General features: G+C 41.5%; 3 long non-coding RNA genes across 4 annotated transcripts, besides 8 other annotated features; 1 reads left to right on the forward strand and 2 right to left on the reverse strand.

Moving 5' to 3' along the window:
• Window positions 91-170: an enhancer, noted in NCBI's record as "active region_12662". NCBI's record gives its function as "activates an Ori minimal core promoter by ATAC-STARR-seq in GM12878 lymphoblastoid cells {active_cell/tissue: GM12878}" and the evidence as "EXISTENCE:reporter gene assay evidence [ECO:0000049][PMID:35858748]".
• Window positions 381-450: a silencer, noted in NCBI's record as "silent region_8909". NCBI's record gives its function as "represses an Ori minimal core promoter by ATAC-STARR-seq in GM12878 lymphoblastoid cells {active_cell/tissue: GM12878}" and the evidence as "EXISTENCE:reporter gene assay evidence [ECO:0000049][PMID:35858748]".
• Window positions 571-910: an enhancer, noted in NCBI's record as "active region_12663". NCBI's record gives its function as "activates an Ori minimal core promoter by ATAC-STARR-seq in GM12878 lymphoblastoid cells {active_cell/tissue: GM12878}" and the evidence as "EXISTENCE:reporter gene assay evidence [ECO:0000049][PMID:35858748]".
• Window positions 1,101-1,250: an enhancer, noted in NCBI's record as "active region_12664". NCBI's record gives its function as "activates an Ori minimal core promoter by ATAC-STARR-seq in GM12878 lymphoblastoid cells {active_cell/tissue: GM12878}" and the evidence as "EXISTENCE:reporter gene assay evidence [ECO:0000049][PMID:35858748]".
• Window positions 1,771-1,840: an enhancer, noted in NCBI's record as "active region_12665". NCBI's record gives its function as "activates an Ori minimal core promoter by ATAC-STARR-seq in GM12878 lymphoblastoid cells {active_cell/tissue: GM12878}" and the evidence as "EXISTENCE:reporter gene assay evidence [ECO:0000049][PMID:35858748]".
• Window positions 16,014-16,083: an enhancer, noted in NCBI's record as "active region_12666". NCBI's record gives its function as "activates an Ori minimal core promoter by ATAC-STARR-seq in GM12878 lymphoblastoid cells {active_cell/tissue: GM12878}" and the evidence as "EXISTENCE:reporter gene assay evidence [ECO:0000049][PMID:35858748]".
• Window positions 16,104-16,203: an enhancer, noted in NCBI's record as "active region_12667". NCBI's record gives its function as "activates an Ori minimal core promoter by ATAC-STARR-seq in GM12878 lymphoblastoid cells {active_cell/tissue: GM12878}" and the evidence as "EXISTENCE:reporter gene assay evidence [ECO:0000049][PMID:35858748]".
• On the reverse strand, window positions 17,376-21,504 carry ROCR (regulator of chondrogenesis RNA). The gene is made up of 3 exons (NR_110876.1): window positions 21,423-21,504; window positions 19,678-19,829; window positions 17,376-17,504 (listed from the first exon to the last, which is right to left on the reverse strand). It is a non-coding gene; the product is annotated as a regulator of chondrogenesis RNA (long non-coding RNA).
• Window positions 25,304-26,074: an enhancer, noted in NCBI's record as "OCT4-NANOG-H3K27ac hESC enhancer chr17:70025920-70026690 (GRCh37/hg19 assembly coordinates)". NCBI's record gives its function as "activates a minimal SCP1, AML or CMV promoter by ChIP-STARR-seq in naive and primed H9 embryonic stem cells {active_cell/tissue: H9 hESC(naive and primed)}" and the evidence as "EXISTENCE:reporter gene assay evidence [ECO:0000049][PMID:30033119]".
• On the forward strand, window positions 26,179-36,822 carry LINC01152 (long intergenic non-protein coding RNA 1152). Of its 2 annotated transcripts, none has more exons than NR_110124.1 (3): window positions 26,179-26,376; window positions 32,570-32,656; window positions 33,530-36,822. It is a non-coding gene; the product is annotated as a long intergenic non-protein coding RNA 1152 (long non-coding RNA). The 2 variants fall into 2 exon arrangements; NR_110132.1 differs by having other exon boundaries at window positions 34,040-36,822.
• Window positions 29,632-53,259, reverse strand: LOC102723517 (uncharacterized). The gene is made up of 3 exons (NR_110877.1): window positions 52,984-53,259; window positions 32,815-32,888; window positions 29,632-29,863 (listed from the first exon to the last, which is right to left on the reverse strand). It is a non-coding gene; the product is annotated as an uncharacterized LOC102723517 (long non-coding RNA).
• Between the last annotated feature and the right edge of the window lie 10,406 nt (window positions 53,260-63,665).

A 63,665-nucleotide genomic window follows, 5' to 3' on the forward strand; every position in this document is an offset into this window, starting at 1 on the left:
GTTTTCCTGGGCCAGTTCTCCCTGCCATGAATATGAAGAGTTGCCCAGGACACTCTAACTAGCAAATAGTCTGCAGAACAAATGTTTTTGTGGGGGAGAAAAAACCAACAACCATGGACGCCAAGTCAAGTGGCTAGAGAAGAGTGATGTTGTTAAAGTGTATGATTCATTAAGTCTTGTCTGCGTGTCAGATGTTCAGCATTTGGTGCTATTGCCTCCAATTTAAATCATTTTTTAAAGAAGTGCCGAAAAAGGTGCTGAAAGGCACCTCACTCTGTTCCCGCACTTGAAAAACACTGTCTGCCTGTGCACTGTGGTAAAACTTTGCATTTTGGCTAGACACCCTGTGTGGAGCTGTGCTGAAGCTGGAGGGTTTCTTTTTTTTTTTTTCTTTTTTTTTTTTTTAAGTTTGTACAGTCACCCAAAGGCAGGAAGAGAAAACAGTGTTTCCCCAAGCCAAAGATCCCTCCTGATGGCATCTGTGAAATAGAGAGAGAAAGTGCTGCTATAGTGAGCCTTCCCCTGCAGTGAGAAACCCTACCACAAGTTTCCATGTAGTGACTGCCTGCACGTAAGAGCTGCCTCCCAGTGCTTTTCTGCTGGGAGTCCTTCTCTCCTAGAATTCTTTTCAGAACCCCTGGAATGTCAAGAGCTGCTGATCGTGGTTTATCATCACCAGTTACAAGTAAGGCTAGCATTGATATCTCACCTTGGATTGTTGTCAGTACCCAATGACCTCACGGAGACTCAATGTGTTGGTTCCTCGACACCCCCTAAATGCTTCTAGGGGTGTAGCTGCCGCTTCCTCCTCACACAAAAAGGGGTGACGCATGTCTCAAGGATGAATCTTGCGAACATGATGCTAAATGAAATAAGTCACGAAAGGAGAAATAGTATATGATTCCACTTATATGAGATACTGAGAGTAGACAAATCTATAGAGATAGAAACTAGAGTGGTGGCTGCCAGGGGCTGAGGGAAGAGAGATAGGTAATTAGTGTTTAGTGAGTACAGAATTTCAGTTTTATAAGATGAAAAGCATTCTGGAGATGAATAGTCGTGATGGTTGCACAACAATGTAAATGTACTTAATTCCATTAAATTCTACACTTAAAAATTGTTAAGATGATAAATTTATGGTGTGTATATTGTACCACAGTTAAAAAAAAAAGATGGTGCAGGTCAGAAAGCGGTCAGGAAAGTCCCAGTTAAGACTCCAAGGACTTCCCCAGGTTAGTGTGACTTGGCATTCATGAATAAAATGTGGCTTTCTGGGTATTAATCTGAGATCTGGGCCTCCATATTCTCAAGCACTGTATGACAGGCATGTTATGAATTTCATCAGAACTGCAATTCCTGCTGATAGAAACTTCCCCGGCTCCTCAGGCGCTTGCTGACCCAGGCCTTTAGCAGTAGCTATAAGATGCTTAAGATTTACCTAAAAATGAAGGTGATGGTGTTTCCTCCAATTCAAAGAGAATACAGCAGGTGGTAGGCTAGGGCTGAAGCTTGGTTGGGGAGAGTAGTGTATTAGTCCATTCTCACACTGCTATGAAGCAATACCCGAGACTGGGTAATTTATAAAGGAAAGAAGTTTAATTGACTTGCAGTTCTGCAGGGCTGGGGAGGCCTCAGGAAACTTACAATCTGGCAGAAGGGGAAGCAAACACATCCTTCACATGGCAGCAGCACAGAGAAGTGCAGAGTGAAGGGGGGAAATGCCTCTTATAAAACCATCAGTTCTCATGAGAACTCACTATCATGAGAACAGCCCCCATGATCTAGTCACCTCCCATGGAGTCCCTCCCACAACACTTGGGGATTATGGGAACTATAATTCAAAATGAGATTTGGGTGGGGACATAGTCAAACCATATCAAGTAGGTAGACACAGACAGGTAAAAATTCACCTATTTGAAATATAATTGCACCAAGGACATAAACAGACTCTTTTCAAAAGAAGATATACACGTGGCAAACAATCATATGAAAAAAGCTCAATATCACTGAACATTAGAGAAATGCAAATCAAAACCACAATGAGATACCATCTAATACTGGTCTGAATGACTATTATTAAAAAGTCAAAAAATAACTGATGCTGGCAAGGTTATGGAGAAACAGGAATGCTTATCCACTGTTGGTAGGAGTGTAAATTAGTTCAACCATTATGGAAGACAGTGTGGTGATTCCTCAAAGACCTAAAGACAAAAATTGAACCAGCATTTGACCCAGCAATCCCATTACTGGGTATATACCCAAAGGAATATAAATCATTCTGTTATAAAGACATCACTATTCACAATAGCAAAGACATGGAATCAACATAAATGCCCACCAAAGACAGACTGGATAAAGAAACAGTGGTATGTATACACAATGGAATACAGCACAGCCATAAAAACGAATGAGATCATGCCCTTTGCAGGGACATGGATAGAACTGGAGGTCGTTATCCTTAGCAAACTAACACAGGAACAGAAAACCAAATGCTGCGTGTTCTCATTTATAAGTGGGAGCTAAATGATGAGAACACATGGACACAGAAGAATAAAACTCACTGGAGCCTTTTGGAGGGTGGAGAGTGGGAGGAGGGAGAGGATCAGGAAAGATGACCAAAGGGTACAAGGCTTAATACCTTGGTCATAAAATAATTTGTACCACAAACCCCCATGTGTCAAATTCATCCATGAAACAAGCCTGCACTTGCACCCCTGAACTTAAAGGTTAAAAAATGTATATATAATTACACCAAGAAATAGTAACGATGCATAATTTAACAATGCATAGATTTCCAAATATTTTCACAAATATGAATTCATAGTCCTCACATCAAACCTGTAATTAATGGCCACCATTGAGGTCCTGTGATGTTCTAAGCATCATGTTTGCATTGTTTCATCTTCCATCTAGAGTAAGAGGCTCAGAGAAGTCAAGGCCATTTAACCAGCAAGTGAAAGAGATATGATTCTAAGACACGGTTGTTCAGTGGTGATGGTGGTGGTGATTTTTGTGGGTTTTTTGCTTTTGTATTTGTTTTGTAAGCTCTAAATCTGGCACTTTGCCTTTTTCTGTAATATAGGAGTCAAAAAGGAAAGGAAAGGAGGATGAAACCCTAGAGGTCTCTAGGTGATGAATCGATTTTAGGCTTTCAAAAAAGCTGTATTAGCATCGCGTTCATTCCCATCTCTCCAAGGCTTTGGAAAACATCCTTTTCAGTAAGGAATCAAAATCAAGTCCCCTAAATAAAGCACTGGTAGTATGAAACACTGAGACATATTTTTAGTCTCACTGTGTCCGTTTTGTAGCAGCATAACATATGTGTTGAGCAAAAATATACACAATATTTAAAAACAACAAAACAATCACCATTATTCTCGCCATCTGATGGCCAGTCGCTGTGATGATTTGTTCTTTAGGTCAGCTTCTGTGTGCCATCATCTAAAGAGCAAACTGCTTCACATACCTACCCTACCTTCCCTCCTACCCTGAGTGCAGATGCTCACCTACCCTCATCTTTCCTGCAGAATGACTATGGACAGATATCCCTAAATCACAGACTCGCTAAACAAGGAGCCTCAGAGCAGACCTCTGCAGGGCTGATCTTAATCCTTTCCAGACAAATGAGATATGATTTCAAAAAATATTCAGGAAATGTGAATTCTCTTCCTACCTTGGTGACTTGTGTTGAAGTTTTACGTATATAATCAGAAAAACTTCGCTTATTATTACTGTCAGGTTCATCCTGCTGCAATTTCACCTCCTTAAAAAAAGTGGTGTCCAATTGTATGGAAACCCTTTGAACATAAAAATGAATTTGTAAACAAACATACTGAGCCGTGGTAGTTAACTCACAGAATAAAGCCATAGTCTGCGAAAGAACAAAGTGTAGGGAGTCTTTTAATGACTCATCCTAATATGTTTAAAATATGATTCAGTACAGAAATATTTGTGATATAGAAGACATAATAGGGGCACAATTATTGAATCAGTTTCGAGACTTGGGCACATCTGAATATATGTAGACAATGCCTTCTTCGTGTCAGTTTCATGTATCTGTCCCTATCACATGTTGTGCCAGCAAATGAAATTTCCTAGCTATATCCACATTGATGAAGCTTTGCTGTCTGTATGAATCTGCATCTGCCCATGAATGAGTCCATTTCAAGCACATGTACGTGTCTGTGCATGGGTAGAAAGATAAGCTTAGCAATTGTGTGATTTGTTTCTGCTTAGGCAGTAAGTTACTAATCTCCTGATTGGAACCAGATTTGTATGAATTAGGGGTTGAAATTGGAACAGTCACTGCTGTGTGCAGGATGTAAAGTGAATAAAATGAATGGAGTATTAACCTTCAACCACTGAATATTAATCAGCTTTTCATAAGAAAGAAAACACAGAGCTTGCCACACTAAATATTTTCAGCGCTTATTGACAGGATATGATTTCTTTTCTCTCTCAGCCCTGTTACTTCCAGTCAAGGGCCTGAAAATACCGGACAATAGTCAACTTGACACAGATTAATATATGATTTGAAAAACCCCAGGTACTGAGGGTGGGTAGGATTCTGAATGTGTCAAATCTGATGAAATGATATGCCTTTATCAAAAGTGAGCCTGTCTTCCAGTCACTCCTGCAAACACTCCTTTGGGCCAAACTAAGCCCAAAGGGAATTCACAGAAAGACCGTGGATGGGAAACCTTGATGACCACAAAACAAACATGTAAGAAGAATATATTTTCCATTGCCATAGAAAGGACTTGCAATTAGGAAGTGATTCTGTTTGGGTATTTGGATGAGACCTACATCCATTCCAAGGGGAATTAAGAAAAGAGTCATGTAATAATGGAATCTGAGTGAAAATAAAACTTGTAATATTGCAGTTACTTGTGCAATACTTATGTAATATTGCAATTGCTTTTGTTCAAGAATGCAAAGTCTTGTATTTATGTCCATATAATAACATGGCATATATTATATAGACTTTGACATATATATATATATATATATATATATATATATATATATATATAGAGAGAGAGAGAGAGAGAGAGAGAGATAGAGAGAGAGAGAGAGAGACAGAAATATGTCTCTGTAGGTAGAAATATGGACAAATAGAAATATACATAAAGTATATCTTTATGCATGTTTTATGTATGTTATATCATCAAAGAAGGCAGTAAATTTTTGCTCCTGCAGATATTTTGAAGCAGCAGATATTATATGCTAACATTATCTGTATCTATAAAGCTACTTGCACAATACTACAAAGAGTACATTTCATGTGGCTAGGATTAAATTGTAATTGAATTCAACTTTTAAAACTAAGAAAGGGAAAAGGGAGAAGAAAAGGATTTCTTCTATACCCAGCTCATGCAAATTGTTTTCAAATATTTTCTCAAATGTTTAAGAAATTCAGTTTTTTCTTAAACTGAATTTTTATTTAAAAAGCTATACTTTTTAAAAGCTATTTTAAAAGCTATACTTCAAATGAAGACAATGTATGTTTCAATAGCATTTTATTATTTATAAATCAGGAGGTACTTCTCAACCTCAAACATATCAGACCAATGTTAAGTAATGACTGTTTTTCCCTTTGGAAAAAGTCTCTCATTTTGTTTTTCTCTATGGAAAACTTCTCCCTCTATGCTACCTAGCTTAGAACCCCACTGCCCTCATGTGCTCTTGCCAAAAATTTCTAACCCCTGACCATCTCAAACACTGAAGTAATTAATCTCCCATGTAATTTCTCATGTAGCAATTTAAAAAAAAATCATCATACTCCTTTTAGCTGGTAGTAATACCGGAAATCCACCCATTAGGCTAATTCCACAAAGGTGTTAGTGACTGATAATGGCTTAATACACCCTGTAGGATGGTGCAGTACAAAGGATTGTAAAGATCCTTTTCTTCATCCCAAGATTCCTGTCCCTTGGTTATTCAAACACTCACCTTGGTACTTCTGTGAAGGGACTTTGAAGATGCAATTAAGGTTGCTAATCAGCTGACCTTAAAGTAGGGAGACTAGCCTGGATCATCCAGGTAGGCTCAATGTAATCACATGAGCCCTTAAAAGAAGAGGAAGGCAGAGGTATGTGCAAGAGAGGAAGCCAAAGGGGAGGTCTAAATGAGAATTTTGACTTGACTTGCTAGCTCTGAAGAAGGAGCAAGAGAGACAGGAGCCAAGGGGTGCAGGTGACCCGGCTGACAGCCAGCAGGGAAACAGGGACCTCCATCCTGTAACCGCAAGGAAATGAATTTGACAACAATCTGAATGAACTTGATTCTTCCCCAGAGCCTCTAGTAAGAAACAGCCCTGCCAATACCTTGATTTTAGCCCAGTGAGACCCAGGTTGGACTTTTTACCTACAGAAATTAGGAGATAATAAATGTGTGTTGTTTTAAACCACTAGGTTTATGGTAATTTGTTACGGCAGCTATAGAAAACTAATACAGGCAACCACAGAAGGCTCCAGAGAAAGAAATTTGTTCATCCAAATGAAAAAATGTCAAGGAAGCCCAAGAATAGTCTAGGAAGGAGAAGAGTGTTAGGGAAGAAATAGATTGCTGTGATAGGGCAATCTTAAATCCCATCTCTAGGTTACCTGTATTTACCATTGCCCCTAAGAGATTATACCTTCTCACCTCCATGTCATGGCTAGAGTGTGATTAACTCTTTTATTAAAAAATATTTGCAAAAAGAACTAAGCAAGGGTGACATAGAAATCAGTGGCACCTTCCACTGGCTTTCCAACACAGTGTCTTAGCCCATCCAATTCCCATTGAACATCTCAGACCTTCAGAAAAGTTAGATGGCTTTTCTAAGGTCATATAGTTGGTTATTAGTAAATCAGAAACTTGATTTCAAGTCCTCTACTGTCTTATCCTAATTTTTTCATGTCATTAACCTTAATTCTTACTTATTATGAAAACTGGCTGGAATTCAAAGAGAATGCATTTAGTAAATAGGCTACAAGAAAGTATGTTGTATTAGCACATGGAAAAGGAATATAGAGACTTATCTGGATTATTTATAGCTGAAGTCACATCATCAATAGGTAATCCCGGGTGTCTGACTCACCGATAACGCAGAAAAAAATACCAAAGATAGCTAGATACTTGGGAGAAGGAGAATTTTGGTTTAGATGACAAATCAATGCTTCAATAATTCTCTATTGCACTTTTCTGAAGATCTCATGGCCACTTGGCAACATTGAATAACCTTGGTACCAACAAGCCTGAGTCTGCCTTAGCAGATAAAATCAATTTGTAATCCTGGAAGGCAAATTGAAAAGCCTTAGGAAGAAAATGAAATGATTCAGCATACATATTGAGAATGGAATCCAGGAACTCAAGACAGGCAACTGCCCAGTTATTTTAAGGGAGCCTTATTTGGAGCACACTGGAGTCCTCCCCACTCCCCACCCATCTGAATTCCACCAGCATTGCCAGCATTATCCTTTTGGTGTCCTGGGTTTGCCCCTTTCTGTCTCTCAACCAAGAGACCTCAACCAAGCACCTCTCAACCAAGCATCTCAACGCTCTGTCATTCTTGACCAAGCACCTCAAACCCCAGAATCCTGAGGCCAATAACTCTTGTACTCTGCTGGGTTGCGAGACCCGACCACAGATCCATCCCCATTCCAAGTCACCTCATTCAAAACATCCCGAGCTGGAGAAAGATTCAGGTGGTTTCTGCTGGAGCTGATAGATAGCTACCCAACACATGGAGGGAACCCTTAAAAAGGTGAAATCATGTATGTAACATTTCAGCTGAGATCATAAAGAAGTAGAATGCACATCCTCCACTTTCTAGAATGAGATCCATAAAGAAGCAAAATGATTAGGGAAATATCCTCAAAATACAATTGATGAGAAATGTTCACTTTAGAAATTCCTGTCGATATTTCGGTTTTGGCCTAATAATTGCATTTTAGCTTGCCAGAGCCTTTACATCTCTAGCTGAGCTTAAGATAAATTCTGCAAGGACTACCCAGACTTCTACACATGTGCACACAAATACAAATCCATTCCCCAAATGTTAGTGGCAACAAATAAATGGAAATAATCCAACTCATTTATTATAATTGGTCTCACCAAGAATGCAATGCTAAAGAAAATTTGGTAAATTATTCACCTTTGTTGAAAAGAATATTTGTAAAAAAGAGACACCGTCATGTCTTTTGGTTTTACTGTTTAAATTTCAATAGAATGTTTAATATAAAAATAATATGCAGCTGGAGACTTTCCATCTAAGTTAGCATAATTTCTTGAGTACTTATTTTAAACTCATCTCAAGCCTAAGTTCCAAGGAGTGTGTGGAGGAAGCTGCATCAATGGGGAAGAGAAAGAGAGAGAGAGAGAAAGAGAAGAGACAAAAAGAGAGAGGAAAAGAGAGAAAGAGGAGAGAGGAAAAGAGAGGAAAAGAGAGAAAGAGAAACAGAGAAAAAGAGAAAGAAAGAGAAAGAGAGAAAGAGAAAGAAACAAAGAGAAAGAGAAAGAAAGAAACAAAGAGAAAGAGAATCTGCAAACGCACACGCAAGCTTCAGTGTATGGAGAGGAGTGTATTTATAAGCTATCGAGCCTAGTTTCATCATTTCTTGAGGACAGCTATACTCTGGTCTTGTGTTCTGAGAGATGCTACTCAGAACAAAAATTATCTTATTTTGCTTATATCATTCTTGATTTCTGGTGAGTCCTTTCAAAAGTCCTAGATATTGCACAAAGCGATTCCTGGCAGGTCAACCTTCCACTGATAAGTTATACTCTACGTACATGCAAAGAGCATACAGTGAAACACAATTAACTCATATAGAAACATATTAGGAATTAAGGAAGACCCAAAACCTGGCCTTCATTCGGGTGATACTTTTTTTTTCTTTTTCTTTTTTTTCTGTTTTGAGACAGTCTCACTCTGTTGCCCAGGCTGGAGTACAATGGCACTATCTCGGCTCACTGCAACCTCCACCTCCCAGGTTCAAGCAATTCTCCGACTTCAGCCTCCTGAGTAGATGGGACTACAGGTGCGTGCCACCACACCTGGCTAATTTTTTCTATTTTTAGTAGAGACGGGATATCACCATGTTAGCCAGGCTGGTCTCGATCTCCTGACCTCGTGATCTACCCCCCCTTGGCCTCCCAAAGTGCTGGGATTACAGGCGTGAGTCACCATGCCCAGCCTCCGATAATACTTTTTATTTGCCCTGGAAGAAAGTCACTTAACTTGCTGCAACCTGAATTTGTTTATCATGAAAATGATGCTCTCATATGTCACCACTGGTAAATGAAGATGCTTTCCATTCTTGGGAGATGGTAACTCCATGAATACCAGACTGTCCTGAAGCAGGGAACCTGGAAAGTAGGTGAAGAGAGACTTGAGACGTTCATCTGATTCTTTTAAAAAAGCATAGCTTCATTCTCCAATGAGGAAAATAAAGGGAAGAGAGAAAGTGCACTTGGACAAAGAAATGGAGTGGTATCAGACACATCTCCAACTTTCCCTCCACCCTCCAGTTCCTCTAGCATCACCCACTCGCTAACATCATTAGAAAGAGCTGCTAATAATTAATTAGAAAAGGAGAAAAAAAAGAGAAGTGTCTTGATGTTTATTTAGTTCTTTTTGGCCAGAAGAAACTACACAAGTCTCCTGGGATGTCACTTTTTCACCTCTGGTCATCTCTACATTATGATTTGATATTCTTTGGAAGCCAATACTAAGAGCAAACCCTCAAGTATGACATTGGCAGTCCTAGACCACCAGCTGTCACTCCTGCCATACACCACACAACAGTGATGTCCACAGAACTGCCCTGATTCTTCCTGCCTCAAAGACACAGTTATATGAGTTAACAGGACCAGATATAAAATTGTGGCCTCTATAAAGACATGTGCACACGTATGTTTATTATGGCATTATTCACAATAGCAAAGACTTGGAACCAACCCAAATGTCCATCAGTGATAGACTGGATTAAGAAAATGTGGCACATATACACCATGGAATACTATGCAGCCATAAAAAAGGATGACTTCATGTCCTTTGTAGGGACATGGATGCAGCTGGAAACCATCATTCTGAGCAAACTGTCACAAGGACAGAAAACCAAACACTGCATGTTCTCACTCATAGGTGGGAATTGAACAATGAGAATACTTGGACACAGGGCAGGGAACATCACACCCCAGGGCCTGTCATGGGGTGGGGGGCAGGGAGAGGGATAGCGTCAGGAGAAATACCTAATGTAAATGACGAGTTAATGGGTGCAACACACCAACATGGCACATGTATACCTATGTAACAAACCTGCATATTATGTACATATACCCTAGAACTTAAAAGTATAATAAAAAATAGAGTGTGGCCTCTTATCCCCATCCCCCCATACTCCCTTTTTTCTATGTCACTTTCAAAGCAACATCATTCAATAGTGGTACAGAGTATAGAATGTTGTCAGCTTTGAAAAACGCATATTTCCTCAAACTGGGAAGTCTTTCTCCAAGTCCAGAAAGATTATGGAGTAAGTGTGTTCTGTCCTTGGGAACATAAGCCTTAGAAAACGGAGAAGAGTGAAGGTCAGGGACCTCTTCTGTGGCTGTACAAGCCTGTTCCAGAAGGAGAGACCTAGGATGATTAAAATACTGTTTTTGCAGCTGTCACACAAACACTATTTAAAATTCCCGTTCCCTATCCCAGGATTTAATGCAAATTGTCCACATGACAGAGGGTCAAAATGACAATTTACTTGCAATTAGCCAGATGTGTTGGAATGAAATTTCTCCCACCCACCCCCCAAAATTATCTGAATAATTTACACATACATAATCACCTTACTCCAGGGGGAAAATAGTATGCCTTTATTTATTTCCTTCAAGTACCTAGATTTTCCAACCAGAAAGTGTCATGTCCAGAAAAGCAAATAAGATAACTCTGTGAGGCCAGGCTGTCCCTCTTTCAAATGCAGACAGAATTAATTTGTGTTCATTAACTCCTTATCAAGTTACCTGACTTTGATTCCCAGCACAAAATGTATTTTAAAAAGGAGATGGGGGCAGTGGTAGATTTTCAGGAAATAGCGAGTTCTTTTTCTACTGAGATAAAAATCATTTGGCAAGCCAGGGTGAAATACTTCTAGTTTTAAGAGAGAGAAAAAGAAAGAGAAATGTAGAAGATGATAATGAACCACAAAAGGAAAAGTTTTTTGTTTTTTTTTTTAAATTTTAAATCAGACCTTACTTTTGAAAACAGCTCAGTTTGCAGCGAATTTTTAAAGAAATGTCAATTATTCCTTTGGGAGTATGTCCTAGCTAAACCAGGCCATAGGATGACTGCAATAAAGGAGTGAGCAATTCAGGTGACTTTAATTAAAAAGCTTAGGCTCATCAGAACTGACCTTTCAGACCCAGCCTTTCATCCCAAAAAGGATGAAGCTGGTAAAAGCTAGTGATATGGGCCCGAGGGAGGCGGTCTTGGAGCCTTGGGGACCAGGCTGCATTGTGAGCTAACTGTGGCTGACTGGACAGCAGATTGCTCCTTGGGAGGGCAGTTGGCTTTTATAATGAGGCATTTGAAGCAAAGAGGGATGTCCTATAAGTTAGTGAGAGAAGATGAAACCCTCAGATAACTCCTAAGTTTCACTTGGCATCTTTTAATTGGGAGGCTTTAGAACCCCTTGGCTCCAAAGTGGCCACCCTCAGTCTGCTCCCCAGGATTCAGATGCTGCGTGGGAAGAGATGGTCAACAAGGGCTGGGGAAGAGGGGACAGGAAGGGAAGCTAACAGCCAGGGTGATCGCCCTGCAGAGGATCAGCTCCATGCTTGGAGCTGTTTTCATGCCAAGAGTAGCAAGGATTCACTGTGAAGACAATCCAGATGTCAAGACTGAGTACAAAACTCCCTAAGAAAGCAGCCCTGAGTGTATGGTGGGAAAGGCCATAAACCCAGCTTCTATTGCAGTGAGAACACCGGTCCTTGTTAGTTGGGATCAAGGTAGGACATTTGAAGGAGAAATGTAGGAATCATGGGGTCTGGAGAAGGAGAAAGGATTGTGTAGTCTTACTGCTTGCATTTATTCAAATGCAAGGGGGAGCTACCAGCCTTCCCTCCTCCCTGTCTGGAAAGGATTAACACATTTGAGGGCTCTGAGCACTGGAAAAAATTACTATCTTCTTCACCCCGCTGTCTATCTGCAAAATGGTGATTGTGAGGCTGTTCCTCAATATGCTGGTTTTTCTCCTTCCATGCACATGGGGGCAATGCCACTCCCCATCTCCTCAAAGTCAGGTATGCCATGAGATTTGCTTTGGCCAAGGGAACATTAACAAGAGAGGAGACACTTTCAGGCAGAAGACTAAGAGTCAATGCAAACCTTCCCATGCTGCCTCCTCTATGCCACTGAGGCCAGGGATATTCCAGTTGGTGGAAGGTCTTCCATATTGCTTCCCCTGATGAGGACAAAGTGGCACAGAGCCACCTTACCTTACCCTGTCATGCCATACTCTTGCTGGCTGACCCATGGTGTATTAGTCTGTTTTCATAGTGCTGTAAAGAATTGCCTGAGACTGGGTAATTTATAAAGGAAAGAGGTTTAATTGACTCACAGTTCAGCATGGCTGGGGAGACCTCAGGAAACTTACAATCATGGTGGAAGACAAAAAAGCAGCAAGGCACCTTCTTCACAAGGTGGTAGGAAGGAGAAGTGCTCAGCGGCGGGGAGGGGGAAGAGCCCCTTATAAAACTATTGATCTCTTGAGAACTCACTATTACAAGAACAGCATGGGGGAAACCACCCCCATGATTCAATTACCTCCACCTGGTCTCTCCCTTGACACATGGGGATTATGGGGCTTACAATTCAAGATGAGATTTGGGTGGGGACACAAAGCCTAACAATATCACATGGTGAATATGTAGTATAAGCAAACAATCCATCTTGGTTATTTTCAGCCACTGAGATTTTGATGTTGTTTTTTACTGAAGATACAAAAATATAAAATACCTAACCAAGAAGTCCAAAAGATTTCGGTTTCAAAAATGACTACTTTGATAATTTGGCATTTCCATGAATAACCAAATTCTTTTAAAAACTTCTCTTTTTATGCTTCTGGTATGATGTGGTACATTAAGCATGCACCTCACCTGGTCTGACTATTGGGAAATCTAACCCTTCTCCCCTTAGAAACTCTGCCCTGTGGCAATGCACAGCAGAATACACTGACTTTTGTAGACTATGTGAGTATCTCCTCTCTGCTGTCATTTACCAGCCAGTCACATGTTTTTGGAAAATTTATTCAAACTCTCTAAATTTCAGCTTAGTTATAAAAATTAGCACCATAATTCCTATCTTTCCAAGTTATTGTGCCCCAGGGAGGAAAAGAAGTACACCACATATAGTGGCTTTCCCAACCTACTCCTGACCACCAGCAGACACATTACTCAACCCTCCTGAGGAAGGGTTTCCTTTCCATAAAATGAGATGACAATACCTACCTCCCAACTTGGGGTCAGGATTAAATAAATCAGTCAACATAGAGCTCTTAGCAGGTCTACACACCGAATACACAGCAGGTGATGTAATCATTGTGCTCATCATTAAATTATTAAATTGCATAGCACCTAATATATATTCAATAAATCTTAGCTGCTTCCATTGCCCTTGGAGAATGAGAGCTTCATGTTTAGGAATGGAATCATTTGAAATAGCATTATCAACAGTTAATCAGCAGGGTGGCCAACAACCTACTATGAAGAGGAAAGGACTCAAGGAGTCTCTGCTTTAGACCCGTTTATGGTAAGACATGTCTGGGGCTTTAGGATGCCAGGTTTTTTCCATTCTGTGAACACATGGCTTCCATTAGTTTACTGATACTGACATATCCGAGGCTTCCAAAGAACTCTGGGCCTCTGATGAGTGAAAGGTTTGCATGCCCAACAAGGAAAAGACAGGCTCCACAGGCATAAAAATGCTGCCAGGGGAGGGGAAGAGGAGGTGTTGAGTTTAGGTAGGAGACCAAATCTGGCTCTGTTTTTAATGACCATCCTGTCCACACCTGAAAATAAACTAGCTACACCTGGGGAAATTTCGAATGCTTCTGGAGCTCCAATGCCGATGTCAGTGTGCATATATAGCCTTCATTAATCAGAGTGAGTGTCATGTGGGTGTGTGCAAACAGGGACTGGAGAATAGTGAACAGTTTGCACAGTGCACACACACCGTCTCTGCTGAACTTTCTCATCCAAAGCAAACCTAAGCTCGAATGATCAGCTCCTTTTATTATGTGTTCTAAGGACATCGTTATTTGGCTGGCTTCTTAGAAACGGCCTGAATTCTAATTAGTTTGCAGTTTGAGGCTGCAGCATGGTAACTCAATACCTGCCTAAACTTTATCATCTGTTTCCCATCTTCAAAGCGGCATGGTCCACTTTTGTGCTGAGCAAAGGTGATGCCGGGGACCTCATTTTGTGTTTTGTGTCTCGTAGCAACAAGAGCTATTTGAAAGAGGGAGAAAGGTGGGGCCATCGCTGACCTAAGTTTGGGACAATTCTTTGTTCTAAGTTTCATCCCCAAGGGGAGGGTTCCAAAGAAATAAGGCTTTTTGTCCCTGATTACAGAAAGGATCTATCTCATCGGGGCAGTCTATTATCTCTCAAGATGTTTGTCATTTCAGACTATACAGCAAGAGTGGGCAAATAAAAGTGTGATGAAAAAATAATGAGGTCATATTTGCCTAATACGTGAAAACTAACGTGTTTTCCCGTACACTAAATCATCTGGTTGTTTCAACAGCCCTGTGAACAAGGTGAGCAGTTCGTATTGGGCCATTTTTACGGGTGAGGAAAGTAAGACTGAAGGAGGTCAGCCCACCTTGATTTGCATCTTGTCTCCTGACAACTAAACTCTTAAACCCTGGGGAAGTTTCTCCATCTCTGTGTCTGTATGGCCTCATCTGCAAAATGGGGAAAACAACAGTTGCTACTTCCTGGGTTGCTGTTAGGCTTAACGAGTTAATACATGTAAAAATTTAAAAAGTGATTAAAGATCACCTGTGACAAAGAAAAGGTCGAGCATGTGTTGGCTATTTTGATGATGAAGAAAAGTATTGGGTTGGTACAAAAGTAACCGTGGTTTTGCCATTACCTTTTTTTTTTGAGACGGAGTCTCGCTCTGTCACCCAGGCTGAAATGCAGTGGCGTGATCTCGGCTCACTGCAACCTCCGCCTCCCAGGTTCAAGTGATTCTCCTGCCTCAGCCTCCCAAGTAGCTGGCACTACAGGCGCCCGCCACCACACCCAGCTAATTTTTTGTATTTTTAGTAGAGACGGCGTTTCACCATGTTAGCCAGGATGGTCTTGATCTCCTGACCTCGTGATCTGCCCACCTCGGTCTCTCAAAGTGCTGGGATTACAGGCATGAGCCACTGCACCTGGCCACTGTTACTTTTAATGGCAAATGTGATTACTTTTGCACCAACCTTATAAAGTTGAAAATGTGGGACCTCAGAAGCTTAGGACTGAAATTATCCATAGGAAGAATTGGGCTGAGATGAAATCCACATCAGCATAGCACAGAGAAAATGAGAAAAACAAAATGCCCTTGTTCATGTGGCTGTTCAATTCCCATCCTGTCTACACTCCACACTCTACCCTGGATGGATGACACACTGCTCCAAGTCCCTCAGGGTCATAAGGAAGATTGTGACCCAATCTGACATCTGGTCATGGAAAGCTGTGTTTCCTTCTTATTTTATAAAATGCATATGTTGGGGCGGGGGGAAGAAGACCAAGTTTGACCCCCTCCAATCCATGTAATAATAGCTAACATAAACTGAGCTTTTCTTATGTGCCAGGCACTGTGTTATATATATTGCACACATTTTCTAATTTCTTTCTCATACAGGGTGACGAAACATATCAGTTTGCTCACCACTGATGGGTTCCCTGGAACTTTGCTGTATTCGTGTGTTCTCATGCTGCTAATAAAGAAATACCCAAGACTGGGTAATTTACAAAGAAAAAGAGGTGTAATGGACTCACAGTTCCACATGGCTGGGGAGGTCTCACAATCATGGTGGAAGGCAAAACAGGAGCAAAGTCACTTCTCACATGGTGGCAGGCAAGAGAGATTGTGCCGGGGAAATCCCATTTATAAAGCCATCAGATCTCGTGAGATTTTCACTACCACAAGAACAGTATGGGGAAAAACACCCCCATGATTCAATCATCTCCACCTGGCCCCACCCTTGACACGTGGGGATGATTACAATTTAAGGTGAGATTTGGGTGGAGACACAGCCAAACCATATCACTGGCTATAACTGAGTGTCCTGGGCAAGCTGGGACTGCTGGTCACCCTCCATGAGGAAGGTGCTCAATTCCATTTTGCAAATGTAAAGAACTGAAGTGGGAGGAGTCCCAAGTCTGGACAGGCCAGTAGGGATTTTTCAACCTGTGCTTTTAAATCACTATAAGATACAAGCTAGGGAGAGCATCTTCCTATGGGAGAAAGTTGTAGCACATCAGTGAATGGGTTAAGTTAGCTGTTGCTTTCTCTTTTTTTAAACTTTTAGGTTCAAGGGTACATATGCAGGATAGGTAAACTTGTGTCACAGAAGTCTGATGTACAGATCATTTCATCACCCAGGTACTAAGCCTAGTACTCAGTAGTTATTTTTTCTGCTCTTCTCCCTCCTCCCACCTTCCACCCTCTAGTAGATCCCAGTGTCTGTTTGTGTTCATGAGTTCTCCTCATTTTTCTCCCACTTGTAAGTGATAACATGCAGTATTTGGTTTTCTGTTCCTGTGTTAGTTTACCAAGGATAATAGCCTCCAGTTCCATCCATGTTCCCGCAAAAAACATGATCCTGTTCTTTTTTATGGTTGTGCAGCATTCATGGTGTATATGTACCACATTTTCCTTATCCAATCTGTCATTGATCGATATTTAGGTTGATTCCCTATCTTTGCTATTGTGAATAGTGCTGCAGTGGGCAAAGGAAATGAAATGAAACTTTTCAAATGAAATGAACAGACATTTTTCAAAAAAAGGTATACATGCAGCCAACAAGCGTAACAAAAAAATGCTCAGCATCACTGATCATGAGATAAATGCAAATCTAAACCATAATGAGATACCATCTCACACAAGTCAAAATGGCTATTATAAAAAACTTTAAAAAAAACAGATGCTTGCAGGTTGCAGAGAAAAAGGAACACTTACACATTGTTGGCGGGAGTGTAAATTAGTTCATCCATTGTGGAAAGCAGTGTAATGATTCCCCAAAGAGCTAAAAACAGAACCATTCGACCCAACAATCCCATTGCTGGGTATATACTCAAAGGAATAGAAATCATTCTACCATAAAGACACATGTACACAAATGTTCATGGATGTTGCTTTCTTTATTACAAAGGGTTTCATATCCTCCTGGACTGAGTTTCTCTGTTGTTGATGCTGTTGGTGTTTGTCTGTTCTATGGTTGTTATACTTCTGTAGGATTTGGAGGCATAATCTGAAATGTTAAATAACAGACTTTTATTTTTCTAACTAGTGTCATTCTATCTTTGGAAGGAAAAAAAAAAAAAAAAGAAGAACAGTGACATTAGCATTAGCAACTCTGAAAGGATCAAGACCTGATCTTCATAGTCCTATTATTTTTTTTCTGTTTCCCTCTAAAAAGAAGTCTTAGCTCCAGTAACTTCCTAGGAATTACAATTTCAGAAGTGACCAGGGATTCTCAAAGGGCACTTTCTTAGCTTCCACATACCTTCCAAATGTATATCAAGGCTTCACATCACCTGTTATACTGCCTCTATAAAACAGGCTCACAGAGTGGGAAGCATGGCATTGAGTCGACCAAAGAAGTCATCATCTCAAGTTATAAGGAAGCTCAGGAAGAAAGGTTTCACGTGAACAAAGAATTTTCCAATCTCTTAAATAATTGTCCATGAATGGATTTACTTAAGCAAGAGCTTAAGTACACTTCAAAAGAAACCAGTGATTATAGCTGCAAGATGAACATTGCGTCAATAGAAGGGCCACTTGGGGACACTCTGAAATCCCAGGGCAAAACTGACTGTCTTGATTTGACAGAGGAATAGGGCCAATTGGGGGTTTAGGCTGATTCTGTTTTTTGTGAGTCATTTTGTCTGTGGACATGCCTTACAAACTAAAACAAATCCAAAAAATCCCTAGGTGTGAGATGATTAAAGTTTTAAATCTGGTCATTTGTAAATCACAAAAGCGCTGGATGAAAGCCATGCTGTTTGGAGGCTTTTGTTTTTCTTGTTAAAATCTTAGGGTTTGCTGAGCTTATAAAGACTCCTTGAATCAAATAAAAAGTGAGGGCTTTTGGAGAGAGTCATTCTCTTCAGTATCAGATGCATTTTAGTCTATAATTTTCCACTCTGGCTTATGTGGCTGTCTAGGCTTGATTCCATCAACTCATTTAATCTCCAATTTCATAAAAAAGCAAGCTTTCTGTTTATCTTTGTCCAACTGAGTGCAATCTGTGCTTTCTAGCTCTTCTAACAATCCCAACTTTTTGAATTTCGTATCAGAATGCCTGTGTGGCATGGTAAATCTAGGCTGTCCTTGACAGGTTGGAAACGGCATACTCCTGGTGAGGAAATCAAGTGACGGCTCCCAAAGACACTCACTTAACAAATCATAACCTAAAAACAGATCATCACTTTAATTTACTGTGATGAAGTGGGGGAGAGAAGTTAATACAAATCAATGCATAGCTATAAGTTTTCAAAAAAATAAATGGTGCAGTTTCCCCCACAAACACTTAATTTTCATATACAAGCTAGTTGCTGAATTAGGGAAAATTTAGCATTCGACACAAGCTCATCTGAAACCAACCAAAAACAGAAACTTGAACTGAATTTGCTTATTGCTACATCCCTCTATTTTGTAAAGCTGAGAAGACTGCTTATGCTTCAAGGAAAGTTTGATAAACAACCATCTGACCAACAGAAGCTTGACATTTTAGTATCATTTTAATATCATACCTAATCTGTATGTATAGGTCAGAGCTGGCCTACTGACCCATACATACAGATGAGATGCCTGAGTAAGACGATTGTCTTTTGTTACTATTCAAGGTCCTTGCTATGTGTATTAGGTTGGTGAAAAAGTCATTATGGTTTTAAATATAATTTTGGGATGAATTTATAAAGATGTATTCTACTTCAATGTATGCATTATTACACCAAACAGATTCCCAACATTCTATCAATCAATCATTCTTATGGTCACAAACATTTGCTTCCCAAAAATATTTATAAAATTCTGTTTGTCAGCCCCATCATATATATTTTGGATCTGTCCTATCTTACTACCTAGGAAACCAAAGCCCAAAAGAAGTACCAATTCTCTGTCTACCTACAAACACACACGTATACAGCACTAACTTGCAAATAAGAGTATGCTGGGAAAGAAAAGAGAGAAAGGATAGTCTACCACATGTCATGAAACAGACTTGCTTAATTTCACTCTTTATGGGGAATAAAGTGTTAAAAATAACCCAAACAGCTGAGATGAGAGGCAATACTTTTGGTTATTCATTTGTTTTTATTTCCAACTCCTCATCTGTTATACAACTTTGGCCTTTTAAAAATGAACTTATTTGTAAATAAGAATAATGAGTTGGCAACTGGATTCAGGTCTGGCCATTTTACCTGAGTGATGAAAAAATAAATGATGTAGCGGTCTGCGAAACCATCTGACTCCCCTTTGAAATCCTCTTGTTTCCTCCTGAGATTGTCTAATTATAGAGTAATGCTGGAAGTATTCTTCACTTGCAGATTAATTAGTTGATGCTTAAGTAGTTCTTTGAACATAAAAGGCAACATGTAAATCTAAGTGTAATCAATCATCCTCAAGCTAATGATCATTTAATTAGCGCTTTCTGCTAGTTTAACAGTCCATAAAGAAGAGGGCAATTTAGGGAAGGGTCTCCCACCATTGCAAAGAGGTAAGATGTAGCTATAACTAGAATGAAAAACAATGTTCAAAATGAAGGTTTTAACATTGGAAATAAATTGGAAATTGACTCTCCCTTCTTCTGGTGACTAACAGCCATGAGGGAACTGAAAATGAAGCTTATCTTTTAGTAGCATTTGCATATTTCCAGAATTAGGAATCACAGTTTAAATTGGGCTTATCTAATGTTTTGTGGCAAAACCAAATACTTGAGGTGATATTTACAGGGCAGAAAAAAAAGTTAACTCTGGAGTGTTTGTAAATATTATGAAGGCTTAACTTCCTGCATTCTTGGTAAAATGGTTTCCTAACTAGGAAGTCATGTTCAAGTTGAAAGTTATATGATAAAGCTAGTTGTTTTGTAAAATACTTGTATTAGACTTTCTTACATGATTTTCTAATTATTTCTGTATTAATTCCCCTATTTGATTATATACGCAAAGCCAGGTGCCTTGCCTATTTCCAGCCTTATTCAGCTAAGAGTCAGCGTTCATTAAGTGAGTGTATCAATGAACAAATAATAACTAGAAATATACCTACACAATTAACATGAGAAAATGTGGCTTTGGGTATAAAAATTATTCTTCTAACTTAAAACATATTACGTCAAAGAAAATGTAAACAGTTCTGTTTGTCAATTAAGTCCCCACTCTAATGCTGGGCCGTTAACACAAACATCATCACAAAGAGATCATCCAGCCAACACGCTCAAGTTACCCAGCACTGCAAGGAGCCGTACTGGTTTATCTAATCAATACCTGCATCACATGACTTTTTAAAGTCACAGTTTTCTCAACTATGAATTGGGGCAATTGCAACAGTTAAATGGAATGATCACAAAACCAAAGTAATTATTTAATAGGTGTCAGCATTATTAACATCAGTTGATTTTTCTTTTTACATAATTTTAACTCAACAGAGAAAAAAATTTAAAACCTTGCTGAAAATACGTGTAGCCCTACCCTGCATGGACAAGAATTTGCTTTGCCAACTGATAATTCAAGTAGCACAAAAGCAACGTTAGAGATCAGCACTGACACCTCATGTTAGTAAGAGGCACACACCTCAAACCTAAGCTTTCAGGGATGTTGTAAAATTCATCATTTAAAAAGAGATTTTTAAAAAGGCAATAGCAGTTATGAAGATATATATCACATTAGCTTTTTCTCAAAAGAAAAAAAAAGATGCAAAGAATTTAACTGTGAAATAAATAGTATAATTAGGGTAATAGTAATACTATTTAAAATTTTATTCAAAAAAAGAAACACTTCAACAATAGTAGTAGATGAGTGTCTCAAAGTACTCAGACGTCTACCCTGTTTTTCAGAAGCATGTTTTTCATGTTCCTATCAGAACTCATGGAAGAATTTCTACATGCAATTTCTTCAAAAAAATCTCCACATCTAAATCTGACAAGACAGAAGTTTTGGGCAATCCTTACCAAATAGGCTGGTCATACAGCAGCACGCATTTGACTGTATTCCAAAACATGTGTCTTAAAAGGCTCTACTGAAATGGTCCCTGCAGAAGATGAATGCACAGAATCTATATTAGACCCACAGGTAAAGCTTTGGATGCAAAAACCACATTCACCCTACAGTCTTTTGACAAAGGTTTTTCGTGACTTAGCCTCTGACTTCTCTTACTTCTTGAGCGGATTTAATACCATCGACTTCTACAGTGTATAAATAATCTTGGTCTATGCACCCAAAGTTATGTAAGACAGTAGAAAAGAACCTACCTCAATTTGAGTAAAACATCAGTTTTTAGAAAATCATGAATCTGTGTAAAGCAAGGCAGGAGAAAAGCAGATATTGCTAATACCAATAGATTAAAACTTACACTAAGAAAAAAAGCCACCACTTTGTAAATATTATATTGGATAAATCTGAAGTGGTGTCTAACACTATTCCTTGGCTCCTTTTCTGAATATGAATGCTTTCTGCATTTTCTTAAAATTATGAGAATTTTTGAAAACTCCAAAAACAGAACAAAATTTTTATCATTGCTGATTTATTCTCAAGCTTTCCCTCTTCTAAGAAAACAAAAGAGGAAAAATAAAAACAATATATAACAAATAAACAAACCTAAGCCATAGATGCTGAATTCTGCTACAGTTATCATTTTGTAGAAGGATGAGTAAAACAAGATAAAACACGTGAGTGTTCATTTACAGAAGTTACAAGCTTTATGAAATGCAAAGGAGCTGTATTTTACCACAGGAAGCCAAGTGAAATAGGGTGAAACAGAAGTCGATCATATTCAAATAATTAAAATACAAATACATTTCATGAAGACTCTGATTCCAGACCTCTGCTCTCACTGTCTTCCACCCCCTTTTATTGGAATCTCTGAAACCATTTTGCTTGGGGCAGAAAGTAGATTTTAGTATAGTAGGAAAAATGCCAAACATCCATGGCAACTTAGAATTTTTCCACTTTCTTTACATGTTCAATTGAGACCTTCATAAAATTATAAATGAAAGGATACATTATGAGCACTTTCTTTGAAGGGGAAAAAGAGGGTGGGGGGAGGCCTTGCCTGGAAGTAAAATTTTGGAGTCTATATCCTTCTTCTCTGCAGAACTCTTGGGAGCTTTCTCTGCCAACAGCAGGACCCCTAAAAAAAGCTTGCCTTTGCCTTCAGAATTCAAAAAAGTAGAACCACCAGTTGCTCCCCTGACCGTGGGTGAGACGTTGATCACTAGGTGGGGACTGGAAAGTCCTGGGCTCCACTTTCTTGTCCCTCAAGGACTGAGGTCAGTGTGTCTTGGCGCCTTATATCCACTCTCTCCATCCTCCCGCATTCCCTCCCCCTCAACCAGGGATTCACTCCTGTTTACACTGGGGAGACTGTAACTTCTGTTTCTTAACGTTTAAAAGAAGTTTAAAAGCTTATAAAAAGGCTCTTAAGATTTCTTGGACACCAATCACTTCTTACAGAACAATATTTTGATGAGTTAAGTGTAAATGAATCAGAAACCTATGTATTAAATTTCCCTTGACATGAACATCAATTTAAAATATTAATGGAAAAAATGCCCAGGGCTCGAAGTGTTGGGGGTTTTCTCAAACCCAAAATGCTTGAACGTGGAGTGGAAATCCATTCAGATCAACCAGATTTGCTGATCCTCCCTCTCAACCTCCCCTAGATTGTAATTACCGTGGAGGGAGTAGTATTTCCAGCTATTGACCATCTGGCTGGGGATAGATCACATTCCTGGTCATTATGCTTGCATCTCAGCAGAAGCCCAAGGCTGGGCTGAGGCTGTTGAGATGTCCAGCCGCTGTTCACAGAAGGCTGACCCTAAAAGCTGCCTTTTTTTTTTTTTTTTTGACCAAGGAAACTAAATAAACAATCACAGAAGATCATAAATCACTGACAAAGATATTTAGATTTGCAACAGCCCTCAAAAACAGAATGTGCCACAATTTATCCCTCAAAGATTAACTCAATCCTGGGTCCTATAATTGTGCATCCCATGACTTCTGATGATAAATGACACAAGGGTCAAAACTTGAGAATTGGTAGGTGTTTTTGTTTTGTTTTGTTTTAAATATTGACTCTGGGTCCAAGAAAACACCCAGAGGAACAGAAGCAACCCAAAATCCTGAAATCAGACTTGTTCCCTAAAATCATCACTCTCTCTATATATATTTATGTATATTTTTAATATATAATACATATGTATTTTATATATTATATATAAAATATATAAAATATATATTTTATATATTATGTATATATTTTTATATATATTATATATACATTTTTTTTTTTTTTTGGAGACAGAGTCTCACTCTGTTGCCCAGGCTGGAGTGCAGTGGTGCAATCTTGGCTCACTGCAACCTCTGCCTCCTGTGTTCAAGCGATACTTCTGCCTCAGCCTCCCCAGTAGCTGAGACTACAGGCACCCACCACCACGCCCAGCTGATTTTTTGTATTTTTAGTCGAGACGGGTTTTCACCGTGTTAGCCAGGATGGTCTCCATCTCCTGACCTCGTGATCTGCCTGCCTCGACCTCCCAAAGTGCTAGGTTTACAGGCGTGAGTCACCGTGCCCAGCCCTGTTTTTTTAAGTTGGTTTTTCATCTCTGTTTTGTTTTGTGAACGGATGACCACACACACTAGGTTGAGTGACAAAATAAGGAGATGGAACCAAGCGAAAGAGATGTCAAGCCTCTCCTCTTTGGTCACGTTAGCTAATCTGAACATTTGGGACCTGTGTCACAGATACTACAACTATGAACAATTGCTAACTTCTTGGTGAAACACAGCATGTGTCCAGCGCTTCAAAAGTATTATTGGGAGCATGTCTGCCTAATCTTCAACCCAACACTCATTCTAGTAACACACATGAAAGGGTTCTGTGAACTCTCATAAACTATCCCCACATAAACTGTTTTTACTATTATTTTCAAAAGTCATATCCCTCACCCGCTTAAGGACAGCTTAACAGTTCTCAGTGCTTTAGAAGATGCCCTTATTCATCTCTATCTCAGGAGGGGTGAGGACCCAAGAGTTCCCTTCTAATGGGATATTTTCCCTTGCTCATTCCTTCTCAGAGACACTCTCTCAAAGGTTTGGCAGGGTCTGGTGGTCAGGGAAGAGTGCATCTTTACAGAAACATACCTTTTAAAAACAGTGTTCAGCCTTGTCCTACTCAAGGCACATGCTGGATATATGTTTGTTGAATGGCTAAGTCAATGAGTGAAAGAATGAAAAAGCCATACCTCTTTTACAATAAATTTGCATAGACGAATGAAAAATTAAAAGACTGTCAGAGACAGGTACAGCACAAATTGCCCCCACCTCAACTAGCCATCCCTTCAACTCCAACCCCTCCCACCACAGAAGATGATTAGGGTTTTTTAGGAAAAAAAGAGAAGCTGTACAGCAATGACACACCCCAAAGACAGCACACTAAGATTCCTTTGCTTTATATTGTTTATAATGTTTAACCTCTCTGGTGGCCACCAGTTCTTAAAAGCTCCTAAGCATTTTCACAGAAAATATAAGAGGAAAACCAGCAATAGTAACAACGTCAATGGTGCCGGCAGACACAGAAAGACTCAGAAAAATATGGAGGCTCTAGGATGCCTGATAACAAGTCTCATTTCCTAAAATGAGATCTGGGGACTGGAGAAAGTGTTATCAACCAAGACAAGGAATAGGATAGACATCAGAAGTGCCCAATTCCAACACATTTTCTGAGACTCCTTTCCTAGGCAAACCTGATGAATGTGCAGACATAAATAGATAGTCCTACCATAAATTGATCTCTTTTTATCCTAAGTAATCAAGGTCCAGTCATTTCCCTCAAGCTGGGCTTCTATTGCTCTCTCTGGAGATTCAGCATAAACATGTCCTTGAAGTTTTGCTCAGGTAGATGAAGGTGGCAGAAAGCATGCAGCTACTGGGGTTAGTGGCTGTCCCCTGATTAAGTGCAAAGGTGGAGACCCATAGTTTATCCCCAGAAAGTTTCCATGCTTTCCCCTGGCATTTTCTCTCAAGCTTTTACAAGCCTTGTTCAGGGAGTGGAAACTCATTTTAAAGGTAGTTTAGACCCACCCTTCCCTTAAGGGAAATTTCTATGCAGGGGGAAAGCAAGCAAAACAAAACAAAAGTTACACTTCAAAGCCTTACAAGATAACCACAGGGAGAAGGCTAAGTCCTCCCAGTTACTCAGCCCTCCCCTGTGCTAATTGCAGGAGGTAGAGCCTGACTGTATTATTATTTGCATACTTGATCAGAAGAAGGGCCACAGAAGGAGGTCTAGAAGCTCAGCTGGTGTTTGACTGACATCTTTTAGGACTTGGACCCCACCGCCCACCCCCGCAACCAACACCACCACCAGTCCAGGACCTGATGTAATATTGCCACAGACTGATTCCCGTTGCCTTTGATATGCAACCTGTGCCTACAGTCAGCTCTCAGGGCTAAAGAAAACAGTCAGCTCCTGCGGCATCTGATTTGCCTCCTGCCCTCGCTGCTGTTAATCTGCAACACGCCACAGCCTCTAGATCGCTGCCGTTCAGAGTCGGATGTCATGGGGGCGACTGGCAGGGGTTCTTTCTTCTTTCGGTTTGATACATCCTTCCTTCCGCTGCTCCTCGCAATCAACCGCTAGGGGAAGGAGGGAAGCAGGCAGGAGGGAGAGCGGGAGACTTCCGGAAATCCCTTTCCTCCCTTCCCTTCACAGGTTGCCCCATAGTGACCCTGGAGACTCCCGCCTGCCCCCAGTGAAGGAATTGGTTACTCTCCCAGAGCCCTCCCGGGCATCGCCCCCTTCCTCACTTCCTCCTCTTCCTGCCCCCAGCCTCTACCCCTCCAGCCTCCTGTGGCTTCACAGGCAAGTGCCGCATCCCAGGAAGAAGGAGTTGGAGCTCCGTGATGGTGAGCTTTCAGACTTCCCCCTACAACCTCCGCCTCCCCAAAGGCACAGAGGCAAGCAGTGGCTTCCCTGGTATCATTTGTGGATCTAGGAGCATGAGGGAGCTATCGAAGACGGCATGTAGCCTGTTCTTCTTTCTCTTAGTAAACAATAATATCTAAATGTGCTAGAGGGAAAATACTTTTTAATTTATACTTTAAAACTGGTTTAGATTTTGAATGTATAGTCTGTTTTCCTGGAGTCCAATTGTAACATGAACCCCAAACCTAGGAGTTCTGTTTTTATACATCAGGAAGGGGACCAACCCACTCACCCATCCACCCATCTTTCAACTCACCCACCCACTCTTGTTTATAACTGCATAGTGGTTTATTTTGCCAGCACTAAACTATGCAGCTTGTTTCCCCTTTGCCAGCCTCTGCAGACAGAAAGCAAAGGCTGATCATTCTCAATTGACATGTGCACCCCTACTCTGAAGCTACAGCTGGATGACACCTCAGACAAATGCACTCATACATAAAAGTTTTTCTGCATGTTTTCGTTTTTGATTCTTTTATTGGAAGCATTTTTATGGCTGGGAGGTAGGTGCACATCCATTACAGTGAGGGGTCAGATATTAGAATACTTACGGTGCTTATAATTTTAATAGGATCACCCCCCTCATCCCTCATTGCCAATCAATTTCACTCTGTTTCAGGGTCACAGATCATACCCCTAATCCTGGCCAGTTGTCTCACCAATGTGTGTCACAAGCGGCCTGGGGCAAGAAAGTATAGATGACCCAGCATAACCGTTGCTTCTATTGCAAAGGGTACATCCTACAAAGAGCAGAACACGATTAGAGGCAGGCATAATTGCAGGCACTAAATTAGCATGGGTCTCTCAGCCAGGGGCTAATCTAAGCCAGACCTCACGTCATGGCAGGCCATGAGTACATCGCAATTACAATTCAAAAGAAAAGAGAAAAATCACCCTTGATTCTCAAATGTTTATTTTTAACACGGCAGATACTTAGCAATTATATCAGAGGCTGAGGCATCTGGAGTAAGCAAGAAAGGTGATTTGGGTTAATAATCTTTGAAAGGCTAAAGGATTTTCAATGTATGTATAAGACTGAGCCCTGTGCATGCTCCCCATTCTCTCCCTGACATCAGCCACATCCACCCCACCTCTGCCGCTACACGTTGGTGCTACCCAAGGTCTCCATTCACGCACTGTCCCTCTGCATCTCATGCTTCATCCGGGCCCTCCTCTGACCTGACCTTACCTGGCTGACTTAGTGCCCCAATTCTCTAAAACATGGAGAGATGGAACTGGTAGCTTGAACCCTCCCAGTTCCATCTCTTCCCTTTGTAAGTTTTCCCGGTGCCCTTGGGCCCCATGTTTCTAGACTATGCCCTAACACAGAGCCTTTAAAGCTTACTTCCACATGAAGGCAGAAATCAATCTTGGGCAGCCAAAACACATATGCTTTCTCAGTGGTAGGCTTAGGAGTGATTTTTTTTCTCTACAATCAACATGTATTAATTTTACATTCAAAAATTGTGTGTGCGTCTGTGTTTATTCGGTTTCAAAATCCAGTATACAACAAACTTTGCTTCTCCTGGCTTTTTAAACTCTTTTCACATGCCATAGTCCTGGTTCACCAGTGCAATTAATTTGCCTTTGAATTTGCCACTGGGATTCTTTTTGGTCGGCGGGGGGCTGTAGGTCGGGGTCAGAGTCTTGCTCTGTCACCCAGGCTGGAGTGCAGTGGCATGATCATAGCTCACTGTAGCCTCAAACTCTCAAGTTCAAGCAATCCTCCCACCTCAGCCTCCTGAGTGGCTGAAATTACAGGCACAAGCTACCATGCCTAACTAAGTTTTTAATTTTTTTGTATTGACAGGGTCTTGCTATGTTGCCCAGGCTGGTCTCAAACTTGTGGCCTCAAGTGTTCCTCCTGCCTCAGCCTCCCAAAGCACTGAGATTACCCTGCGTTTTTGTTTTTGTTTGCTTTTTTATTAATCAAAGTAGAAATCACAGACCCATTGTATTTCTACAGGTGAAATCATTACAATGTTGCCAGGGATTAATTTCTATGAGTGGATGAGAGGTCTCTTTTTCACAGTTTTCTTTTTGTCAGGGGACTACTGCCCTGATAAAACTTAGGCCTTCCCTGGCTAGGACATAGTAACCCTTCCAGCCATATTATAATGAATTTTGTAAAACTTGGCCAAACATTAGGCTGTACTGGAATGTTACCTTTTTAAATTTCAGAATAAATAGGCTATCAGCAGGATCACGGACAAGTTTTGATCATACAGAGACAGCCATTGTAATAGGACTTTTTCTGTGTTAATATAATGATTTAATAAAGCCATTTGGCACATAAATAAGACTCTCTTAGACCAAGCATTCTTAACAATGAGAGAATTGAGATCAGCCTATAGGGTGTATTAGCAAAAGTGTCTTTTCCAGCTTTAGTAAAACTCTTCCATCTGTTTAGCAATAATTTTATTATTCTGTATTAAAAACCCTCCTGAAATAGATGTGGTAAAAAACGCTCTGCCCCTGTTATGATACTTTCCAAACAAGCTTAAAATTGCTCAGAAACAAAAGGCAGGAGAAAAAAGAAAGGGCAGTGTCTCCAGATAATGAAGTTCTGCCTTTGTGTTTTATCTGTAAAACAGTACGGTTTGAAAAGTCTGGATCCCATTTCATCTGAACGCAACATAAATGTAGTGCCTGGAATCCTCCCAAATGAATAAATTCTTTTCTGATAATTTTTAAGTGAGGAAAGATCAACAGGATAGGGGCATGAGGTGGGGGGCGGGGTAGGGGGGATTATAGGCTGGTGTGTGTGTGTGTGTGTGTGTGTGTGTGTGTATTTAGCAGGACAATTGGGAGAGTTCTGGACATAATTTTTTTCTTTTCTTTTTCTTTTTGGTGAACCATGCTGAATTTTGTCTCTCTTTCTTGAAAAACCTTAATAGATTTGTGTGTTTGTTGACCAAGTGCTCTTTTTCATTCCTATTCAGCTTGCCTGTCCCATCCCAAGTATACTTGCCTCAGATGGCAACATGACAAAGCTCCCTTCCTTCTCTCGAATGGTTTGCAAGCTTCTGGTCTTCTTTTTCTTCTCCCTGGATTGTGCACAAAATTATGCCAATTTATGGTGGGGTAAGGGGATACTCCATGGACCACTTATCTCTTTAATTTTCCTCCATGTTGTGAGGTCTTGCTGAGCGCAGTCTGCAACTTCTGGAGTGATGAAGAGAACAAAAAGCTGTAGGCCTGTCACACTAACTTTCAGGATTGAGGTTACCAAAGAGGAACTGTGTAATTTCTTTATATAAATGGCTTAACCAGACCTCAAAAAGTCCTGCAATGAACACAGTTCTCTTTCGGGCTTAATGTTCTCACTTTGCTTCTTTGTTTAAAAAAAAAAAAAAAAAAAAAGGTTGGGGGGAGGAAAAAAGGCCATTGATCCTCCTCTTCCTTTGACCACTGGAAGAAAGGTAGAGAAAAAGAAAAAGAAAATTAACAAAGAAAGGACCCATGTCCCTCCTGCTTCCCCCTCCTCTCCCCATCCACAGGCAAAATCTAATAACAATGATTAAATTACATGTCTTTTCCTCCCATTGAAATCCACTGCATACTATTCAAATATTAGAACTCAGGAAATAAGGCAGGACAAGGTCCCTCATGAAACCTTAGAAGGCAGCACAGGGGTTTGAGCTGGAGGTCTGCTTGGCTGGGCAGCTCTAATTAAGAAATCACCCTGCTGAGCAGAACTTAATCTAAATAAAATATAAAAAGGAATCCAGTGAAAACCATTACCTCCCCACCCCACCTCCTCACACACCTCACATCCATAGGCCCTGTTTCCCTAGTCCTAGGAACTCTCCCTCCCATCACCTGGGAGTTCGATGTTGTTCTATGTGCCCCACAGTACAATCAAAAGTGAATTCTCAGCTCTAGAAGAGGAAGCTATGTCTTGTGCTGGCCTCTTGCTGTTTGGCTGGCCTTTCACAGGGCCAGAGGCAGATTTAGTCAATGTTGTTTTGGTTTGGAGGGGTATATGAAATGGAGATTTGACCAAGGAATGATTAAAGAGCTGGTTATTTGCTATAGTTAACAAGGTATTGTGTATTTCAAAATACCTAGAAGAGAGGACCTGAGATGTTCCACACATAGAAATGATAAAGACTAATGGTTATGGACACTTCAAATACTCCGATGTGACCATTACACAGTCTATGCATGTAACGAAATATAATAGCTACCCCATAAATAAGTACAAATATTTGGATCAATTTTTAAAAAGCAAAGATTAAAAAAAAGAGTTGACCATCTGGTCAGCCCTTCTATTCTTAACACAATGAACTGCCAACCCACAGCCTCTCTGCAGGCTAACTGGGTTCTTCTTGCCTGTCCACCAACTGCATTTGATGGAGTAGCCACCTGAGAGCAAAGTCCACATCTGTTTAACTTGATGTTGTTCACTATACTTGTACTAATTAGTCCTTTATGCTGTATTGAATCAGCCTCAGACCTCTGCCCCACCCCCCGTCCTGGGTGCTCCCTCTGATGTTGGGTGACATTTATTTAGCTTCATTTCCCACTGTCCTCCATAGAAATCTGTTCTGTGTTCTCATTGATCTCACTGTTGACCCCATGAGTGTGCTGTTCTCTACATTACACCTTTGTGACTTTGCATGGGCTGCCATGTCCGCCCATGGTAGTGGTTTTTAAGCTGTTGAAAACCTGTTGAAAGAGATAAACTCTATCCCTAAGGTGGGAAAAGCACACATATGTACATAAACACAGGGTTTTGCCAGCAATTTCAGGGAGTAGCTCACTCTCTAAGGAGTATGTGATTACCACCTTGACCCATTTATGCCTGAGGTTGCAATTTTTGCAATCAGATCTTGGTGATGATCTTGAGCAGTAGGATATAAATAACTCCCACATGCTTAGCATTCCAATAATGGAACACTAGGCGTAAGTGGGTCAAACTCTTGAGATCAATTTTTCTGTCTTTTCTCCTCCCATTTTGGGAAAACTCCTACTTATCCTCAAGGAGAGCTCCACAAAGTTTGCAGACTCCTGCTCTGTGCTCCTTGATGTCTTTTGTCTGTAAGGCCAGTACACCACTTACCACAGTGCAATAATCATTTGTTTGAGTGTCCATCTTCCTCTAGACCAAAGGGGGCAAATGTTCTCTTAAAAGTGCCAGATAGTAAAGATTTTTAGGCTTTGTAGGTCATATGGTCTCTGTGGCAACTACTCATGTCTGCTGTTTTTGCAAAAGCAACCATAGATGATGTCTTAGTCTGTTTGGGCTGCTATTAAACAATACTGTGACCTGAGTGGCTTATATACAACAGACATTTATTTCTCACAGTTCTGGAAGCTGAGAAGTCTAAGGTCAAGACTCCAGTGGATTACGCATCTGGCGAGAGCCTACTTCCTGGTTTGTAGGTGGTGTCTTCTCTCTGTGTCCTCACATGGCATAAGGGAAAAGGGACCCCTCTGGGATCTATTTTTATAAGGGTACTAATCCCCTGCATGAGGGCTCCTGCCTCAAGACCTAATGTATTGTCCATTTTCATGCTGCTGATAAAGACATACCTGAGACTGGGCAATCTACAAAAGAAAGAAGTTTAATGGACTTACAGGTTCACGTAGCTGGGGAAGCCTCACAATCATGGCAGAAGGCAAGGAGAAGCAAGTTACATCTTACATGGGCAGCAGCAGGTAAAGAGGGAGAGCTTGTGCAGGGAAACTCCCATTTTTAAAACCATCGTCTCGCATGAGACTTACTCACTATCACGAGAACAGCACGGGAAAGACCTGCCCCCATGATTCAATTACCTCCCACCAGGTCCCTCCCACAACACATGGGAATTCAAGATAAGATTTGGATGGAGACACAGCAAAACAATATCACCTAATCACCTCCCAAAGGCCCTACCTCCAAATACCATCGCAGTGGGGATTAGATTTGAAGATAAGAATTCTGGGAGGACACAGACATTCAGTCTACAGGGGACAATATGGAAACAAATGGGCATGGCTCCATTCCAGTAACACTTTATATGCACTGCAATTTAAATTTCATATCGTTTTCATGTCATAAAATATTTTTTATTTGTTTTCCAAACGTTAAAAAACATAAAAACTATCTTTTTTTTTTTTTAATCTCATTAGCCATTCAAAAACAGATGAGATGGGGACAGATTTAACCCAAAGGACATAGTTCAACTCCTGGTCTTGACAGAGGAGAAGCCCTCAAAGGTAAATCTTACTAATTTTTGAGCTTTATTATCTAATCCCTCAAAGGTAATTCATCCTTGAGTTTAACTATCTAGCATTAACTGATACAAAAAATGCATATAAATGTACAATTTACCCTTGAACAAGAAAGATAGGTTGACCTGTGCAGGTCCACTTACACTTGGATTTTCTTCTGCTTCTGCTACTCTTGAGACAGCAAGACCAACCCCTCCTCTTCCTCTTCCTCCTCAGCCTACTCAATGTGAAGACAATAAGGATGAAGACCATTAATGATGTTCTGCTTCCACTTAATGAATAATAAATATATTTTCTCTTCTTTATGATTTTCTTAATAACATTTCTCAAGTCTATTGTAAGAATACAGTGTATAATACATATAATGTACAAAACTTGTATAATCAACTGTTTCTGTTACCAATAAGACAGTAGCCTATTAGTAGTTAAGTTTTTGGGGGGTCAAAAGTTACATGCCAATTTTTGACTGCATGGGGTGTTGGGGCCCCTAGTCCCTGCATTGTTTAAGGGTCAACTGTAATAACAACTATAAACAACTGAATGACTTTTTGATTACAAAAAATTCCTTGAGACAAAGCCTGAATAGAACAACCATAAATGTGGCTTTGGGGACACTGTTGCGGCTTCATGTTTCATCATGACTAGAGATATAATACCTTAAGTAGTTAGCCACCAACACTCCAATCGCAAATTCTGGAGGTCTGGGATTATTCCACAAATCACTGGGTAGATGCAAACCTTCTAGAGAAGTCTAGTATCAGCAGAGTAAAACAATCTCCTTTTAAAAATAAGATTTCTTTATCACTCCCTGCTTTCACGCAATCACAGCTTCTTTTTATTTACTTATTTATTTTTTAGATGGAGTCTCACTCTGTTGCCAGGCTAGAATACAATGGCACGAACTTGGCTCACTGCAACCTCCGCCTCCTGGGTTCAAGAGATTCTCCTGCCTCAGCGTCCTGAGTTGCTGGGACTACGGGCACACACCATCATGCCCAGCTAATTTTTGTATTTTTAGTAGAGACAGGGTTTCACCATGTTGACCAGGATGGTCTCGATCTCTTGACCTCGTGATCTGCCCACGTCGGCCTCCCAAAGTCCTGGGATTACAGGCATGAGCCAGTGCGCCTAGCAAACGACAGCTTTTTGAGCCTCTGTTTAACAATCTCTTAAACCTTATAGGTAGGCAGTTCTGAGACAGCTCCTAATCATCTCCCCTCCTGGTATTCAAGCCCTGATGGAATACTCTCTTCTTCAATGTGAGCTGGACTTAGTGGTTTTCTTCTAATCCATTGAATACACACAAGTGATGAGCTGTCATTTCCAAAATTAGTTCACACAAAGCTGTAACTTTTGTTTTGTTCACAGCCTCTCTCAATTGCCTTCTCAGCTTGTATGCTTTGAAGAAGCAAGCTGCAGTGTTGGAGAGGCCCATGTGGCAAGGAAATGAGGGTGGCCTCCAGTCAATGGCTGGTGAGAAACTGAGACCTTCCTTCCAACAATTGTCAAGTAACTGAATACTCCCAACAATCATATGGGTTAGGTTAGAAGTGAACCTTTCTCTAGTTGAGGTTTCAGATAAGACCACAGATATTATACTAACACCTTGATTGCAGGCTTATGAGAAACCTTGAAATGAGAAGACTAAGTAAAACCATATCTGGATTCCTGACTTGCAGAAACTGTGTGATGATAAATGTGTGTTATCTTAAGCCACAAAGTTTTTGGGGTGATTTGTTCTACAGCAATTGATAATGAATACTTCAACCTATAGTGACAACTGGATGTCTATTTACTCATTTTCCCCACCAAAGTGTAAAGTTCCTACAAGGCAGAGGTTACAACATATTCATCCTGCTACCTCTCACAGCCCATAATATACAACCTGACCCATAAAACATGATTAATCAATGTTTGTTAAATTAACATGTATTTTGAGTTTCATTGAAATCAGTTAGTTGAAGTGATAATAACATTTAAATGTGCATGAGCAGTAGGACAAGGCAGATAGCTGGTTAGGATAGAAAGTTTTTGAAAATTGTGAGGGGAAAAATTATTTCTATTTGTACCCTGTTGTACCCAGCTTAGGTTTCAAAAACTTTCAGGGGGTTTTTATTCATTTACCAAAGACTTCAAAGTTGGTGCCTCCCCACCACTCTAAAGAGGTCTTTGCCCTTATTGACCCAACCATACTGATTTGCCTGGTGCACAGTGGGAGCTATTATAAGGAGAGGGGAGAAGAAGGAAATAGAAACAACTGTGAAAAAGGTTGAAAAAAATAGCGAAAAGGATAGAAAAAGAGCAGAGGAAAGAGAAGAAGTAGTCAACATCCAACCCAGATGCAGAGAAATGATTCAAAAGAAAAAGTCTGATTTTCCTGTCGGAAATATTTTTAAAAGGAGGTAGGCATTTATCAAAAAGGAAAAAAAAAAAAAAAGAATAACAGAGTTTGTCTTCCAAAGGACCCAATACTCTTGGAATTCAATGACCTAATTCTGTGTATGGTTGCAGTGTGGAGATTGCCTCTTGTCTGATTCTCATGGCATTGAGACCTCTGATTTCTCAACAGCACATGCCACAGCACTATCAGAAGTCAGGAATAAAGAACAGAGGGTGTGGGGGGCAGTCTAGATATTATGCTCAGCAAACATATTTTTAAATCAGTGTAAATTCTATCTTGCTGGTTGCTTATCTTAGCAGTTAAATCAACTTTTCGTTACTTTTGTAGACATTATATAATATCTTCTCCCCGCAGCTCCAGCCACCAGCTGTTAGTCAGCAGAATGGGAGAGGGACTGGGTCAGCTTAAGCTGAATAACTTCCATGGTGACATTTGAGGGAACCAATTCCCAGCCACTGAACAAACCTAAATGTTCTGCTATGGCCATAGAACCAAATAGATCTTAACAAAGAAACCTGAGAGCATTCAAAGGTCAAAACAATTGGAGCTAGTTCCTTCAAGCTTAAATATGCTCATCTGTAAAGTGGGGACAATAACTGTGTGTCTTATAGGGTTATTTTGAAGGCTAAATATGTGTAAAAGCCTCAGTCTACTGAAAGGTTGCTCAACTGTAACACTCTTTTCATTTTGTGAGGGATCATTCTTTGTTGGAGGTTAGGGACACTGTCTCGTGCATTACAGGATGTTTAGCAACATCCTCAGCTTCTATCCATCAGATGTTAGCACCCCCCCCACGGACCACCATCTTCTCCATCATCACCATCAAATATGTCTCCAGACATTTCCAAGTGTCCCCTGGGAGGCTAAAACTGCCCCTGGTTGAGAACCACTGTTCTAGTACTTGGCATTGTTCCATAAACATCAGATGATATTTTTATCATTATAATTATTACTAAAGGCAACATCACCCTGCTATGGAGACAGGTCCTTGGTCTCACGGAATCCCTGCAATAGTTGCTGCATTTCTGCATCTTTCTGAGAGTAAGGGTTGAAAAGAGATAAGGTCAATTCATCTGACAACAATCCAATGGGAAACCTACTGTCTCCGTAGAAATTCTTTTCATGGAAAGAAAAGGGGCTACCATTTTGATCTGCTGCAGGAACTAGGTCTATTCCTCAGCCTCACAGTTTGCAAAACGCTACAGACTTTTCCATGGGCATAAATTCTCCAGCTTTAGGGATTGCTGGTATAGTTGACTCTTGAAGCTGCTCTTGGATTTCCAAGGGTAGCACCATTTTTACCTGAGAAAAGAAGGAAAAAGATATTCAAGAAGGAGAACTTTTCAACAGAAGTTACTCCATTTGCTGTTTTTGTGGTTTTGTGCTTGTTTAGGTTTGCAAGTGTGTTTTCTGCCCAAATTGTTCTTGCATATTCTAACAGTGTTTGCTTTACGTGTTTTGATGCCACGCTGTTTTGAAGGTACAAATGTTTTTCATGGCATGTCTTGTGTTAAGTGTACAAACTGAGACGTGAATGTCAGTGACTGAATAGAGTACAGTATTCCTCAAAGTTTGTAACTAAATAAACCCTAAGAGAAAAGTGAAGCGAGATTTCTGGAGGTCTGGAAGTGGCCAGCTGACAATATACATCTCTGTATCTCCTATTTTTATCTTTATGCTAAATGCAAATTTTACTTTCTGTGCTAAAATAATGTTTCATTAGTTTCAAGGTAAAAATGTGTAAATAGACTTTCCGTACTGGCTTGTTTATTCTGTGGTTTTTCCTACTCCCTTTTTAAAAGTATGTACAGTGAATTTGCAAAGATCATAGTATTGGAATCTAACCCACCTGAATTTCAGTCCTTGGCTATACTACTGATAGAATGGATTAACTTGGGCATATCACTTAATCCTGAGGACCCTCAGTTTCCATATCCGAAATGAAGAAGTAAGAAGTGACCTACTATATCACACCATTATAAGAAGTAAAAGCAATATATGTGAACAGTAGAGCAGAGGGCCAGGCACAGAAAGTTCTCTATAGTCATTAGCTGGCATAATTATTATAAAAGGGAGCACTTTTGATGTAAAACATAGGTAGAAGTTCACAAATTTGTTAATCTGCCCCTACCTCCCAACCGTCTACCTACCCTCCATACCTGGCCACCTGCCTCATACAGATATTGCCTAACTTTTAAAAAGGAACACTTTTGATATAAAACATAGGTAGAGGGTCACGCAGTACATGAATGAGAAATGAAACAGAGGCCTGTTAATCTACTGTCACCTCCCAACCCTCTACCCACCCCCTATACCTGGCCACCTGCCTCTGTGCAGATCTTGCCTAACCTTTCCCAACAGGAAGAACCTGGGATTTTGTGAAATACTTCCGAGGATGAAACTAACACAGCTCATTAACCCTCCCAAGTATCTGTGCTATAAGGATTTCCTGTAACTTTCCCATGACTCTGAATTACATCTACCCTGAGCCCCACATCAAGATCTGGGACATTGCCTTGTCATGCTGACAGTTGCCCACATTTCCTGGCTTTGTTCACATTGCTTCCCAGACCCCTCTTCTGAAGATTCTGATTTTCTTGGTGTAGGGAGAGGGGCAGATAACTTATATTTTTAACAAGCTCCCTAAGTATTTCCTAAGATTGTGTAAGTTGAGAAAGCACTGCATTGTGCTATCTGCTTCTGTTGCCCACAGTACCAGAACATATCTCCAGACATCTAAAACACTAAAACAAAGAACAGCAGGTGTAATTTCTAAAAAAAAAAAAAAAAAAAAAAACCTGATCATGGCAAATTTAATATTAGTCTAAATATCTATCAGAATTCCAACATACACCCTCCTTGACCCTGCAATTCTACTTCAAGGAATTAATCTTAACAAATATACTTCCAGATCTATAGAAAGGTGAATGTAAAAGCATTGTCTCTAATGCTGTGCGGAATAATGCAGAAGACTGTGAGAAAAAACCTAATGTCCAACAATGGGGGAAGAAATGTATGACATAGCCATATAATAGAATATTATGGAGCTTTACAAAGACAGCTGTCTGTGTTTCGGTATTTTACATCCATACAAGCCATTCTCTGTGTGTTGAATTAAATTAAAAAGGTCTCCAAGTTATATTTTAAATTAAAAATGTCAAAGTGCCTAATAGTATGGGCAGTTGACAATCTATCTCCTTCCTCTCTATAACCTTTCTAACTAGATTGTATGTGTCTTGTGCATTATAAGATGTTTAGCAACATCCTTAGCTTCTGTCCACCAGATGTTAGCACCCCACCCACAGACCACCACCCTCTCCATCATCACCATCAGAAAGTCTCCAGACATTTCCAAGTGTTCCCTGGAGGGTAAAATCACCCCTGTTTGGGAACCACTGTTCTAGTGCTTGAATAAACGCACATACTATCCCTGGAAGGATACCCAGAAGCATCACTGGTGCCTGTGGGGTAGGGGACTGGATGGCTAGGAGCTAAGGCCAGGAGGGGACTGAATTTTTGCACAATATGTTTTCTTGGACCCTTTGATTTTTGTATCATGCACAGATTTAACCTATACAAAAGTTTGTTTTGATTTAAAACAGAAGACCTCAGTCTAGCTAGCACTCATACCCTACATTTATTCCTTCCCTTTATCCTTCTCTTTCCTTACCCCACAGCTTTGCTCCTCCATTCACATTAGGAGAATCTTTTCCTGTCCTCCATTCCCACCACAGTGTGGACTTCCTCTCTCCCTATTTCCACTCTGCTTAAGCCCCACCATTTCCTGGAGGTATGTCTGTCACCTTCAAGTTCTACTAAAGCTACCTTGAATCTAAGCCACACAGGAGGGTTTGTTGCCCTGATGAAATACACTCCATGACCATACCCTTCCTGTACATCTACACATTCCTCATCAATTGGAGATCTTATCACAGAGAAATGTTTTAAAAATCATTCACTTTAGTGTCAAACTTTCTTCTCTCTTATTTTAAATTTTCATAATTTTTAATGTATGGGTGCCTAAAAAAGAGTGATGTCTGTTTGAATTTGACCTGTGTGTTTGCATTTCAACCATAAATTTCCTCGTAAACAACAGACTCCCTATTTATCCTACACAATAACAATATAAGAAAGACCTACTTATAATCTCTCCTATCGGCCTAATTATAAGCTCTTAGAAGTGCGGAGCTTATCTTTCACCATTCTACTTTCTTCTTAGGGCTTAATGCAGAAGTTTGACATTAAAGACCCTCAAGAAGTACTTGTTGAGTGAATATCAGAATGAAGTAGTGAATGTACTTTTTTTAATTTTAATTTTAAGTTCAGGGGTACATGTGCAGGATGTGCAGGTTTGTTACATAGGTAAACGTGTGCCGTGGTGGTTTGCTGCACCTATCAACCCATCACCTAGGTATTAAGCCCAGCATGCATTAACTATTTTTCCTAATGCTCTCCCTCCCCATTTGACCCAGCAATCCCATTACTGGGAATACACCCAAAAGAAGACAAATCATTCTATTACAAAGATACATGGATGTGTATGTTCATTGCAGCACTATTCACAATAGCAAAGACGTGGAATCAACCCAACTGTCCATCAGTGATAGACTGGATAAAGAGAATGTGGTACATATACACGATTGAATGCTATGAAGCCATAAACAGGAACGAGATCATGTCCTTTGCAGGCACATGGATGGAGCTGGAAGCCATTATCCTCAGCAAACTAGGGCATCTGCAGGAAAACAGTGTACTATTCTAATTCATTTCCAGGAGTGTTAATTGATTGTTTTGGCAGAAGAATGTATGGTTTGCGATACAGTGTCAGTACCATGGTTGTACAGTCTGTTTGTTGCCTGACAGTTGTTGGCTTGTTTTTAGTATGGTCATTTAGTCTCCCTTGTTTACCCTTGACCCCATCTATGTCCTTCAGAGCACCAAGCATAGGGATTTGTCCACAGCACGTTCTTGGGAAATGGTATGGAATGAATGGCCTTTGATGAGCAATATAAAGAACATGTAGAAAGCTTGGCAAAAGCTTAAGCAGTAAAAGTAAACAACCAACTTGCCCCCAAATCTGCATAATGTTATATTAAATGTTCATCATGGGAGGAAGAATGACAGGCAGGTTTGGGGGGTTGGCCATCTCTCCATACTTTCCAGGAAGCTGGGTTTATGTCTTCTGAGGTAAGAACTAGAATAGAATTTTTTTTCTAGATATTTGTGCTTTGCTCACTCCTGTCTTCCAGGGAGGGAGAGGGTCTGCCTATTACAAGAAGGCTGTGATCCTTTGGGCTGTCAAGAACTTAATTTAAAATCATAACTGATATTAATAACAGGTATTTCACTTATACATGCTCTTGGGACTCTCCAAATGAAGGCTAGCCCATAGTCACCACAGTCAGGGAGGGTAACATTCATGGAGGGCAAGGGATTAGGATCACCCTGAGGACCAAACAATCAATAAAACCGTGATTATGATTTTACCTGGATTGAGTCAAACATCAGGGACTCTAAGCACTTTCCCAATGCTCACTTTCCACCAGTAAGTTAGCAACACTTAACGTGCACACACTGGGCATTACCTCTGCAGGAACAAAAGCTCATATGGAGCATTTCACATTCTTAATAGAAGAGTTTGCCTTTGACATCTCAGTGACCAGTGTGAGTCAATTTGGAGACCACATTGAACCATCTCTATCTTCTGGTCAGTTGAGGATGTAAGAGGTCCTCCAGTCAACAGAACCCATTCAGACATGACAGAAAGACAACAGCTTTGGGTTGAGGCATTTTTCACTTGATGTCACCGTATTAGTCTGTTCTCACGCTGCTATAAAGAACTACCTGAAACTGGATAATTTATAAAGAGCAGAGGTTTACCTGGCTCATGGTTCCACAGGCTGTACAGGAATCCTGGCTGGGGAGGCCTCAGGAAACTTACAATCATGATGGAAGGTGAAAGGGAAGCAGGCACAATCTTCACATGGCACAGCAGGAGAGAGGGAGTGAAAAGGGAAGTGATATACACTTTTAAAACAACCAGATCTTGTGAGAACACACTCACTATCACAAGAACAGCAAGGGAAAAGTCTGCCCCCGTAATCCAATCACCTCTCACTGGATCCCTCTCCCAACGTTACAATTCAACATGAGATTTGGGTGGAGACCCAGAGCCAAACCATATCAGTCATTAAAAAGTAATGAAATTATATTACCTGTATCTGAATAGAACTCAGTTGCTAATATGTGATAAATGACCAAAATAAAAATCTTCAAGTGGACCCATCACCTCTGGGTATGACCTATTTTTCCAGACTAAAGCTGCAACTAGATGGAAAAATGCATGCTCAAGATTAAAGTTCTGCTATTTTGGAGCCTTTGTGTAAAGGAAGACACTGCACAGGAGGTCTTCCAGGCTGACCTTGTCTGGTGACCATAGTCAAGCTACTGAAGATGGCATCTGTACAGCAGATCCAATGACACCTACCACACAGAGTTGTTGTGAATGCAGGTTGATAGACATAAGGTACACAGCATTACGTGACTGTCGAGTGCCTAGTACACAGTAGGCACTTAACAAATGTTTGACCCACGGGAAAGACCAATACCCAACTACACACCCAACTTCAGACCCACAGGAGGACTTGATTTCCACTATAGGCTGTAATGACACAGTGCTAACCAAGAGGTTAGGACTGCAGGAGGCCAAGAGGGGACATTCCTGCAAAGCCAATCTACAGCTCAGGGAAGGTTCTGAATTAAATCCTCACCATGCAGGTCTAAGTGACACGGGGAATATTCCCTGTGGGACTTTAGATAACTATCATTTGCCTGCTGCATAATTCTCTGTACTGAAGTTGCTTCCTTCCCTTATAATAACTGTCCGCTAGTTAGCTCATGGCCAGCAGGCTGAAGCACAGAAGGTGGCTGGTGTCAGCCTCCTGAGCTGCCAAGTGGAGATATTTTTCTCAGGTTTCTGGGTGAGTTTTTAAGCCAACACCCTTGAAAGGGAAGCAGAGCCTTCGTACCACAGGCATCCGGGACACAAGGCCTACACAGTATTTTTGAAAAGTCATTATCGCTCACTGACGATAAAGGGGCATTCACAGTGGGCAAAGCCACTCCACGGGAATGGGTGGAGCTGGGGCTACCAGGCAGGCTGCGGACCAAGTTTGCAGCCAGTTTTCCTTTTCCAGCATCTCTGGAGTTGAGCAGGTGCCAACACAGCTAACAGCTTTAGGAGGCCCCCATGGACACAGATAGCAAGCCCCCCATCTTTTCCATGGAATCTAGCAGCAGCTACCAGGGGCGTCAGCACACTGCATTAATTTTTTCCCTTGCCTGGTTTCCCACATTCTGTGACCAACTTAGCGTGTGCCAGGGAAAATATTGAAAGCCTAGGTAAACGAAGGGGAACCTAACATTCACCAGTCTGGCCTTAAAATAGCCAGTGGAACGCCCCCATCCCAGAGAGTACACAGGCAGTGACTGCAGCTAGTGTGCTCAGAGCAGCTGCCCACCCCACCCCAACGGCTCATCCGATTCCCATGAAAGCCTATCTCAGAGAGAGAACAAAGAAGCAGCCAGGCTCCTTTGCTGCCTTATTCCCTTTGGGTTCAGGGATGTAGGTGAATATTAATGAATACCAAGTGACCTGATGCAAATCAGTGCAAGCCACTGGACTGGACGGGGTGGGAACCCTGGTAAAATATGTCTGGGGTGGCGTATAGGTTGAGCAGAGCAAATGGAGAGAGCCAAGAGGAAGAGTGTTCCCGCAGAAGCATCAAGGCCTCGGGCGTTACAGGGCACACCCCAGGGCTGAGCTCCCAGGGAGAAGGGAAAATGTTTTCACACTGACTGCTGGGCAGCCTGGTACATAGCTCTAGAACCTACTGCTGTGTCCCAAGTTTGCATATCTTGGAAGGAGTGCACACAGCAGGGAGAGGGGCCCAATAGCAAGAGGTACAGAAGAAGGAAAGGAGAACAGAGAGAAGATCATCTGGGGTCGAGGAAAAGGAAAAGTGTATAGCTTATAAGCTTTATTTTCCCCATAAAATCTTGCCTGATTGAGCACATAAACATGCAGGATACCCAGTGAAATCTGAATTTCAGATTAACAACACATATGGTTTTCAGGATAAGTATGCCCCAGGCAATATCTGAGACATACTTAGACTCAAGAAAAAAAAAATCAGTGTCTATCCAGAATTCAAGTGTAACTGGGTGTTCTGTATTTTATAGGCAATCCTATCCCCACATCTTGCCCCCCGGGCTATAATGGAAACCCTCAAAGGCTGAGACTGTTTCTGCCATGTCCTTCCTGCATTCCATGTGCCACTTTGCTCTGTAATGTAGCACAGAAAGGCATCATAGCAAGGATAAGTGTGAAAGCTCAGCAATCTGACTGTCCTGACTTCACCTGTTATTAGCCCTGTGATCTTGGACAAGTAACTTAGTCACTGTTTCCTAAATTTCCTCATGTGCTAAATGGGGATAATGATAGTTGCCTGACTTAAAGAGTGGTTATAAGAACACAATACATGGGGGCTGGGCGCGGTGGCTCACGCCTGTAATCCCAGCACTTCGGGAGGCCGAGGCGGGTGGATCATGAGGTCAGGAGTTCAAGACCAGCCTGGTCAAGAAACCCTGTTTCTACTAAAAATACAAAATTAGCTGGGCGCAGTGGCAGGTGCTTGTAATCCCAGCTACTCGGGAGGCTGAGGCAGAAGAATTGCTTGAACCCGGGAGGTGGAGTTTGCAGTGAGCTGAGATTGCACCGCTGCACTCCAGCCTAGGTGACAGAGTGAGACTCTGTCAAAAAAAAAAAAAAAAAAGAAAGAAAGAAAGAAAACAATACATGGAAAGCATTTATCGTATCATAGGTTCATGGAAAGTACTCAGTAAGTGCCAGCCATTAATCACTACTGTTGTTATTATTATTATTTGATACTCGGTAAATAAAGGAGTCTGATAGAGAGAAACTAACTCGTGGGTGTTAGAGACCTGTCTGAGATGACCCTGGACTTCTGCAACCAGCTTTGTGACCTTGAGAGAGACTTTCCCTTTGGGGTTCCAAGACACCTTACTAACTCTAAAATCCCATCATTTAAACAGATTGAATGAGTAAGAACCAAATGAATAAACTATCTCCATAGATGTGTGTATGGGCTAAAAGGGTTACAAAGCAGAAGTGCAATGGAGGATGTTTCACTAGACAAAATAATAAGAAGAAGAAGCCCGTTCCCAAAGGCAAGATGTCTGACTTTCTCAATGTTCTGATCTCAGGAAGGCTAGGTTTCAGAGACGTAGACAAAAGACAACTACATTAGAGCAGAGTATGTCTGTCTCAACTTGGATTTGCAGAAAAAAATAAAAAGTAAAAAAACCCTAGCGCTATGGTCTAAACATCTGTGTTTCCCCCAAATTAATATATTGAAATTCTAACCATCATATTAATTTGAGGTGGGGCCTTTGAGGCATCATTAGGTCATAGGGGTGAAACCCTCATGAACGGAATTAGTGTCCTTACAAAACAGGCTCCAGAGAGAGTCCTCGTCCGTTCCACCATATAAGAACACAGAGAGAAGGCTTCATCTGTGAACCAGAAAGTGGACCCTCACCAGATACCATATCTGCTAATGCCTTGATCTTGGACTTTCCAGCCTCCAAAACTGTGAGAAATAAATTTATGTTATTTTTAAGCCACCCAACGTGTGATATTCTCTTATAGCAGCCAGAACAGATTAAAACAGCTAGTGTAATACCAGAATGGCCAAGAGGGAGAACCTTCTCGGTTGCCAGCCCACCCAGTTGCAGTAAATAAATTCAAGGCAGCCAGCACCAACACAGCAGAGAAGCCACGGTCCCTACCATCCACGATGCCTTTGTGGCCCAAAGTTACTCCACTCTGGGCTGGGCACAGTGGTTCATGCCTGTAATCCCAGCACTTTGGGAGGCCAAGGCGGGTGGATCATGAGGTCAGGAGCCCAGCCTGGCCAATATGGTGAAACCCCATCTCTACTAAAAATAGAAAAATTAGCCTGGCATGGTGGCACGTGCCTTTAGTCCCAGCTACTTGGGAGGCTGAGGCAGAAGAATCGCTTGAACCCAGGAGGCAGACGTTGCAGTGAGCCGAGATCGTGCCACTGCACTCCAGCCTGGGCGACAGGGCAAGACTCCGTCTCAAAAAAAAAAAAAAAAAAAAAAAAAGAAAGTTACTCCACCGTGATTTCTAGTGGTTTCGGATAATTTCACTTCTCTCTGGTGATCTTTATAGCTATTCCTCACTACCCCTGTGAAATTGTCACTTAGCCACAAATAAAATATTTGTCCCTCTCAAGTTATTTTCAGTAAGGAGTCTCAGCACCAAGAAGCCAGGGATAGGCAGACATCTTCACAGCAATGGTTTCCTCCCAGGTGACTCTTGTAGCAGGTGATGGAGGCGAACTGAGGAGAAGAGGAGCAGCCAGCAGTCTACTAGCAATGTGGACTTTCTTCACATTGGGTTCAAGAGCCTTTGGGGAATGATGCAATAAAGAGAAGATACAACCTCTTACCCTGGCATATTCATAATGTACATGTGAGGCAAAAGTGTCTTCAGTATAACAATGACGTAAGAGGCTGAATGTAGCAATATACAGGTGCAAATAAATATAAGGTAGATGGAGTGAATTTGTGCTACAACAGCAAAGAATGAGTCACATAGGCCTAGCCAAGATACAAACTTTCAACAGGTACATGATTGGTTGGGGAAGAAGGTGGGAGTGGAAAGAATAATGTTCTATGCAAAGATAGGAAGGTTTCAAGAGTATGACAAAATGGGCATGAGTGAAAACCTAGTTAAGGAACTAGGTAGGAGGCATGTGAGCTCTTCAGCATGTAGGCTGGGCTCCACTCATTAAATTAGCTCACAGATCAGGTTGCTCCTAAATAATTGTATTTTCTATAGTTGTTCCTGCTGTAATGTGATTTAAGGAGATTTGCAAAAGCACTCAGTGGTCTACCAATTAAAAAATATGTCCTCCACCAACCCAAAATTCCATTCACTGAATCTTCCTGATTATATAATACTGAGGGATTATAAATTGACTGTCTGTGGAAGGCAATACAGCAACAGCTCATGAAATTACAAATCACTAGGCCAGGTGTGGTGGCTCAAGCCTGTAATCCCAGCACTTTGGGAGGCCGAGGCGGGCAGATCACGAGGTCAGGAGATCGAGACCATCCTGGCTAACATGGTGAAACCCCGTCTCTACTAAAAATACCAAAAAAATTAACTGGGCGTGGTGGCGGGTGTCTGCAGTCCCAGCTACTTTGGAGGCTGAGGCAGGAGAATGGCGTGAACCAGGGAGGCGGAGCTTGCAGTGAGCCGAGACCCCACCACTGCACTCCAGCCTGGGTGACAGAGCGAGACTCTGTCTCAGAAAAAAAAAGAAGAAGAAAAAAAAAAAGAAATGACAAATCACACCTTTTTAAGTAGCCATTTAACATTCAGAAATTTATTCTGCAGGTATACTTGAGCGTGTACCAGGTTATTTATTTCAGCATTGTTTACAAGACCAAAATATTGAAACAACCTAAATGCCCGTCACAAATGGCATCACTGGTTGACTCAATTATGGTATTCATACATCCATAGAATAAATGCAAATTAATAGAAAATGTGGAAGTTGTTGAGTTATTGACATGAGACAATCTCTTAAATATGTTGTTTCAAACAAAAAGGCAAAGCCCGTAGGGTATGTTGTCATGTTGTTGAAAATTAAAGGGGCCACAAGGAGAGGGACCGTAACTCTCCACTCATTGAGTTTGGACTGCATTTGGTGACTTTCTCCCAAAGATTACAGTATGGAAGCGAGGAGAAGTAACCTCACACTGGAGAAACCTGACACACACTACTTTTGCCAGGTGATCAAGGTTAACATCATCAGCAATAAGTCATACTAAAGTACGTACCCTTGATATCACATGATGAGAAAGGCACTTCGTCTCTGAGGTCATTGTCTCAAAAACCCTTGTCTAACCATGAGAAAAACATCAGTCGAACTCAAATTCAGGAACCTTCTGCAAAATACTTGACCAGCCCTCCTCAAAAATGTCCAGATCATCAAAAACAAGGAAAGTCTGAGAAACTGTCCCAGATCAGAGGCGTCTAAGAAGACATGACAGCTCAATTTAAGATGGGATCCTGGAACCAAGGAGGGGCACTGGGGTAAAACTAGCGAAACCTGATAAACTGTGGAATTTAATTAATTCTAATATACCAATGTTGATTCCCCAGCTGTGACAAATGTACCACAAAACTATGAGACGTTAACAAAAGGGAAAACTGGATGATGCAGTAAATGGAGACTCTGTCATTATCTTTACAACTTTTCCTTAAACTTAAAACTAGTCTAAAGTATAGCATTTATTAATAATTAATATTAATTATTAAGATTAAGAAAATGTGGCACATATACACCATGGAATACTATGCAGTCATAAAAAAGGATGAGTTCTTGTCCTTTGCAGGGACATGGATGACGCTGGAAGCCATCATTCTGAGCAAACTACCACAAGGACAGAAAGCCAGATACTGCATGTTCTCACTCATAGGTGGGAATTGAACAATGAGAACACTTGGATACAGGGTGGGGAACATCACACCCTGGGGCCTGTCATGGGGTGGGGAGCTGGGGGAGGGATAGCATTAGGAGAAATACCTAATAGAAATGACGAATTAATGGGTGCAGCAAACAAACATGGCACATGTGTACCTATGTAACAAACCTGCATGTTGTACACATGTACCCTAGAACTTAAAGTATAATAATAAAAAAAAACAAAACCGGTAGAGATTTTATAATTGCCCACATGTGCATAAACATCTGTGGGAAGATAAGCAATAAACTAATCATTGCAGTTGCCTCTAGAAAAGGACTTGAGTTGCTGGGGGAGGTGGTTTGATTTCTATATTTTGAATTATAGTTCATGCAACCATACTACCTCTTTAAATATAAGAAAATTTACATCTTATAAGAATAAAAAAGAATTTTTAATTTACATTTTACATTTGTTTCTAAAAGACACCTTAGTACTCTGAGTAACACATTAAACCAGTAGCTCCCCCAAAGAATTCATTAACTTGGATTCATTGCTTGTATTCATAAGTTGGATGTCCTAAAGTACAAGGCTTCAAGGATGAATGGTATTAGGGGTATGTAAGTCTTCAGAAAAAAGGGAACATTGGATAGTGGTGTTCTTGGGATATTGTCCAAAAAAGTCCCAAGCCTGCATGAGACATGAAAGTATGAGGTACCAGAGGGATAATGGAAAGAGAGATAGAATACCATGCATACTAACTTTGCTGACATAAAAAATGTATCAGGATTAGCTCTCCTCTGCTTCCCAATAGACTACATTCTATATCATCCCAGTTCTAAAGTGAGCCTCCCTCTGCCTCTTGGCCCTTAACCAAGAGAAATAGACTGAACTGTTGAACTTCTAAAGGACACGGGGGACCCCGCGAGAGCTGCCTCTGGAGCCATTCTTTCCTGCATTTTCCCATCACCCTTCTGTTTCAGCCACCACTTGGCAAAAACCAGCTAAGTGGTGACTGTGAAATGAATTCAAATTTGACTCCAAGAGGGAAACAGGGCTCTCCAGGCAGAGCCATAAGCCCGAGAGAAAGGGCACAAGATTAACAGGTCACTGAGCCAGCCAGGGCGAGGAGCCAGGAGGACACCCACCGAGAGAGGCAGGGAAACGGTTAATAACTCAAGGTGACAAATTAAGCTGGCTACTCAGGGGCTCCAGTTTGGCTGATTGTGAAGTCAAAACAGAACAGTCGGAAACCGGGAAGGCGCTGTCACTTTTACTGTATTTTTCCACACGTATTTTTATTTTATTTTTTAATTTGGAAATGTTCGTGGGGAGCTGGAAAATGCAGGCTGGAGAACTCCTGGGGTCTGGGAGGGGAGACACTGTGCCTTTGCTGGATCCCCATCCAATTTGGACCAGCCGCTCCCTATGAGCTCCAGCCACCGGGGGCAGTGGGTCTCCTAGTGGTCGTCCCCCTTCTCTGTCCTCCGCCCCCCACCCCGTGGAGACATTCTCACCTCCTCTCGTTTTCACCGCCCCTCTGTGCCAGCGTGCAACCTCCTGCCAAGTTACACTAACAGTGTTCTCCGTCCACCAGCCACACCAGCCTCCTTGTTGCTGAACCCAGCAGCTGCTTAACAGGCGGCAGATGGAGAAAGGGCTGGAACTCTCAAGCACGAGGGAAACCTTGGGTGGAGAGGCAGAGGAGAAATAAAATGCTCTGCACCTATCCCAGTCGGTATGTGGCAAGGATCTGGCTTTCTCAGTGCCCCACATTTGAACAACTAGCCCGTGGAAATTCCCTAAAAGGAACGGGTAGGCTTAAGATGTTTAAAATGATCATGGGCCCCGTTTTGGGAAAAGTGAAGGAGATTAGGACGAACTGTGACAAATATATTCTGAGGTTTACCTGCCCCTTGGATCTAAGAACCCTTGAACTTCTTAGTGGAACCTTCTAGGCATGAGTTTCTACTGTGCACGTACTTTCTAAATTAGAGGATGCACGCTTATCACAACTTTACATTTAAATGATACTTTCTACATCAGAGGATACACCCTCTGCATAGATTAATCTTGTAGATTATTTTAACTCCTGGTAGTAGAATTGATAACTTGACTTTAATATTAAAGACAAATATGGCCCCCACCACCAACAACCACACACACACACACACACACACACACACACACACTCACAATTCATTCTACAGAGGTATCTCCACGTGGCATTGCAATTCCAAATTTCAATTTAATGTCATCCATGCTAAAGAAGACAAAATGGTTTTACTAAGTGAATTATAAGCAAGAGAAAAAAGGATAGAAGGCAGCACACACAAGTACAGACATGTGCAGGTCAAACACACACACCCTTTCACTCCCCTTTCTCTTCCAGCAAGCACTGCACTTGCTTCTGAGCACCCAAAGGATACTTTTGAGAACCCCAAAACAGCTGCTGTTGAAATGGCTCAGCTAGGGAAATGCTTCCCTATCATTAGGCCAAAGCTGTAATGCTCAGGTCCTGGGTTTCTTAACAATGGTTTGGGGCTAACACCTGGTGGGTCATCCCCTGAAGACCTTATATCCACCCAGTTGCAGTCCCGACCCTATCTCATGGAATAGTGCAGAAATACAATTCTCCCATTGTTCTCTGTCTTGGAGATTGAGGGAGGGGGGAATACTAACCCCCACCTCAAAAAGATTAGTGCAATTATTAGCCAACAGTAATGGCTATAAGCCAATATGTTCTCAAATCCTCCTGAGCACCAAGTCACCTTAGAGTCTCTTAAAGCCCCAAACACAAGACTGTGTGTTTTCTTGAATTTGGCCATGGTGTTCTCAAAGGCTGCTGGGTCGGTGGTTAATGCTGCCCTTACCCACAAGGCTAATAAGCGGAGAAAGAAACAGTGAATAATGCATGTGTCTGAGCCCTAGGTCCCCATGCCCCCATAAGTCTGTAAAAAGCAGGTGTCCGGTCCAGACAACACTAGCAACTGCTTCACCTAGCATTGTTTGGGCAAAATGCTTCTTAGAACACAACCATAGATTGTGACTTGTAGTTAGCATTAATTATAGAATTCTCAAGCAACGATGTGCTTTTTCCTTCTGTCACCTTATAGGAATAAATTTTTTGACCCCTGTGCTACCATTAGCTCTGCTGGTCATTCAAGGTCTCCCATCAGGAAGTATGAGAAAAGAAGTTAAATTCTGTTCCAGGATTTGGTATACCTGACTTATACTGCACGCGTATTTCAAACTGTAGTCTCAGAGAAACGAGGTCTTATCTTAAACTACTCAATGTATATTGATTAAATATAGATGGTGATGGGAAATACAAAGAAGAAAAATTCAAGGATACAAAATTTTTTAAATATATTTACATAATACCAAAGCAACCGATTAACTGACTGAATTTAAGTCGCTGATCAATTAAATGAGACATTAAGATAAGAACTTGTCAACTGAGTCAAAACATTGACTACTCCACTTAAGAAAGCACATGCCTGTGTAAATAAATATAGAGGTATACATTAACATAAATCAATACCTACAGTTCAGGGAACTATTCAATCATTCCTTCAATCTTCAAACCATTACTGATTCTCTACTATGTTCCTGGCACAGTTAAAACCAGAGGCTTGATTTATTTTAGAGTAGCCATGTTAAAAATCTCTTTTATTTCTAGAGAAATTCATACCGCTTAGGAAACACAAGCAAAGGAAACAAAAGCCTTGAAGCTGAGCAAATAAAGAGGTAATTTTCTATGTGATGGCAAATTGGGGGAGCTTTCAAGCATCTATTGTTCATTATTGGGAAGACCTATGTTAAACTTTGTACGCGTCTATGAAATACATTTATGAGGTATTAAATATAACCCTGTTCCTACGAATTAATACCATGTCTTTGCAGCGTTCAGCCTCATTTCTCACACAGCAGGCTATCAGAAAAGTCTCTGTTGAAAAGTCTAGAGCCTGAGTCGAAGTCACCAAGTTACAATGACTCAATATTCTCCATTATTTATTCTCATACACATACCTTAACAGAACAAGCGATATACCCGCTGCGTTTGTATAAAGCTCCCATGATGTACATTCTAATACATACACTTAAACACACAAATCTGTTTGTCATCTGGGAAGGGTAAGATTTTAGTTAAACCTCAGAAAGACTTCTGTGTAATAATTGGAAGATAACTGAAACCCCTGATGATTCATTTTCTCTACTCACAAAATGAGGGTTAATAAAAATAATAATAATAAATGGGTCATTTGGAAAGTACCTAAAATCCTAAGGCTAAATGTATTGTGTAGATATAGGAGAATCTAGTGTTATAGAAGGTATACATCAGACCACTCTCTGGCATTATTCACTGGTCATAACATAGATGGGAATATATAGCTACTAGAAGAATTTTCTCCTCGGAATGCCTAGAACTAAACAACTGATACAATTACTGTCCACAAGCAATATGGCATTTTCAAGGCTTTGTCAAGCAAATATTTGAAGTATATATATCACATTCGGGTGGGCATTTCTGTGCAAATACAAGCATGGGCACAAGCCCATTTAAACCCCGTACTCCTCTCTGCAAAACGGATATAACTCCATTAAGGTCTATTACTTGATTATACCCAGTAATGATTATTGTAATCCAGGAGAAGGAGAACAGAGTAAAGAATATTGAGGCTCTGATGAGACATACAGCCCCAAAACCCTTGGGTCCCCCTTTCATCTTTAGTTACTTGTCAGCCCAGAGGCCTGGCCTGTGGGAACCCAGCTCAGCAGCACCTTCATGTGGATGAACTTTCTAGATAAGCGCCTTGGGTACCAACATGCTGTAGGAAATCCGATCCACAGCCCGTGCCTGCTGCTCACTCACTTAACTTTCTTGTGTTGGAAACCAGGCAGGGGCCCTTCACACTTTCCAACAGCTCCCTTGTTTGCTTATGTGGAATCATGCAGACTGAGAGCAAAGAAGTATACAGGAGGCAAGGGCAGGGGATAGAGGCCTGGTCAGGAGCAAGAAGACTTGGGGCAAGAAAGCCTGCCCTTTGGGAGAAGAGTCATTCATACCTCTCCATCAATCCATTGCTGATTATCCTCCCTAACTCCCTTCCCCCAATTCCTACACATCAATACAATTCCTTTGTAGAGGTTGGCCAGCTTCTCCCCCAGCAGGTGGCCAGAATAGACTCTGCTGGGAGATTGCAAGTCACCCCTAGTGCCTACATCGAGGCAAAAAGAGAAGAAATAAGGATCACAGTGAATCATCTGTCAAGGTTGGCAGAAACGAGATTCGACTGACAGCTTTTTAGCCCAGGCAGCTACTCACCTGGATCTGGCATGAGGCTTGACCAAGTCAGGTAAAACTCCAAAATCCAAATGAGTAAGTCCAAGAGTCTCTACTCTGCCATCTTTTCCTCTGCCCCTTGGCCATCGGGTGTGGTTTAGCTGACCAAGATCATGGTCCTTTTGAATTCAGCAGAGTTGTAGAACTCCCGGGCCTTATTCTAATCCTGTCTACTATTCCTCAGTCTCGAAGCTGCTTTTGAAGCCAGAAAGCACCGGCAGTGGAGTGCAGAAAGCTTGCTCCAGACATTGAATGAGCCCACAGAATACCTCAATCTGATCTTTTATAGTGCTTTGTTTATTACCTGTGTGCCCTTATTTCATAAGGGAACTGAGAAAGAGAGAGAGAGAGAGAGAGAGAGAGAGAGAGAGAGCAGGAATGATGAAGATGACTATTAGTAGCAATCCAAAGACACCTTTTCTTAAGCCTCATTCATAGAAGCAAATGTGGCCAAACAACCTAGCAATTGTTCTCTCAAATGTCACCTTTCTGTATGGGCCACTGTGCCGATAAAACTCGGCTCTCTCGTTTTCTGCTCCCCCTGCAGCCCCTCCTGAAAAATTACGATGTTATCCTCCAAATATCTCCGGAGAAATTGAACCGACAAGGAAAGCTTTTCTTCTTCTCCCTCCCCGTGCACCCTCCTCCCGTTTTTTCTTTCTTCTTCACGCAGCTTGAACAATTTGGCTCTGTTCTGGGTGCATTCCTGTGGCCCATTCTCTTTCGGTCCCCTGTACAGGCCTGAGGATGGTGGGCCAGAACACAGGCCCACATTCAGACCCAGGATAGCGCTTGGGGGTAGGGCCGGGGCGGAGGAAAGTGAACCAAATGTACCTGGGATTGTTGCGCCACCAACCTAATACCTGGGCAGAAAAACAAAGGCTCTTTAGAAAGAGCCTGAGCTTCGGGGTAACCCATCCCCCCCACCCTCCCAGAGTTCAAAAGATAACAGGAGCTGAAAATAAGGCGCTCACATAATTAAACTTTTCCAAGTCATTTCAGGGGACATTACACCTGATGACAGAGAACTCGCTGCTAACCCTTTTTGATGAACAATCTCTGTTAAGACAAGAAGGGAGCCTTTTTCTCCTTGTGTGTGTGTCCTTGTGGGTGCAGACCCGTGTACCTGCACAGGTGCATCCGTGTCTGGATGAAGTGATCAAGCCCCACACCTTTTTACATAAGCAGAGGTGTAACCATCGCTTGGAAATCCTCTGATTTCAGGGGAACCTACAAAATGAGGAGGCCCTCTCAACATCAACTCTCTTTTATTCTCAACAAAGGGCATGTGGGCATTTTAAATTTTTTATTCATGTATTTATTTTTGCGTGGGATCCAGAATTTGCACTTGCCCAGGTTAGAGGGTAGAAGGCATGGCAATCAGTTCTGACAGTGAAGGAAAAGGAATTCCTGGGTCCATACAAATCTTAAGGTGTTTAGAGGGCCTTTCTTCCAAATTAGGCAGGTGCCACACCTGTTAATACGATCAGCCTTCAAGAGGCAACTTCAAGACAGCACCTCATCATCCTTAGCGTCATGCTCCTTAGCCAAACTTTTTATTAAGAGGAAGAATTTTTAGTCAGAAAACTGGAAAACCCTGACACAAAGAGCTACCTGTACAAGACAACTGGGAAACAAAAAGGGAACAAGGGGCCGGGTGCAGTGGCTCAAGCGGCAGTTTGGGAGGCCAAGGCAAGCAGATCACCTGAGGTCAGCGGTTCAATACCAGCCTGGCCAACATGATGAAACCCCATCTCTATAAAATACAAAAATTAGCCGGGTGTGGTGGCAGACGCCTGTAATCCCAGCTATTCAGGAGGCTGAGGCACGAGAATCTCTTGAACCAGAGAGGCGGAGGTTGCAGCGAGCTGAGATGGCGCCATTGCACTCCAGCCTGGGCGACAAAAGCAAAACTCCATCTCAAAAAAAAGAAAAAAAAAGAATGGAACAAGTGTGCACCTTAACACCAAACAGGAGTTCTGCTCTCTTGTAAATAAAACACAAAGACACACTTACACCACTGCTCTAAATCACTGCTTATTTGTTTTTCAATAAGACTATTTGCTCCATGAGACAGGGACTATGTCACTGAATCCCCAACATCTAGCACATAGAAGTACTCAATAACTCTCTCCGAATGTTGAAAAATTCCAGATACACGAGGAAGAGGAAAACAAATATACAGTGGTATGCTGGAGCTGTTCCACACCCACTCACAGGAGCCAATTATTAAATTTATGAGAGTTTTCTGAGCCAATTGTTAAACACGGCCACTATTAAAAGTTAAATTCTATAAACTTAAAACGAAATAAATTGTATTAAAAACAAAGGTAATGAGCTCATCACTTCCTTATTATTTTGCTATTACCTATACTCTGGAGGTTGTTTACATCTGCTGTGTTTATATGGTGGAAATACTGTGTCCTAGTCACTACCATGCAACTCTACCCTGCTCTTATTTCAATTATGTCACATTTTTAGCTTAAAATAGGCCGTGGTGGGAACACTGACACCATGGAAATCTAAAAATGCCATAAATCATGGTTTTATAGTTTTGTAATTGTCTAGACTTGAGACAGGCATGAAGAAAATATTAATAATACAGATTAAACATAAAAGTAAATCATGTCAAGGGTTTTTATATTGTGAGTAGCAAAATAACAACCAAAAAGAAGTTAAGGAAATGTTCTTCCAGTATTCAAAAACTACTCCTTGATTGAAAGAAGAAATCACTTACATGATTGACTAAGAATTGACCTTCCAATATACATCTTAATTCTTTCATTTCTTTTCTTCTTTCTTTCCTTCCTTCCTTTCTTCCTTTTTCTTTCTTTTTATTTCTTGTTCTTTCTCCCTTTCTTTCTTTCTCCCTTTCCTTCTCTTTCTTTCTCCCTTTTTCTTTCTTTCTTTCTCTCTCTCTCTCTTTTTTCTCTCTCTTTCTTTCTCTCTCTCTCTCTCTCTCTCTTTCTTTTGAGACAGGGTCTCACTCTGTCACGCAGGCTGGAGTGCAGTGATGTGATCTCAGCTCACTGCAACCTCTGGCTCCCAGGTTCAAGCAATTCTTCTGCCTCAGCCTCCCAAGTAGCTGGGGTTCTCTCTCTCTTTCTTTCTCACTTTCTCTTTCTTTCTCTCTCTCTCTCTCTCCTCTCTCTCTCTTCTTTTGAGACAAGGTCTCATTCTGTCATGCAGGCTGGAGTGCAGTGATGTGATCTCAGCTCACTGCAACCTCTGGCTCCCAGGTTCAAGCAATTCTTCTGCCTCAGCCTCCCAAGTAGCTGGGGTTCTCTCTCTCTTTCTTTCTCACTTTCTCTTTCTTTCTCTCTCTCTCTCTCTCCTCTCTCTCTCTTCTTTTGAGACAAGGTCTCATTCTGTCATGCAGGCTGGAGTGCAGTGATGTGATCTCAGCTCACTGCAACCTCTGGCTCCCAGGTTCAAGCAATTCTTCTGCCTCAGCCTCCCAAGTAGCTGGGGTTACAGGCAAGTGCCACCTCCTCTGGCTAATGTTTGTATTTTTTAGTAGAGATGGAGTTTCATCAGTTTGGCCAGGCTGGTCTCAAACTCCTGGCCTCAAGTGTTCTGCCTGCCTCCCAAAGTGCTGGGATTATAGGCTTGAGCCACCGTGCCCTGCCATTCTTTCATTTCTCAACAGACATGAAAATATCAACCAGCACTTATGCTGGAACTATACTTTTTCACCAACTGCAAAAGAAAAAAATCAGTAAAATGTTTTTGTGAGAATCAAGCAGGTATATGGAATTTATAATAAGGGATATTTAATATTTTATAATTATTTGCAAATTGTGTGCTACACATCCTTTATATCAATAAAATTTATAGTAAACTTATGTCCACATAAACATGAATTTTTTTTGAGAGCTGGTTGTTAAATATTTACCATCTGCAGTGGCTCACGCCTGTAATCCCAGCACTTTGGGAGGCAGAGGTGGGCAGATCACTAGGTCAGGAGTTCAAGACTAGCCTGGCCAACATAATGAAACCCTCTCTCTACTAAAAATACAAAAATTAGCCAGGAGAGGTGGCACGCACCTGTAGTCCCAGCTACTCAGGAGGCTGAGGTGGGAGAATTGCTTGAACCTGGGAAGCGGAGGTTGCAGTGATCTGAGACCATGCCATTGCACTCCAGCCTGGGTAACAGAGTGAGGCCCCATTTCAAAAAAGTTACCATCACACTACTGTCCAATAGCGTACCTATATGTAAGGAAAGGGGGTAATTTGAATAATTTATAGGATGATAATTAAATAGAGGTATAGGAGTATGTGCATATGTGCATGCACGTATATGTCTAATCCATCATTTAACTTGGGGTTAGAGGCAGATCACAAAACACAGAAACAAGGCTATTGGTAGAAAAATGAAGCAACATGAGCTATTTCTACCTGCTCTACAAGTTTCATCAGGGTCACCAAGAACAAGACTCATCAAAGGACAGGCAAGAAACAACACACACAAAAAACAGAAAGACAAATACTGTGTGTTCTCACTTATAAATGGAAGGTAATAATGTGTACACATGGACATGAAATACAGAATGATAGACATTGGACATTTGGCAGGGTAGGGGAGTGGAAGGGGGGGGTGAAGGATGAGAAATTGTGTAATAGGTTCAATGTATATTATTAGGTGATGGCTACACTGAAAGCTCAAACTTCACCACTACTCAATATGTCCATGTAACAAAATTGCACTTGCTTCCCTTAAATTTATACAAATAAAAAAATTTAATGAAAAAGAAAACAGACAAAGGAGGCAAGAGTACACTCTTAAATTTTTCACACATCTGCGTAGTGTTTTATAGTTTCCAAAAGGACTTTTCTACAAACCATATTGTGTGAGCCTCGTGACGTTCTTGTAGGAAAAACGAACCAGAGCATAGTACCACTTTGCAGATGAGCATATTAAGGCTCAAAAGGCTTATATAGTTTGCCCAAAGTCACACAATGGAGAATGGCTGAGATAAGAACAGAACCCAGGTCTTCTGATTCTCATGAGAAAGTCAAAATACTTTTTGGAACAGCTGTTCTGGCAAGTTCTATCCCTCTTAGACCTCAGTTTAAGCAAGGAGGCAGTCCAGTGGGGAGAGAGAGCCTATCTGAAAGCCATGTTGTCAATCCCAACCAAGCTTACTGGCTGTACCTCCTTGGGTAAAGGGCATTTAATATCAGAGCCCAGGGTTTGAACTGTGTGCCCACTTCAGCCACTGCATCCCTGGCCAGAGTAATCAAATTCAATAGACTAATAACTATGGCAGAGTCAAGGTCCTACAGCATCATTGATTAGAGTGCTGGTTTTCATACTTTTTTTCAGAATAGCAAAACTCTATGTTTTCCAGCAAAATTCTATTTGAAACAGTAAAATACAACTCACAGAAAATGAAAAGTTTCTGTAGTTGAATGGGAATGGTGGGATGACAGTGGTTGGTTACTCCTGTTGGCTTCTCATGGGGACCCTTAAGCACCCCCAAAGAACCATCATCTCCTTGGGGCCCTTTAAAAAAAACCTCACCTTAGCATTTAATGCTATTGAGGGGAGTATGTGTGTTTGTGTTGTAAGACTATGTATGCCTGTGTATGTGTGTACGTGTGTGTGTGTATTGAGGGGGCAGAGGATTCTACGTTCTATATTAATATGGTTCTCCTCCTAAAGCCTGGAGAAGATATCTTAGAATATCCTGCCACTGGTTATAAGAGAGCAAAGAGAACAAGTCGGAGCCCTTTGGGAGAACTGGGTGAAAAAAATATACAGCTCCAAGCATACACCCTACCACAGCAAAGCAACTGGTGAATCTGCATCCATAATAATGGTTAACAGTACTGCTGGTTAAGAGGCAGGCACTGCTCTGAGCACTTCAAGTGTCTTAGGGTTTTAAATGTTCTACCATATCCCTTTGAGACAGCTGCTGTCATCATCATGACTGTGACTGAAAAATCGATGCATAAAGAGGTTAGGTAACATTCTCAAGCTTTTACTGCTTGTAAGTGGTGAAGCTGGGCACAGATCCATGGAGGCTCAGGGTCAGACGCATACCCTGTGATATCTCCAGATGGGGAAGGCAGCAGCCAATCCCACCTCTGAGGGAGCCTCTACCCAATCCCAGTCCTGGTTCTGAGCGTGTCCTGGGATGGAAGTTGCAATCCCCTTGGGGGTCTCCAGTTTACTGTGGATGGGGGTTATGAACCCATGACTTGCTGACTTCTGGCCAGGACCTGGCATTTGCATTTTTCACTGAGCCCCACAAATGATGTGGGCCTGGCCCTGGTTGAAATACAAACCCAGACACCTCAAGTCCAGAGATGGAGCTACCAATCAAAGTGCAAGACACCTTGCTCTTCAATCCCTAAGAGCCAGCACCTTTTTATTATGCCTTCAGCTGTTCAAAGAGCTCCTTACTCCAGCATTGGTGGACTCCTCCTTCAAAGCTCACATGACAAGAAGAGGAAATGTGTGTGACTGGTCACCAGAAGGCCCCAGGGTTTGTCATGCGCTCATCCCACAGGAAGAGGGATTTTCCATTCCCTCCAGGTGTCTTATGCTCACCTTGTATTTTCTTCAGGTTCTCTTAATCATTATTCTAAGAGCACTAATTAGGGTAAAATTTCCCCCAAAGGATAAAGGGCCAGGTTCCCCAGACTTATGAAATAGCCTATAATGTTGGAGATTACTCCAGTGAAAGAAAAAGCCTAGGCAAAGAGCCAGTATCAGTTCCTTAAGGAATCCCTTTTCCTGAGAGTCCCAACTTCCTAGAATCCTGAGACATGTTCCAATGTTTTCTTGGGATGACTAACGTATAACTCCCCAAAGGGTAGGAGCTCTGCTTAACTCACAAGTTACTGGCACAGGACCATGCCTTGCAAATGACAGATACTTTGTAAGTATTTAGGGCATTGGCGTTTTTGTGGGAGGGGGGCTTCGTGGATATTTTGTAGGTTTGTTTTTTTGTTTTTAGAGATGGGATCTTTTTCACCCAGGCTGGAGTGCAGTAATGGGATCTTAACTCACTGCAGCCTTGAATTCCTGGGCCTAAGGGATCCTCCCACCTCAGCCTCCTGAGTACCTGGGACTACAGACACGTGTCAGTACACCTGGGCACTGGCGTTTTTGAATGGACCTAATTCATACACTGATATTGGACTTATTAACTCTGTCACTGGCACCTGTATCATCTTTAGGTCTAGATTTTTAGAGTTAAGATTGAGGAGGAAAATCTGCATCCTTTCTCTGGTCTGTTTCTTCCCTTTTTATCAGTCTCTGCAATAACCAATAGCAAACAAGCCAGGGCCCCTTGGCTCTTTAACAAGGCCAAACAGGTGTGAGAGATTAGCTCCCTGGATGGAGCCTCTGTCCAACAAAACAATGTCAAATTCCCCCCTAATAAAGTCCAGAGCTGTAAGCAATTCCCCCTTGTTATTAAGCAGGAAAGAAAATACAGCCGGCTCCTTCCCAATTAGCTTGGAGGACCCTCCAATGAGCTGAATTTAAACCAGAGAACTGCCATGATCTGGCTTCCACCATAAATAGGGCCTGCCTTCTCCCAAGAATGAAAACTCACTGGCCCAAGCTCCCAGCCTTCTTGGCACGATGGGGCAGACAGCCCCCAACCCCCCACCCCAATATCCATGGGCTGTCTCTGCCTCTGATTCAAACCATCTTTACAACTCCCTGCCAAATCCCTTACTTTGATTTTCCATATGGAGGCTTGGTCTCATTTGCCAGGTTGGTGTTTATAAGGATGGGTTTTTTGACAGTTTCGCTGTCGGTGAAACAGAGGATGGGACCCCACCCCTTGAACATGAATCACTTTCTTGTCATCCAAAAAAGAGTGAAAGATCAACATTCTGAAGCAATAACAACAACAAAATAGAAACCCCAGAGGTATCTAGCAATGGGAACGTCTCGTCTTTCCTTCCCTCCCCGCATCCTCCACCTCAAACTAATAGGCCATGGAGTGGAAAATAGACTCCAAGGTGCTTCAAAAAATGGCCCATCACTCTGTTACCTCATGTTTACACATGGGGTACATAAACGCAGACTGTAAAAGTCACCTGATGGTTTCCCCCACGCCATCTTAGACAGTGGTCAGAGGGAATCTCTTTCAATCTTGAACATCTTACCTGAATAGGGAATGTTTAAACATTCTTCATCTCAGTAAATATTATGATGGCCAGGCTATGCCCTAAGACTTTAAAGCATTGTATTGGTCTGTTCTCACGCTATTAATAAAGACATACCCGAGATTGAGCAATTTATGAAGGAAACAGGTTTAATTGACTCACAGTTCCACATAGCTGGGGAGGCCTCACAATCACAGCAGAGGGCAAATGAGGAGCAAAGGCAGCAGGCAAGAGAGCTTGTGCGGGGGAACTCCCCTTTATAAAACCATCAGATCTCATGAGACTTATTCACTATCACGATATCAGCACAGGAGAGACCCACCCCCATGATTCAATTACCTCCCACAGGGTCCCTCTCACAACACATGGGAATTATGGGAGCTACAATTCAAGATGAGATTTGAGTGAGGACACAGCCAAACTGTATCAAACATCAATTCATTTAATTATCTCAAGGACCCTGTATTAGCCTGTTCTTGCATTGCTATAAAGAAACACCTGAGGCTGGTTAATTTGTAAGGAAAAGAGGTTTAATTGCTCATGGTTCTGCAGGCTGTAAAGGAAGCATGATGCTGGCTGGCATCTGCTCAAGGCCTCAGGAAACTTACAATCATAGTGGAAGGAGAAGGAAGAGCTTGTACTTCACATGGTTAAAGCAGGATCAAGGCGGAGGGGAAGGTGCACACACTTTTAAACAACCAGATCTTAGGAGAATTCACTCACTATCATGAGGATGTTACCAAAGGGATGGTACTAAACCATTTGTATTCGTCTGTTTTCACACTGCTTTGAAGATACTACCTGAGACTGGGTAATTTATAAACAAAAGAGATTTAATTGACTCACAGTTCTGCATGGCTGAAGAGGCCTCAGGAAACTTACAGTCATGGTGGAAGGCAAAGGAGGAGCAAGGCATGTCTTACATGTCAGTAGGAGAGAGAGCGAGAGCAGGAGAACCTGCCACTTATAAACCATTCAGATCTCATAACTCCCTATCATGAGAAAAACATGGAGGAAACCACCCTCATGATCCAATCACCTCCCGCCAGGTCCCTCCCTCGACACGTGGGGATTATAATTCAGGATTAGAGGGACACAGAGACAAACCATATCATCATTCATGAGAAATCCACCCTCATAGTCCAATCAGCTCCTACCAGGCCCCACCTCCAACACTGGGGATTGCAATTCAACATGAGATTTGGATGGGGACACAGATTCAAACCATATCATACCCTGTGAATTTCCTCTCATTTTTAAAATGACATAACTGAGTATTTCAAGTTACTCATCCAAAGCAACAGCTAGCCACTGATAGAGCTAACATTTGAACCCAGCATTCAGTTCCAGAACTGTGGTAGACTTCTATTTGCCAAATATTCCTGATCCCTCCTTAGCCCCACCTTCTGGGCACATCACAGGTGTATTAGTCCGTTCTCACGCTGCTAATAAAGACATACCCGAGCCTGGGTAATTTATAAAGGAAAGAGGTTTAATTGACTCACAGTTCCACATGGCTGGGGAGGCTTACAATCACAGCAGAAGGCAAATGAGGAGGAAAGTCATGTCTTACGTGGCAGCAGGAAAGAGAGCTTGTGCAGGGGAACTCCGCTTTATAAAGCCGTCAGATCTCATGAGACTGTCACCATCATGAGAATGGCAAAGAAAAGACGCGCCCCCATGATTCAATTACCTCCCACCAGGTCCCTCCCACAACACATGGGAATTATGGGAGCTACAATTCAAGATGAGATTTGGGTTGGGACACAGCAAAACCATATCAACAGGACTACATTTCTTGGGCTCTGGTATTTGGTGGGGCCTTGTGACTGGTGCTGGGCAATGAGTTGTGAACAGAGGTAATGTATATCACTCATTACCCAGGCTGAGCCAATGTGCATTCCCCCAGAATGCACTGTGCCCCTCTGCCATGCTCCCTGGCAATATTCCAGAAAGTTCCCGCCTGAGTCCCAGAATATGGATGACAATGACAAGCGGGCTATCACCTCAGCTTCTGGTGATAGATACAGAGTGTAAGAAATACACTTTCATTATCTTAATCCATTAAGATATGGGGTCATTGCCATAAGAGTGAGGAAGACAGCTAGTTTTGAAGGAAGAGAAAGGACAAAGCTTATGAAGGGATTTCTGGGGTGACTACCTATGCTCTATTTCCCAACCCCAGTGCTGGTTACAGGGACATTAGCTTTCTAATAATATGATAAATATTTGTTTTGTGTGGGTTTCTGTATCTTTTTATTTGACATGAAAAAGTTACAAAATGTTTAAGGGTTATTACCACACCCTAATGCAACCAAAGCTGACTGATACACCATCGTGGTCCCTTTTATACCATGCTTTCTTATGTCTCAGTTATCCCCCTTCTGCTTCAATGTCAACAAATTTCTATCTTCTGAGATATGAGAACTAAAACGTTTGTTTTTTCTGATAAGTCTAAGTCTCTTAATGGAAAGGACAAAGCAGAAATTTGAAATGAAACATGAAATGCATTATGGAGGCAAAAAGTCTTCAAA

Source organism: Homo sapiens, chromosome 17 (genome assembly GCF_000001405.40).
Source record: "Homo sapiens chromosome 17, GRCh38.p14 Primary Assembly".
Classification (NCBI taxonomy): Eukaryota; Metazoa; Chordata; class Mammalia; order Primates; family Hominidae; genus Homo; species Homo sapiens.